This window comes from Psammomys obesus, unplaced genomic scaffold (genome assembly GCF_907164565.1).
Source record: "Psammomys obesus unplaced genomic scaffold, mPsaObe1.curated_primary_1811, whole genome shotgun sequence".
Classification (NCBI taxonomy): domain Eukaryota; kingdom Metazoa; phylum Chordata; class Mammalia; order Rodentia; family Muridae; genus Psammomys; species Psammomys obesus.
This window is the reverse complement of record NW_026596088.1, coordinates 7,524,496-7,595,435: the sequence shown is the minus strand read 5'-3', so window position 1 is coordinate 7,595,435 and position 70,940 is coordinate 7,524,496. Positions and strand designations below refer to the sequence as shown.

Below are 70,940 nucleotides of genomic sequence, written 5' to 3'. Positions count from 1 at the left end.
AGGGCAGGATTGGGGAATTGTGGACTTTTAAAACTTGAAAAGCAGTCTTAACCTTGAAGCCAGGAGTCCTTTAGAAAAAAGTCTCAAGGCCTAGCCTGTTGAGTGCCTTGATCTTTGACACATTTGCACTTGATGTGTATATATTGTTTAAAAGAGCTTCCTCTGCCAAGCCTTTTCTTAACAAGCCAACAAAACCAAACACACTGAAGACTACAACGCAAACCAAAGCCTGTGCAATTTTCATTTCATTTACTGTGGTATGTTATTAAATATTTATTTGGTTCTTGCAATGCTTTTTCTCCTACCCATTCCCATGTGTAAAGACATGCCTTAATCAGATTTCTACTATCTTGATAAAACACCAGAGAGAATCACCTTTATAAAGGAAAAATTATGGCTCACAGTTTTCGAGTTTTAGTACAGAGTCACTTAGTCCTGTTGATTCGGGCCTGCAGGGGCATGGTACATTCTGGCTGGGGTGCATGATGGAGGCCCTGCTCATGTCATGGTGGCTAGAGAGCAGAAAGAAGAGTCTGAGGTCCCAATAGCCCCTGTAAGGTCTGTCCGCAATGGCCTAACTTCCTCCCCAGAGACTCCATTCTCTAAGGGTTCCTTCTGTCCCACTAGTCTGATGACCAAGGCTCTACTACATGGACCTGGGGGAACATGAAACCACCGCAGTCTCGCTGATGACTTCATGCCTGGCCCCGGGTAATAACGGGGCATTAGTTCCTTTTTCTTGTTGCTAAGATACCCAACAAGTAGCAACTTTAGGGTAGAAAGGTTTATCTGGCTTGCGGTTTAAGGGGCTTCAGTTCAGTGTGGTGGGGATGGCAGCAAGTCAGACTGCTCGTGTGGTCAGGAAGCATTTAGAAGACTGGAGACTGAGCCCAGCCGACAACCTCGGGGCTTGCCCCTGGCCGCAGGTACCAGGAGCTGAACACAGGGGCTTATGGGGGACGTCGCACAGTCAAACCACAGCACGCGGTTTATGTAGTTGTTAGAGACCACACCCAATTCAAAGCTCTTCACAAAAGCTTAGGAGTGATGTGGAGACATAATCGTTTCATTCGGTCAACAGTGGGGAGTGGGGAGATCATTGTTACTGTGTTTGAGATAGGGCCTCAAGCTCTTCAGAGGCTCTGGAGCTCATGTGATTTCACCCCGCTTTCCTTACTGTGAGCTGCTTTTTCAGCAGTTCTTTGCAGCACTCAGCACTTGACTAGAAAGCTGCTCTCAGCCTGTAGGACAGGCAAATTCCAGGCGTGGCTTTGAATGGACAGTTCGGGGCCATGTGACCATCCTTGACCCAATCACATTGGCCAATATAGTAACATCTGCTCCAGTGGTTAGCTACACGTGAGAGGCAGGAGAGGGGCCACATCAGCCGCTTTGGCCCCATGGTTGGATGGTTTTGTAGATAAGGAAGGAGCCTCTTACAGGAATATCAGAAGAAAAGGAAGTTTACTGGGGAGAAACAAATGATGCCACTGGCCCCAGTGGGACATAGAGTCCTTAACTTTTCTGCATCCTATGCTATCCCACCCTTGACCCTAAAGGGGGATCCATCATTAGAGAACAAGAATTGTTTAATGTTATCAACACCAGGAGGTATAAGTAGCAATGGTTGCTGTTTACTGAACATCTCGTTACTTCAGGCAACGATCTAACCTGTGGATGCTGCTATCCAGCGAGCTGGGTTCTCAGGCTTCACTCTTGGGGAGCACAGAGGTCCCTGACTTTGCCCCCAAGATAGGGGTCACATGGCCATGGGACACATCTAGCTCCTTGAGGACCACAGACTGAGGACCGTTCCTCCTCCCCCCCCCGCCCCAGGACCTTGTTTCATGTCCCTCTTCTTACAACAGTTCACAAAGCTGCAGTCTCCGTCTTCAAAACACCGAGAAAAAGTGACTTAGCAAGATTCCTATTACATTTGTGTGTGTGTAACAGAGCCATATATGCACAATCACATATATCTTGTCATGGTCCCTGTTCTTCAGAAGTAAATCTTGGGAATGCCCCACACTAAGGAGAAGGGGCCACGCAAGGGCATGGGAAAACCAGAGATGGATGGTGGGCTCCCTGGAGTCTGTAAGATCTTAAACTGTGGTAAATGTGCAGACCAAGGGTGGCGATTGCAGCCACAGATTAAGGACTGCTCTGTGATCAAAAGAATGACACATTGTTGCCGTGGGGAAAGGTGTTCCTGGAGTTGGGGGGGGGGGGGGGCACAATGGCCCCAAATCTTGAGGCACTTAGTGTGGCTGGGCTTGGTAAGAAGGTACACAGAGAAGGGACAGAGGTTTATACCAAAGCACCAGAGGGAGGGAGTGCAGGAAATTATGTGGAAAAGTGTCAGGGTCAGACTTCCAGATTTTCATTTCTACTTTTTTCTTTCTATTTGCCTGCCTCCTCCCTGTTTTCCTTCTCCCTTTTCCCTACTTCTTTCCCTTGCCTTCCTCCTTCCTCCTCCTCTCCCTCCCTCCCTGCCTTGCCCCTCCCATCCATTCCTCCCTAGTTTCCTTCTTCCTGACAGTGCTACAGCATACCAGGAACTCTATGTAACCTGACTTCAGACTCTAGTTCCCAGTGCTACAGCCTCCCAAGGTTTTGAATTATAGGTGTGTAATCTATGCCCAGCTCAGATTTAGGATTGTTGTGGCTCACTGGCAAAGGGGTGGGGGCAGGCAGAGGCTGAGGACACAGGACGGTTGTGGCTTTGACTTACACCAGGCTGGAATGGACAAAGACCTTCTTTGCGTGGACATCCAGAGGTGATTGTTGGTGGGTTGCTGTAGGTGGAGAAGAAAGGGGATCTCAAGGCTCACACCTAGATATAACCAGTGGGTGGTTAGTGACGCTGTTCCCTGAGATGGGGACTGCTTGGAAAAATCCACATCCCAAATTCCTCCTATTAGGACAGCTGTGCCATTTGACACCAAGAGGATGTGTCCAGTAGAGACTGGCTTAGAGCAGGGTCTCAGATGGGGCCCAAGATTTGGGTGTATTTGCAGGGCTTCGCATTATCCTTCTGGGGAGGCTTTTCAGTAACTAGGCAAAGAGCTTTTCAAAATGTTATTTCTGATTATATAAACACTTGCCTCAAACTCAGCCAAGTACAAGGCGCTTTCCCGCAACACTTGGAGGCACTAGACCCTTCTATTTCTGGCTAGGCAAGTTAGTTTCCTCTACCTGCTCATTATTCTTAAGCATCGGTATCCAGATCACAGAGAGGAATCGAAGGTTCGGAGATTGAATGACCTGCTGGATTCAGCCGGGAAGCATGGCATCTAATTCAAGACTAGGTTAATTTAGCCTCATGCCACAGAAGCTGTTGGCCTTTTATACACAGTCCAAAGAATAGCTCATTGGAAAGGTAACTGGAGCCCACACCGTGAAAACTGAGGCTTTAAGCAGTAATGAATTTTGTTTATCTTTCTGAACAGAAAACTTTTGTTTTGTTTAGCTTTGAGCACTTGCTGTGTGCTGCGTGCTGTCTCAGTCTACATGCTTGCAGTCAATCCAAACTCCTGTGAGAGAGTGGAAAGACAGAGAGCTTCAGTCCCCTAAGAGCAGTTTGGGAAGTAAGTCTTAGCTTGCCTGTTTGAAACCCTCACTCCCATAACCAGTATGTTGTTCAGCGTGAGTCCCTCTCCCTTCCCTGAGGCCTTCTGGGGTCAGCCCTGTTCCCAGGTAGGTGATGTCCACATCACCTTTGTTGTTGTGCAGACTGACTCCAGGAGTAACTGGTTTCATACTGCAAATATTCAGCTTCCGATGGAGAGGTGCTTAAACAGTAGTGTGTCAAATGCCATCTCCTTGTGGCTTCTATTAAAGCTGTGAGGAACAGTGGTCCCTGTAATCCTAGGGTACTGAAGCTTCCAGCCACACCTGGGGGAGAGGAGAGAAGGGGAGGGGAGGGGAGGGGAGGAGAGGGGAGGGGAGGAGAGGGGAGGGGAGAGGGGGAGGGCAGAGGGAGAGGGGAGAGGGAGAGGAGAGAAAGAAAGAAAGAAAGAAAGAAAGAAAGAAAGAAAGAAAGAAAGAAAAGAGAAAAGAAAAGAAAAGAAAAGAAAAGAAAAGAAAAGAAAAGAAAAGAAAAAAGAAAAAAGTCAAAAGAGAATGAAGTCCACCTCCACCCCAATAAATGTTTGTTTCTGAGCCAGTAGAGGGAGCCAACATCCAGGCCAACTGAAGCCAGTGGGACAGATTCTCACCAGCCTGGAAAGCAGAAGTAGCTGGCTCTTCTCTGAGTGTGAAAGGCAAGACTTGACTTTGGCACTGACTCTAGCTTCAAGATAAGGCTTCGCACCAAATACACCCTGAGCACCAGATGATAGGCCTCTTCTCCACCATCCCTGTTGTCAATAGCAAACGTGAGGCCTGGAGAGGACAACAGCTTACCCAGAGCCATGCCGTGAGTCTGCAATAGCCAGTCTCAAACCGAGCAAGGTCTCCTGTATCCGGCATTGACTTTATGGCGTGTTCCCTGTCTCCAGAACTCAGGAAGTATAAAAACATCTTCTCATAGTTAGTCATTGCTTACTGTGGGTTCTGTGTCCTTGGATTCAGCCAAGCACAGATGAAGAATATTTGAAAGAAAATTGTGTCTTTCATTGTTATTTCCTAGTCAATACAAGGCTTTACACAACACTTACATTTATTAGATGTTAAAATAATATAAATTTTATAGTAGTATGGTCTCTTATACAAGGGTATTATGTGACTTTTTTTTAAAAACAGAGATGAGTAAATGTCTTTTCTTCCAAGATAGGACACAGCTGTTACATTCTAGGGGTCTGGGTTGGGTTTGTTTTCTCTGCCACTTAAAGAAATAAAAGGCAGGAAAAAAAAAATCTTGAGCACAACAGGTAGCAGCAGCAGAAATCTCAGGCACAGGAGGCAGAAACAGCCAGTGAAGAAAAAAATGTTATTAAAGGTGAGGAAATACACAAACATGCATGTACACACACACACATGTGCATGCACACACACATGCACACAGCAGGCACACGGAAGAAAGGCCCGTTGCAAATAGTGGGGAGTTGGATGCTAAAATATTGCCTCTTCTGGGGGGCTTTAAGGCTCTTTGGTTAGCCAGAATGGAGGGTGCTTCTTTCCTTAATTTAGGGTTGGTCAGTTTAAACAAGGAAAGGGATGCTGGTAGACCCACAACTTTCTCTAACCATGCCTTATTGGACTGGTCTGCTAGTGGGGGGGGGGGGGCGTTCAGGAGGAGGGTGGATACTGGCCAGGCAAAAGAGAGTCCTGGAGGTCTTTGACAGGCCCTTTCCACAGATCAGGAGGGCAAGGCAAAAGCCAGAAGTTTGTCATCTTTATTGTCTATCTAAGTCCCCTCTCCTGTCTGTCCAAAACAATGACAAACCAAGAATGATGATTAAAAGAGACAAGCTTGGTGAACCTGTGGGTTTGTTGGGCTTACTTATGGGAGCAAGGGTGAAGGATTATTTACAGGAGCATGGTGACTCAAAGGCAAATTCACCATTAAAAAGCCCATCCCAGTATGGGTGACGATTCACAAAAGCTGTATCCCTGGAGCTCTGCACCTGACTGCCATCTCCACGAGAGTGTCCCCTTTCCCTGGTAATTGTTACAATTTGTACAGCCTTGGGGAGGGGTCTTGTATGATCAGCAACTTTCTGGGTTTCCTTTAGCTTCTATCTCCAAGAAGGGGTGACTGTGGTGCATTTCCCATCAAACCAATTCCCTGAAGAAGTATTAATGGGAACACAGCTAGATCTGGTTCTCCCGGGCTTTGAAAGGGTCGCACCAAAAGCAAAAGCTATTTTTATTTTTGGTCTTTACAAGTTTGCTTCTTAATCAGAAGAAACACAATAACTCGGTGTCCTTATATGCATTTTTTGTATTTTACATATATTTTATATGTATTATTTTAAAAGATGTGTTACATGGGCTTTCTTGTAAAAGCAGAAGTTCTTTGTGTAAGCCTGAGAACAATTTTATTAGAGTTTAAAGAAAAACAACAGGGTGTTGGCAAGCTGTAAATCCTGGCGGCTGCCTGGAGGAGAAGAATGGAGAGAAGGGGTGGGGTGGGGCTCGGGAGCCTGGCTGCCTAAATTGAGCCAGAGTGGAGGTCAGTCACATGGTAGACAAGCAGCTCTTTGGCAGAAAGAGGGTTTTAGAAAAGAGTTTCAAAGTACCAGGAAGAGCACACTTAGGTTCTGGCCAGCACATGAAAGAAAAAGACAAGAGAGGGAGGGGTTCTTTAAGCCTGACAAAGTGTGCGTGCTATGACTTGCAAAAAGCCCTATGCTTCTTTTTAAAATGAAGGCCCCTTAATCTGCCACCGAACATGAAATCCAGAGATGAGGGCCCTTGGGTTGATTCAGGCCACACAAGAAACTGATTAAGGACCTAAGCTCTCTGTGTTTCTGCTCCCTCATTCCCAGAGTGTCCCTAGGTTTGTTTTCTCTTGTGCCCAAGAGGACTGCCACAGTTCCAGGAATCATAGTGTCCCATACTCACATTCAAAAGCAGACAGGAAGGGGGAGAATAAAAGGCTGTAAGTAAAAGACATGGAGGAAAGACAGAGACACCCTCTACCACACCCACCTCTAAGCCACACGTGGGGGTGAGGAGATGGGGGGGGTGGGAGTTGGGGGTAGGGGTGGAAGGGGGAGCTTTATCTCATTTATCTTGTGCTAGTCAGGAAACATCCCTTGAGGCATGCTATGCTATGCCAGAAGAAAGGCAAGGTTCTTTTAGCAGGAAAGTCTGGCAGGAAGGAAACGGGAAAAGAAAAGGCAAGAAGATCTGTTTTGATTTAAACCCTACGCTCTCTGCCCCAGGGCTCTTCTCTTGTGTTTGCTTTTCGTCTATTCACACAGTAAGGATCTTAAATTGAAGGACCTACAGAGTCTTAAAGGAGTGGATATCTGGCCTGTTCCTTCTTCAGGGCCTAGAGGAAAATCTATTTCTTTGCCCCTTTCAGCTTAGTGTCTACTTCTGGCCTCTAGCTAGTATCTATTCCGTGCAGCAGACCCACGCCCCGACTCATCCCCACCACAGCTGCTGTAAAAGGGAACAACAGCCATCCTATTGGGGACTAGCTTCAACCCTAATCCTCACCTCCCCTAAAGCTCCTCAGGTAGTTAGACCCCAGGAAATGACAAGCTCAGTGCTGGCCTTGCAGTCAGCGAGACCAGATCTCTCCCTGTTTGCCTACGCTCCCACAACCAGAGAAACCCGAGTGCATGTAGCTGCTATGAGCTACCGATTTAATCCAAGCATGGGTCCTTCCTGACATTCGGAACCTGTGAGATCCCTGCTTTGCTCGTGGCCTGAACTCTTTAGTTCTCCCATCACACTGCCTGAATGTCCTTGGTACTAATAACTCCTCTAGTAAACCTTTTACCTAAAAGGACAAATTGACTCTGTGTTCCTCTCTTGAACCCAAGACCTTACAATATCCTCTTCTTCCATCTTCAAAATGTACCACTCCAATCTCTGCTCCGCACCCCTTTTCCCTTGGCAAGACTTCCTTCCCTCTTATAGGGATATGTGTGGTTATATTCATTCCGTACCTCAATAATCCAGATAATTTCCCCATCTCAACCTTCTTGAAGTTTAGCATGACAGCAGAGTCCTTCTTGCCATGTAGGGAAGGTTCACAGGCCCGAAGGATTAGCACACAGTTATCACCAGGGCCCTCATTTATCCTCCCGTGTTGCTTAAACATGCTTAGACCCAGTCTTTCAAGATTCATCTAGTGGGTGAAGTCAGGCTATATGTACTTCATTCAACATACATCTGAGGGCCTCTGGTATAGCATGGATTTATTCGTCCTGTGGTAATGGTCCATTGTATTATCTCTGAGGGGGATGTTTGTTTGTTTTAGTACTGTCAGCATCTTGCTGGTTAGATGCTTCGGACTTAACCAGACAACTTTATCTCAAGGCATTGGTTATCTCGCTGATCTTCCACCTGCTCTCCTGCCACAAGATTAGGACATTGACATGGTTTGGGAGCGTGGAAATAAGCGTAGACATTGTCCCCTCTGCCCAAGGCCACACAGCTAGCAAAATATCGATCCAGAAGCCAAACATTCATATTCTGAAATTCTGTGTGCCCAAGTAAACTACAGTGGCCACAGAGCCGGTCAAGGGAGAAAAGTTAGAGGTCTCTTTCCATAATACACAAGCCCGTTCCCAGCCCCTGTGCCCTTCACCATGAGAACCACCAAAGAGCCATTTATCGTGTTTCCTGACACTTGTTTCAAAATTCCAACCCATCGCTACCCAATAAGGAAGGTGGCAAACCCGGTGTGGATGAAGGAGCAGCCCCTTGGGGTTGGAGCTGAATTCCTGGCCCACACAGTTCCTCCCTGAATAGGCTGCCTCTCCCACACACCCGTAGGATGTGTGCTCTCAAAAGTTGAGAACCTGACTTGAATCTACTGCTTGCTGTACTTGTGTGTTCCAGGCTGCCATGGCAACAAGTGTTCATCCCAGCAGCTGCTCCAGGCAAGTTCTCCTTCCCACTCTCCCCGTTCTGCTTTGGTACTATGGTAAACACTTCGGGAGGGAGTTTGCTGTGGAGAAGTCCAGAAGCCCGGGAGATCTTGACCCCAGCGCATCTGGGCCAACTTGCTGATGAGGGTCTACCAGGAGGTTGAGGGACTGTGGTATCCCGGAGCTATTGCAGTGCTCGAGTAACTCGTGGATAAACTCGAGCATTTTCAGTGATGTGTTTTTCTAACTCGTGGGTCATGAGTCAGCGGGCGGATTGGTTTCCCTTAGCTGCTTCAACAACTGAACATAAACTTGGCACCAGAAAACAGTATTGTAGTTACAAGTCTGGAGGTCAGACGCGCAAAAGTGGGGCAGTAGATCTGATTCTGGAGGTTGTACCATGGTTTTCCCACCTGTTCTGTTACAGGCTGCCTGGGATTCTTGGCCTGAGACCCCAAAGCCCTCAGATTTTGGTAATCCATGTCACATTTTCTCCAAGCTCGGGTCTCCTGTGTTTTCTTTATTAGGACCCTTGTGATTGCCCTCCTGCGTCATTCGACTGTATCAATACCATATACCACATCTATGAGTCCATGTCTCCATGGGAAGCTACCAAGACTGATATATATTCATTTGCTTTTTAGAATCAGGATGTGGACATGAGGAGCCAGAGCCATTTAAGCAACCACCTTTTTTTTTTCTCTTTTTGCATTTACAAGTGCTGCTTGCTATTAAATCAATGTTCATTTTAATATCATTTAAAGGGCAGTATAAGTTTTATTTCTAATTCCAGTGTGCAGCAGCCTGAGATATAAGGTTTCACACAGAGAAGTCTGAATCCAAGATCAATTTTTACCTTATCATTAGAGTAACTCCTTAAACCCTTATGAAGTCAGGTCCACGGGATGGCTTTGAAGACTGGAGCTTCTAACCCCTAGCACTCTGGACACACAGATCTTCCACACCATTTATGCACAGTCATTCCTTGCACCAGGATTTTTACCCTGCGTGACTAACAAAACGATTTGAGAAGAAAGGCTGTGGTGGTCTAAAGAATTCACAGCTCCTGTGAGCATGTGATTTCTGTCTGCAGCACTGTTTTTTTGTATGTCATAAAAACTTTAGGATGTTAGGCCTTGTTGAGCACAGTAGGGCTGCAAGGAGCACACCTTTGAAGGCTACGCTTCATGGGTCTCTTCACTGTCCTCAGTGAGACCAGATCTTCCTCTCACACGTGGCCCCTACTACCAAGACATCCTGCCCAAGCACCAACTTTAGCTTTGAAGACTGAGCCAAAATCTTTTTTCCAGGAACGTTGTCACAGCTATGCAGAGTCCAACACAGAGTATGTTGGAAGATAACAGGTCAGAGTGAAGCTTGAGACCTACTACGTACTACAAAATAATAGACGCATATGCATTGACTCCGGTTTAGGTTTTGAAAAGCTCAACAGAATAGCTGATACCCAAGGAGTTAAAGAAACATTGTATTTTCTGGCTAGGAACAAGTATATAATGGACTCTCATTGTATTGGTTTGTTTGTCAACTTGACACAGGTAAGAGTCATCTGGGAAGAGAGAACCTCGAGAAGACTGTCTCTATCAGATGGGCCTGTAGGCAAGTCTGTGGGAGCATTTTTTTTTTTTATTGATGTCTGATGTGGGAAGGGCTAGCCTACTACAGGTAGGGCTATTCCTGGGCAAGCAGTCCTGGGTACTGTAAGAAAGCAGACTGAGCAAGCCATGGGGAGCAAGACAGTAAGCAGTGTTCCTCTCTGGCCTACTTCAGCTCCTTGTCCCATCTTTCCTCAATGATAGACCAGGATTAGGAAATGTAATTCAAATACCACCCCCACCCAGCAAAATTTTACATTTGTGTTTGAACCTCACCCCTATATGGAGATTAAAAATATTTTTTGAAAAAGAAAAGCTGTGTTTTCTAGTCAAAGGATACAAGCAACTTTTTATACTAGATGTGTAAAAGGTGTCTGAACTCTGGCATTAGGGCAAGATTGGTCATATGGAGGACTTCTTCCAAGCAGCCTGGGGAAAACTAGGATGCCCTTGTTGAGCCTCCTGAGGAGTGAGGAACTGAGCACAGGTAGAAATGGTCAGCTAAGCTCAGGTTCAAGGTAGAGTTTGGGTAGCAAGGACATTGTAATTGCACTTAAGATGGAGTTCACAGCATTTTCTTTCCCCAAAGACACATCTTTAAATGTGAGTTACAGAGATACAGCTCAACCATTTTAAAGCTTCAGAAGTCTTATTCGAGTTAGTAAATACTTCACTGTATACAATTAACTCTTGTTAAGGGAATATTTTTGGTCAAATGATTAAAGATGCTGTTTTTTTTTTTATTAGATTTCCCCCATGTTAAAATTTTGGCCTCCAGAGTGGTGGCATGGAGAGGCACTGTGGATTTAAGGTCATTAGGTCATGGAGGATATGCCCCTCAAGGGACTGTAATGGAGATCTTCCTGGTTCCAGATGTAATCACTGCTGGCACCTACTCCCACCATCACCCTATACCATGGGACCATGCAGCCTTGGATTTGAGCTTCCACAACTGGGAGGTGGAAACAATCCCCAAAGCCTATTTAAGTACTCCACATTTGGTATTTCACTGTTGTGACAAAGTTAGACACAAGCCACTTCCCACGTCTCACCCAATCCTGTGTCTTTGAGCGAAGACTCATGTTAGGTGTACTCTTTCATGTAGGCTGCAGCTAAGCTCTATGGAACATAAATGTCACGTGTCAGGTTTAGAATGAAGGGAGTCACAAAATCGAAAATAGAAAACAAGTTGTAAATTTACCTATTCCTGTCCAAATTGATAAACACCTGCCCAGGGGATCGTGAAAGGGTCCCAGACCTACTCTACAGCGTAAAGATTGAAGGGAACAATTCTTAAGTATTTTCTAGTCTTGAAACAGAAGTCAAAGGGCTAGAAAGATGGAGAGATGGCCCAGCCAGGCAAGCGCTAGTCTCACGGGCACGAATACCCGAGTTTGAGCTCCAACATGGTTTTCATTTTGTTTGTCTTTAAAGGCCAGTCACAGTGGCACATACTGTATTACCACTGCTAGGGAGTCAGAGATGGGCAGATCCCTGTGGCTCGCTGGCCAGCCAGTCTAGCATACTTGGCAAGTTTCAAGGCCATGAAACCGCTTCTTTTCCTCCTCCCAAAAGAAAAAAAAAGTGGATGGTGCCTGAGGACTGACTCAAGGTTGCCCTCTGGCTTTGCCTGAGTGCATACATGTATGAACACACAAGACACAAGTTTTGCTGCAGTCTCTTTATTTCCAAGTCCAATCAATGACCCCATCTCCCCGTTCTTTTCTTATGCAGGTAACAGATGAGACCTATAATAACCGCTGAACCCGCTAACGCAGCCACAGCAGCCACTGTTTTAGGAGCAGTGTCGCTGGCAATCTCGTCCATTTCAGGGTTCACAACACCTACAGAGAGAAGGTAGTCAGGTCATAAGGTCATGCTGAGCCCTTCTACAGAAGTTAAGCCTCTATCACGCATTTTATTTTTTGGAAGTTTGTGGTAGGATGCAGACTCTCCTTCACCCCATTGCTACCTCCATCCTTCCCTGCTTCATTCACACCTGCTCTTCTCCCTGTCAGTACCGTTTGTTGTCTCCATCTCAAGCCAGATGAGCCTGGGGGTCTCAGAGTGACTAATGCAATGTCCTGATGGCTAGCTATCCGTGTGTGTGTGTGTGTGTGTGTGTGTGTGTGTGTGTGTGTGTGTGATGCCACAGGGCAATTGGCTAGAGATTTAAGACAGCTTAATTTCACATTCTAGGTCTAGAGTGGAGGCCCCCTGGGTGCATCTATAGATGGTTACAGGAGAATAATCTCCTGTGGATTTCAGGGATGCTCATGCTTCTTAACCTACTCATCTGCCAGCAATATGCACCCAATTTCTTGGTATGGTAGGCAGCAATCCTCTTAAAAGATGTAGTGTGGTATAGAGAATCCATTACGACGTCCAGCACGAGAATAGAATTGTTAGAAGCAACACCATGTTTCATGAACAAGACCATGGCTAAGAGCCCCATGCATCCTACATAGTGATAGCAAGACTGCAATAAAGCAAGTCTATCAGTTGGCACTGAGCATGATCCTGTTGGTGTCAAGATTTGCAGAAGAGCCTACAAAGGGTTCTAGGCTCCCTAGGAAGGGAACTTACTTTTCTTTGTTCTTGTTTTGGTTTTATCATTAAACTTTTTGGCAGAAAAAAAAAGCAGAACAAAAAATAATTCAGAAGTACCCCAGACTTTGAATCTGTACCTTTAACCGAAGAGTCATCTGACAAGAAGAGAATAGGTCCTGGAAGGCTGACTGTCATTGTGTCTTCTCTGGTGGCCTCTGTGGAGGAGACAGATAATCAAGGTTGTGTTTGACTCTGGAGTAGTGGAGTGTGCCAGAGGCATTAGGGTCCCTAGAAGATGCTCCATGGAGTATCCTGTGACATGAAATCCACCTGTCTGCCATGGATAGATTCTCAAACGATGGGTTCATCAGGGTAAAGGAGAACCTGTGCATCTCAGGACCGCCATTGGTAAAGACTGGGGAAGGATGTTTCTTGGGAGAAGGTATTACTATTCTAAAGTATACTCAGGATTAGAAAATTGAGGCTTGCTTTGAGCGACAAGGACAGGAGTTGTTTTTACCTCGTTTGCTCCTCGGTGGTGCAGGGCAAGTCACAGAGCAGAGGGGGGAGTCACGGGAACCTTGGTTGCAGATCAAGGCACTGCAGTGGAAGTAGATCTGGAAGAAGAGGAAGAGCGTCAAGTGGGACAGTGCAATCACTGTCAACCTGCCCCAGCTCACTTTTTGATCACATACCAGGCTGGAGAGTCCCTGCGCCTCTGACACGAAGGCAAAGGTCTTCACGTCAAACCTCTGGTAGTGAGTGGGATGGGCCATGGAGGAAGCAGCTGGATGGAAAGTAGTACGGTAGTTGTCCAGTTCGTATTCACAGCTGGGAAACAGGCACCAGGATAGGGGCATCAGCTACAGGAACCTGCACTTGACCATTTATACAAGGTGAGTCACACGTGACACAGCTATGTCTATAGAGTCTGATTTATGTCTTTTTGACTGGACCTAGCCACCAGTATTTATGAAGTTTTAAGTTATGTGTAACACCTGTATTCTACTATATAACACAAATATGTACTTGTTTTACCAAGTGAATTCAACAAATTCAAGTTGTGACCACACTCCTATTGTGTGTGTGTTTTACTTAAGATACCTGCTTACTTATTCCGCAAACATGATTTTCTCCTGTGTCCTACATAGTAAATGTTTGCAACAGAAATAGAGAATCCTTGCCATCCTGTTTTACACACTAGCAAGTGATGATGTCATTAAGGATGGGAAGAACAAAGGTGTAAAGACTAACAGGGATGAAGGGATTGGGGCTGGCCACAGAGAGAGGAGATACTTGGGCAAATCTTCAAAGGTAAAGGCATGCATTGTGCGACTGAATGGGATGTACACGAGCTTGAGGCAAGAGGCTAACTGCAAGTTTAGAGCTTGTGACATATTCTCACAGAGCCAAGAAAGCTGAAGCAAAGCTCTTTGCAGGTAAGAGACTCTGGGGGAGACGCTTCAGGCAGAGCTGAGAGGACAACTACCTATAGCCCAAAGCAGTGTCCACATTTGTTTAGAGCCAAGTGGGCATTCTAATCCCAGCTCCACCACTTACTGAAGCTACAGCTTGGATCCCCTCAGGAAGGTGGCTGGTGTTCCTCAGGTGATGGGATGGGATGCATGACAGCCTGGCATATGTTAGGGATTCTGTGAATGAACACTAGAATTCTCCCTCTCATGATAAAGATGCAACAGAACCAGATGTTTTGGAGAGGGGCCCATTCCTTGGGAGTCTAGGGTAATAGAAAAAAAAAAAAACAGCACGAGCCACCCAACTAGACCAAGGACTGAGGACAACAAGGATCAACCCTGGGAATTCATGACCAAGGTCACCTTTAAGCCTTAAGAGGATGGTTTTCAATCACTGCTGGCAAGTTAGAATACATACCCATCCACGACAATCTGCCACTGGGGGACAGAGGCTGGGTTCATAGAGGATGTCGCCCAACAGTCATCTAGAACCAGCTTGAGGTTGGGATCATTCCTGTTCAAGACAGCTACTTCCATGTAGATTGGCTGGCGGAGGTATCTCACGAGGGGGTACTCATCCTTCCGGTAAGGTTGTTGGTAGGATTTGTCTGCAATTGACAGAAACCTCTTCATGATTGAGGTGCCCAGCTGGCTGTAACATAGGTTAGGCTGGCAGCACTAGAGTGTGCATTTTAGGGGGAAAATCCCTCGAACTGTTTCGTTTATTAGCTCAAGCTGTGACAACTCACCTGGGTAGGTTTGTAGGACCAACACCAGTGGACCTGGCTTTACAGAGGCCTCTGGAGAAGAAAGGCTTTTGATATTGGCACTTAGTAGTATGCTGTCTCTGAGGTAATGACACCTCACAGTCATTCTGGAAAATTTTGGGTAGGGAGAGATGAAGAATTATGTTAACAACAACAACAAATCCCTCTAGTTTAAAGCTAAAGCTTAAAGAAAACCCACCCAAGTAGAAATTGTACCACACCTGAACTCACTCTCTCTGAATATTATGCTTGGTGGTAGATTTTTCCAGAGAGCATGGATTTCATTCTCATAGATGACTTTATCACCTTCAAACTTAAATATTAGAAAACGCTGGTCAACAAAGTACTTACTTCGAAAGTAAGTCCTAACGCCTTACCTTCGGTTACTACTTACTTTCTGCTGTGTTCCACATCCATTCAGAGGTATGTGAAACCTTGCGAGCCCCTGAGACTGAGACCTGAAGGTAGGCTGGCAGGAGGAGTTTCCCACCAGGAGGGTGTTCAGGTTCAGAGCAGGCTTTGTTTGGTGACTGTAGACCTCAAAGTCCATAAATCCATCCTGTGTACACAGCTCATCTGTAACTGGACAACAGTAAAGCTTTAGAGAAAAACTGACTCCACCTTGTGACATTGCCCACCAGCCTTGAAGCGTTAAGATGGATCTAGCAACTGTGAGTTGTCTCAAGTCTTTGTGAGTTGTCTCAAGTCTTTGATGGGACAGCTTGAGTTACAAGAGAATGTAAGTTACCATCAACATAGCATCATCAACGTACAGATCAGGAGACATTGAAAGGCCACAGAGGTGATGAGGCCACCAAAGAAAACTCCCAGAAAGGATTCAGTCTGGATTGACTCTGTAGTACTAGGTTTCATTGTGTCCTTTCTCAAGTCTTGAGTTTCAGATTTTTTTTTTTTTAACTAGAGAATCCCAACTGGTAAGCTATATTTTAAAAATCCAATAGAACTCTGAAACCTCAAACTGAGGGTTCTGAGCACTTTGGTAAGGGCTAGTCAGCTTGAGCTCACAAATCGCAGGCAATCTGAGGAGAAACTGAGAAGGTAGCTTTTTATGATCAGGATTGTCCTGAGCTGGTCTGGGTGAGGGAGGAAAGAGAAGCAAGGCTCACTCAACCAGGATTCCTTTTCAGAGTTTGTGGGAGTCTCAGGAACTCTAGAGAGTTTTAACTAACCAGAAGCTTTTAGTCTTTGTCCCTGGATGGAAGACTCTGGATCTAACTCGGTATATCTGGATTTCTTAAATTCAGCAGTTATAGAATGTTTAGGAGTGGTAGCCACACTTGACCCCCATCCTAGAACTTAGACTGTCGTTTCTGATACGAGTCATCCTTCGTTCTCTCTGAGCATGAATCAGAATCTTGGCGTCTGTTGTATTTTCTCACATGCATTAACAGAAATGAAAACAAACAAAAAACCAAAACCCCAGATAATTTTGATTAAAAAAAAAGTTACCTATAGAGACTGGTGGCTCACAGTGGCACTCAGGTTCGGTCACCATGGTTACCATGTGCGATTGAAGGCGAAAGGTCAGACCGAGTGAAGAGAAGTAGAACTGATAGGATGGACATTTTTCAGAGGGCTGAAATGAGAGGATGTCAACCGGCCATCACAGGGAGCAGTAGTCCCTGAACACTTGCAGAGCACGCTTCAGACTGATCTAGTTTCCTTCTAAGCCAAAGCAAAACAGCTGTCACTTCCTCAGGATGCTCCTCTAGGTAGGAAGTTTATTGTTTCAAACTCATGTCCTAAAGTACCCAGGACTTCATGCTCTTTGTGCTATTAGTCATAAAAGTTTGAATTAACCACAAATCAAACTGCAAAGAATAGTGGACTCTCTTGCCAAGCTCAAGGAGGACTCAAAAGAACCCCACAGAGGTTACAAAATGCTATTGCTCTGCATGCCCTGACAATCTATCCTTGGTAGCTGCATCCATCAAGACTAGCCTCAGACAATAGGAGACTCTTTTGTTTGGATCAAGTTGTCCTGTCATAACAGGGCATAGTGAAGGCTCATCATTAGATGTATTACAAGTAGTTTGTAATTGTCAGATGAACTGAGAAAAATGTAGCAAAGTATCCACATGTGGAAGTTAAAGAGATGATATGGGAGAGTAGCTTTCCTTAAAAAAATCATTTATGTCAAAAAAACCTGAGCCCTGGGGGCCCTGAAGAGAATGATACTCCAACCAAGGACAATGCATGGCGAAGACCTAAAACCCTGGCTCAGATGTAGCCTATAGACTCAGTCTCCAAAATAGGGTCCCTCATAAGGGGTGCAGGGACTGCTTCTGGCATGAACTCAGTGGCCAGCTCTCTGATCATCTCCCCTGGGGGTTAAGCTTTGCCAGGCTACAGAGGAAGACAATGCAAGCAGCCCTGATGAGACCTGCTAGGCTAGGGTCAAATAGAAGGGGAGGAGGGCCTCCTCTCCTCTGTCAGTGGACTAGGGAAGGGGCATGGGGGGAGAAAAGGGATGGTGGGTAGGATTGGGAAGAGACAAGGGAGGGGGCCACAGCTGGGATACAAATTGAATAAATTGTAATAAATGGTAATAATTAAAAAAAAGAAAAAAATTGTTTATGTAAGGTGATCAAGATAGGCTTTGCACCGTTTAAACCCATCACTCTAGCAAGTAGGCTTTCCGGGCAAGTCATGAGTTGTATCATATTACCCTCAAGAGCATACTTCAGTAGGCTCTGACATTCAGGGGATCACAGACATACTTTCGTTTTCAGGAGAGTTTTTCTGAAATGCAGTCTCAGGCCATTTGTTTCTTCTTTGTCAATCCCAATGGCATGCCATTCGCTTTCGTGGATGTCCCTTTGCTCAAAGCCCACGGAGTTTAGCTTCCCAGGAAATTCTGGTATGGCGAGGGTCATGTGCGTGGCATTACAAGCCACAGAGAGCTCTGCAGGGAGTGGTTGACAGAATGCCCATCAGCTGCTCGAGTAAGCCCAACAGCAATGTTCCCCAATGCTGAAGCTGTGCCCTCTTGGGCCTCACCTGATGCACAGATAGCTTGTGATTGGAAGATGCTCTGCTGCCCGAAAGAGGAGTATGAAAACTTGAGGACCACAGTATAGAGATGGCTGCTCCCTTCCTGGAGGTCAGGATTGTGAAGATATTAGTCTGAGCCTCTAAGCAACAAGAATCAACATATACTCAATCATTGGGCATCATGTTGGCACAAATTAAGTGTAGGCATTTGGTCCAATCACTGTCAAGGTGTTCCAGTATTAACCTTGACTTCTATAATGCGTGGAAAACTCATGCCGTCTGCAAATATCACCCATAGCTGACTGTTTCTAGGAGACAGGAGTAAGAACTAGCCATATTCTATGACAATTTAGTAGTGTTGGTCAGAATGCTTATCGAGATCAGAAATCCTATTATGCTCAAGGTGAAAAAAAAATGTTTTATTAAAGTAGCCAGTGTAGGAGCATGTGCCAGCACCTCTCCCAAGCACCATATCCTAAGAAATGCAACATTAAACAATTGTCCTTGCACAGCAGAGCATAGAACCACAAAACCTAGTTTTGCTATTATCCACCTAACGTGTGGTTGTGTGTGCGTGTGCGTGTGTGTGTGTGAAGCTTTTACGCAGTGGACAGCACAGGTTCACACAGCACCACCGCAAACACGGGCAAGGCGCTGCACGAGCATGTTGCTACAGCTATCATAGCCAGGCAATGAGACTTTCAACTCTACTAGTCTTATGCCATGGTTCATCACTGGCCTAAACATTATGTAGAATGTGATTATGACACATTCGTTTAATGTCTCACAGATGATGTAGAAGACAAGGTAAACAATCCCACCCAAGCAGAACACCTTAATCCCTAAGACTCACAACAGCCCTTGCTCTACATTGTGCTTTGAATGCACGCCTGCAAAAAGGGGGAGAGTGGATAGCCAAGGCCCATGTCTCTTCTTCACCATTGCATTCCTATGATCCAATGATGTGCTTGGTATTAGAACTTACCGGTTGTTTGAGACAGTCTCACTGTGTAGTGTGCTTAAGCTCACAAGCCTCCTGCCTCAGCTTCCCAGGTTCTAGAACTAGAAGTGTATGCCAACCCTCCCAGCTAACCTTTTAGGGTTTGGTTTTTCTTTTGAGACAGGGTTTCTCTATGTAGCCTTGGATGTCCTGGACTCACTCTGTTGACCAGGCTGGCCTCAAACTCAGAAATCCACCGGCCTCTGCCTCCCTCAGTGCTGGGATTATAGGCGTGCGCCACTGTGCCCGGTTTAAACATCCTTTAAAAATTGGCAATGTAGCCCATCTCTTAAGGGCATGGTTGAGGTCGGGCTTGGGCTTAAGAATATTGGCCATTCCCTTGATGGTGACATAAAAGGGTTTTCCCACCTACCACATAGTGGGCTACTCCAGTAGCATTGGCTGGCACTTCGAGGGTTATTCTCTGGGGGTCAATCAGAAGATTAAATCCTTGTCTTAGGGCATCTCTCAGGGGCAGAATGTGGATGCTTGTACCACTGTCAATTTCAACCATCCATCCTTTGGCAGACACACTCTTCAAAAGTCAAAAGACATGTGGATAGTTCCAAGTGGTCCTCTGAGCTACACTTACATGCTTACAACACACTCACTCACTCACTCACGCAGGCACAAACTGAAGACAAGCGTTGTTTGAAAGACGGGCACTTAATCATGAGAACCTAATGCTTCTTCAGATTAAAGTGACAATGAGCTTTAGCATGAATCAAGTGTTTCATAAGTGGAGAACTGCATTCTGGGAATTAGAGAGACGACTCAGTGACTACTTTCTGCTCTTCCTCTGGAACCAAATTCAGTTCTCAGAATCCAGGTCACTTTAACTTCTCTCCTCTGTGCCTGGACAGGACACCTTCTCCCGTCCTCTTCAGGAACCCCCTCACCTATGGTATGCACACGTGTGAGCATGCACACACACAGACACACAGACACACAGGTGTGCGCACACACACAGGTTCAAAAAAGAAAACAAGACAATAAACTGTACTCTTACCGGATTTTCATCAGCAAGGTTAGAGAAAAGGTGTGTGAAAGAAAACTGGAAAGAAGAAAAAAAAAAACAAAAACAGTTAAGAGGAAGTTTCTGAAGTTCTGCCGCCTGCTATTTTGCAGGAAACACCCCACACAGGCCAGATGTGTCTTCCAGTCCTGCCCTGGGGCTTTACCCCTTTGTGTTTCCAGCATCCAAAGGCCTTACACTGGAAAAGCTAGGCTAGATCCAGTTACAAACCGAAGCACTAGGCTCTTACACACACAACCTTCACAGTATGTACGGAAATGAGTATGGCACTAAGCTGTTGGTGCCATGATAAAAGTACAGGTACGAGTGGTTCACTGTGAATATAAGCCTATTGAGTGCAAACACACAAACAAAACGGCCATTTTCATGAATTTACTGTTTTAGTTTGGGGGCAGGGCCTGGAATGTGCTCTCAGCCAGTCCTATGAGTGACTGAAGATATTTGAGGCTTTTCTATTGCCAGGCAGGATGTGCTCAATACTATGTCCACTCAGTCCTTAGAGCCACCCTGTCAGGTCAATGTGGTTCCTCCACTTGGAAAGTCTCAGTTACAAAGCCTCAGCGTAGTTGAGAAAATGCATCATGGTCACACAGCAAGACAGCAAAAGCAAACTGAAAGTCATCCTGCGGCTAAGCCCAGCTACATCCACACTGCCATTCTATTTCCCCTGCAATAGCCCTGCGATGGGTGATCATCCCATATCACTCACAGATACGAAATCCTTAGTGCAGACTACAATTGGTGATTTCTCAGGGATATGTGTCTTCAGAAATGGACAGAAGAACTGATGCATGCCATCTTTATATTGTACGTCAGTATTGTTGTCCTGGACTCTGATGTTCAGCTGGTATCCGCCAATCTATGTGCAAAAAAAAAAAATAGTAAGAATGAGGAAGTTGATTCCTCAGTGGGAAGCCAATTCTAGAACACTAGATTTCTGTCCCAGGACAGTAGCAACACATTTAAGTTCAGCAATACAAGTTCCTGAAGGCGCTTCATTCCTTTGCCAGCAGAGACTATAGCTAGCTCCAAAGACACCTTTATAAGGCTCACAGGTTGAGAGCAGAGTTCAAAGGTTAAGGATAAGTGTGGTTTCCTGTCATGTGTCTCTCATGTTTTATTGTCTTATGTTGGAAATTATGGTCATAGTCCCAGACATCTACACAGGTTTTTCAAATATAACCACTCAGCAACTTAGTAGATGCATCTAAGTTGAATGGAGCCATCTTTGTTAGCCCTGACCTCAGAAGACTTAGGCTAAGAGAAGACAATTGTTACCTAACAAATGTTAGATAGTAACCGTCTTAGAATTTATGTCATCTTAACTTTGAAAACAATTCTTAATTCAAAGATCATTACACAAAGGCTATGAGACTGGATGTGGCCTCTCACGGGTTGCAGTTCGGAGACACTGAAGCCAGGGGAATGCAACTCTTAAGCATCTCGAATTGATAAGGCCCGAATTCGTAGAAGGACAGCAAGTTGAAGGGGATATATGATAGGGAATTCTGGGAGGAGTTGGAGTGCGTGAGAGGGGTGGGTATGACAAACACAAATCATGTGTGTATCAAACTTTCAAAGGATGGGTAAGGAAAAGTTTAAGTCAGTGCAGATCTTCACAAATGATAGATGACTTTTCTGGGCCATCACAGTGGGTTTCAGTGGGCCAGATGAGTGCTGGGAAAGCAGATCTATGAACATACACAAAGCTTACACTGTAGGCTCCAGCATTAGGGTCAGATGGTGCAGCCTGTTAAAACAGATGATTCCAGGACACACCCCAATCCGCATCACCTGAAATTCTCGAACACACCCTGAACCCCCAGGTGATTCTTTGCACAGGGAAGCTTGAGAACTTCTGCCACATGGTAGGGTTTTATTACACCTAATGACCCTGATTGGGTAATCCTGGTGCTTGGCAATAGAGAAACCCTTATTGCTTAGCAACTGTTTGCTTTTTAACACCTGTTCTTAGGGTAGGCTCACCTATCTGCTGGCAACAAAAACAGCCTTCCATCTCACACAGAGGTTAGATTAAAATAGCTCTCTGCCCAAGCGTTTGCTTTGTCTAAGTCGTGTGCCCTGCCTTCATTTCTAAAGGATTAATGTCTATACCCTGTGGAGATGGCAGCATCTTTCCCATGTCCAATAAGCAAATAGAGGCATAGCAAGGTTAAGTAGCTTACTTGAAGTCAAACCCAGGGCTAATATAGCTCAAGCACTGGGCTTCTCCAACACCTGTATTTCAGGCCTTCTGTTCCCTAAGCATTGTAGGCTATTTGACAGTATTTTTGACTTGTACCCACATAGCTTCCAGAATGTTTCTAGGCATGATCAAAACTGTCCTCTGAGTATGTTAGACACACACCAAAATAAGCCAATCTGGTTGAGGACTATTGTCCTATTTTAAAGACTAAATTTTAAAGACTAAATCCAGCTACCAAGTTGAATACCAGTAATGATTAGGTTTCTACTCCCCAAATGACTCCTTAAAAGCAATTACTTACCACTCTCCGAGTACAGATTTCATAAGGGAACTTCAGGATGAGATTTTCTGAATCCAGGGCATAAGTGCAGTTTATAATTTCAACACCAAAGTCATCTATAGAAGACAGATAGCCAAGAATGCATCCCAGTGGCAGAGCCAACTGAAGGTTCTGAGCCAGGAATCCACACATCTAAGGCATGTTTACCACTTATGATGAAACTTGGTGATGTGATTAAACTTGGAAGTTTCCCACTGGATCCCAGATAAGCCATACTACCCAGGAAGGCAGGCATCCCCCCTTTGGGTGGCACTGGACAAGTCAGGGACCCCCATGGCACTAGGGGAGATGGATGCCAGTTGCTCCAAGGGTTGGACTCTGTGTGCCCAAATAGACATGCCCCCGCTTCCTACAAATTGGAATTACAATTAAGTAGGACATATTACATACCAACCACAGAAGGGTTCAGTCTTTCCATGTCAGAACTACTTGGAAACTTAACTGTCACATCATCTTCACCACAAATGACAGTGCCTGGAAAACAGATGAAGTATTTGGAGGTCTTTGAAGTTACAGGAGACACTATTGCTACAGGTGAGTGTGGAAACATCATCTTCCTCAATAGCACGAAAGAGTGCTGCCAGTCGAGGAAGGGGAGGACACGCTTACCCTCAGGAAGGTCACAGATTGAGATTTACAAATTTCGGTAAAGATCCCAGAGCTTTAAGAGTGTTCCCTTTCAACAATTAGGGCTCCAAGGAGAACTCCAGCTTTGAGTTAACAAGCCAGGTTCAGACACCTTAACAAGGAGCTGCCGGCTGTGGGGATGGTAGGTCTCAAGATCAGAAACTTGTTCTATGGTCTTCCAAATTAAAGCTTTTTAAGAGGAAAATTTTGGGTAAGCCCCGGGGGGGAATTTTTTTTTTTGCCTTATTCTTATTTTTTTTTTTTTTTTTTAAGAACAAACTCTGCCTTTCTGCAGCCTCTGACTCAGGGGAAAGTCTCCAGAGCCCTTGGGTTCACAGGAAGAGTTCTGGCTGTGTCTGACACTGATGCCTTAAGATTAAGGCCTAGATGAAGAATCATGGACTTGTGCTAGGTACCAGAAAGCACCAAGTAGCAAGGCTTGCTACTTGGGAAGCAGCACAGACGTTCTTTTGAATTCTTACCTTTGGCTGACATAGCAAGCCCACAGATAAGCAGGAGAAATTCTTTAGTGACTAACATAAGAGGGGAGCGAAGCCAGGCATGGAGGCACATACCTGAAAACCAGCATTGAGGAGGCTGAGGCAGGTGGATTGAGACATTGAATTGAGGGCCAACTGGGCTGCACAGCAAGTCCCTGTTGGGAGGGATGGGGAGAGAGAGGAGGGGAAGAGAGAGAACAGGGTGGAAAGCTAGTTCTTCTGCAGCCCTTTCTGTTTTGTAAGAGGGTTCTCTCACCCAAGAGACATACCTGGGAAGGCAGGATTCCCCAACTGGGAAAGACTTAATGAATTTACTGATGTCACAAGGGCAAATAAGAGAGAAAGCAACCTGTAGATGATAAGAGAGAGAGTGTGGCAAGAAAAAGTAAACTTAAGCAAATGAAAGCCAGTGCATTCCCTACCCTCATTCCCAGAATGCCTCACCTCCCGCAGCAAAGAGGACTCGCAGACTCTTCCCTCTGCCTACAGGCCATGTTGGAAGACAGGACCAGTGCACCCAGGCAGAGACTCTGCTGTTATAGCTGCAGATAGGATGGGACCTCACCCTTTCACCATTGGGGGCACCTGGATCTCTCAGCCCAGCTGAAAGGGAGGGATTTGGGAAGAAAGTCCCTTCTGATTGCCTCCAAGTTCTGCCAACAGCTTTTGAGCGGCCGAAGTGAAACCAGACTTTCCTGAAATTGGCCCCAGGTGAGCAAATTAGTGGCCCACCTCCATGATTTGGGTATAAAATTCAGATATTTTAAGCAAGATATTTACAACTCCAATGTAGTGAAAGATGCTGGGATTCATGAAGGAAGGGCATTTGTTCATACCAGTAAAGCTTTGCTGTGGGTGCTACATAGGAGAGAGAGTTAAAAAGAAATAAATTTAGGCAAGTAAGGCCATCACACCCTTACCCTTGCTCCCAGAATGTCTTGCTTCCTAACCCTAGTGGAAGTTGAAGGTCACTCCAGTGATGCTCAGGAAAGACTTTAATTTTTTTTTTAGATTTTTATTAATTACAGTTTATTCACTTTGTATCCCAGCTGTAGCCCCCCATCCCCTTCCAATCCTATCCTCCCTCCCTCTTCTTCTCCAATGCCCCTCCCCCAGTCCACTGATAGGGGAGGTCCTCCTCCCCTTCCATCTGACCCTAGTCTATCAGGTCACATCAGGACTGGCTTCTTTGTCTTCTGTGGACTGGTAAGGCTACTCCCCCCTCAGGTGGAGGTGATCAAAGAGCCAGCCCATGAGTTCATGTCAGAGACAGTCCCTTTTCCTATTACTGGGGAACCCTCTTGGACACTGAGCTGCTATAGGCAGGAAGGACTTTAAAAAAATAATAATAATAATAAATGAAACGTTTACTCCTAGAACTTTGGGAGAAAGAGGCAGGCGGATTACGCTGTGAGTTTGAGCCTGGTCTACAAAGCAAGTCCAGGACAGCAAACCCTATCTGATAAAACAAACAAAGAAACAAGCAAGCAAACAAAAAGGTTTAAGCATACTGAAAAGAAAAATATAAACACTTAAGAGTGCAGAAAGCAGGGAGTGACACTTCTGTAATTCTAGCAGTCAGAGACTGAGGACACACGGGGGATACACAACATTCATATATTATGAAACGTCACAGACTTTCTCTATAAACATCATATGTGGTAGCCAGGGAAACTCCATCTCTATAAACATCATTTGTGGTAGCCAGAGAAACTCCATTTCATGGCCGGCATCCATCTTGGTACCTAGTAGCCATTTGTCTCTGACTCTAGTCCCTGGCGCCCAGTAACCCTGACTTAGTGATCCCCAGCCCAAAATGCACAGCTCTGTCTCTCTCTTGTTATAACATGTCTAACTGCTTTTTTTTGGCTTCTGTAACTCCCTTACGCAGACACTCGAGGGTTGCTTTGGGTCACCATGACCTCTTGTCAGAACAGACCAGTGTAGTTATTGAAGGTTTTCACCTTTAAAAAAAACAAACAAAAAAACAAAAACAGAAACAAACAAAAAAACCCAAGCTTTCCATACTCCTTCTTCACAACATGCCTGAGATTCTGCTTTAAGGCTGTCATCCTGCTGGCAGCTAATCAATAAATCCTTTAATTATAACTGGATTGGGTCTGTGGTCTCTCCCCAAGCATCACAAGCTCCAGAACATCGTATGATTTAAACAAAAGCAAGACCCGGAGACGAAGTTTAAACACTGTTTGGGAGCCTCCTGTTACCAGTTACAACATTCCTGTGTCACATATAGTCATTTTTCAGGTATGCGTATAGTCACGTATCGCATATAACATACGTTCATTTATACGCTTGCATTGCATATACTCATTCCCATATGACTCAACACTCATTTTTAAGGGTTGTATAGTTAGTCTTTAGACCAACCAGTATTTATTTAACTGCTCCTTCCTGGTAGCTGTTAAAACCTGGTAAGTTTTCAGTTTTTTGTCACTTTAAACAAGAGGATGACTATGCTTTTGAGACAGTCTTGCTATGCAGCCCAGGCTAGTTCAGAATTAGAGATCGTCCTGCCGCCTCCTTTCACACATGATCACAGGTGTGTGCTCCCATGCTGGTTAACACAGGAGATGTTTTCATACATTCGCCTGGCTAACCCTCAGGGTTATTTCGAAAACTGTATCTTATGGGTCCAAGAGTGTTACAATCTAAGCAAGAACAGAATATCATGTAATGCATTTACAGGTCAGGAAACTAAGGCCGAGCAACCTGCCCAAGCTTTGATAATTTAATGTCAGTGGAAAAATTCAGATTTCCAGAAGCCTGGTCAATGGGTCTTCCTGGCGTCTCTCATTGGTCTTTGAGATGTCGAAACAGGTTCAGCTTGTGTTCCCTAACAGGCGAATATGGTGGGAAGATCCTGGCAGGCACAGGGTGGCATTAGAAATTACTGGTGTGTGTGTGTGTGTGTTTCCTTCCTGGCATGACTTGAAGGGTAATCTCTACTCATCTATCTGAAGGATCAGTGTCAGTTATAATCACATTTTCCCAGCGCCTTGGTCAGAAGAACCACACAGGCTTCTCATTAACATCATTCCTGGGTCCTAGCCAACAGCCGCTGAACCAGATCCTGGTGGGTGGAGGCCAATGGTTGTAGCTCAACAAGCGCCACAGGTGACTGACTGTTGTAATTAGAAAAAGAAGGGAACTACCTGGGGCGGGAGGGGGGTTAAGCATGGAGATGAATAGCTGCAGTGGCTAATCTCTGCATGGGACTGAATGGAGTAGCTTATGTTCCAGTGGAGGATGAGAGGTGGAGCAAAATGCAAGCAATAAGGAATAGGCCAGCAAAGACAGAGACAGGGAGAGGGTTTTAAGAGCAGAAAGCCTGGCAGCAATAGCAACTCATTCTGAGCGTGTTTCCCCCAAAATGGCATCCCTTCCACAAATGTGAAGGTGACTGGGTCCCATGATGGCTAAGAGTGTGAGGAGACAATCACAGTGAAAGATGCCTGCACCTGGGACGGAAAAGCCCCTGCACCTGGGAGGTAGAGGCTCAGTGTGTTTACTGCACCATCCCAGGCCTTTCCCTCCTCCCAAGACTGTGCCTTTTCTCCACAGTGGGAGGCTTTTGCCCTAGAGCAGCGGTTCTCGACCTTCCTAATGCTGCGACCCTTTAATATAGCTCCTCACATTGTGATGACCCCCAACCATAAAGTTATTTTTGTTGCTACTTTACAACTGTGACTTTTGCTACTGTTATGAATCATAATGTAAACATCTGGTATGCAGGATATCTGTTATAAGACCCCTGTGAAAAGATCATTTGACCCCGAAAGGGCTCAAAACCTACAGGTTAAGAATCACTGCTTTAGAAAGACACCACACCTGGGCGCTTCTGAGAGCTTCTGGGAGATGCAGGCTGGATAGAAAGGGCCCACTGTGAAGCTTTGTGGAGATGGTGAGTGTACCAGAGAGTAGATTCATCTGCCTCACCTGATGAAGACTGATACTGTGCCCACCTGGGGCAGCCACTGAACGTAGCTCTGAGCCTCGGGAACCAGTATCTAGGGGTTTGCTCTGGAAAAGCCTTGTATACATGTGCAGGAAAGTTCAGTGCAGCCAGCTTTGGGAGCGAGGTGGACATGGCTGCATCATAGTAGGTCAGAAAGCCCGACTACAGATTCTCAATAGTTCACAAAGCAGTGCTCTCTCTTGCAAGTGTGAATTTTCCATGTTCTTTTCAATGAGACTTTTAAAAATTACTATTCGCAGCCACAGAGTTTTGTTTTTTTTCCTCCTTTGAATGCCTCAGTTTCCATCTGAGTATTGGAGGGAGTTTTAACTTGGTCTTAAGCAAGTTGGCATGCCTTTAGTTTTATTGCTCTGCTATCTGGGCAGATGCTCCCCTTGTTATAGATCATATAAGCAATAGTTTCTAACTCTGAAGTATTGAATCTCCTGTCACACTTTCTACAGTCATTAAATTATGAACTGAACAGAGCCTTTTCAGCTAGAGTGATTCTACGAATTTGTCAGAACCATGAAAGATAATGTAAAAAGTGGAGTTTCAGAGGTACGTACTTAGCATGCTTCTTGGTGTACTTTTGTAAAAGGGAAATGGTGAGACCTGTGTTTCTCCCTTTATGAGTCTGTGTGTGGGTACATACTGTGTACTTGCAGAGAAGTCTAGAAGGGTCTGCCTGAGTGAACAGCGCACGCACCCCAAAGGAGGACACAGTGCAGAGTTTGGTAAGTCAGCTAATGTGGCTTCATTAGACACTTGGAGCTACGGTCAGCTCTGATTTTTTTTTTCATTCTTTCGTTTGTTTGTTTGTTTGAGGCAAGGTTTCTCTGTGTAGCCTTGGCTGTTTTGGAACTTGCTCTCTAGACCAGGTTGGCCCTGAATTCAGAGATCTGCCTGCCTGTGCCTCCTGAGTGCTGGGATTAAAGGTGTGTGCCAATATCTCTCGTCATATGATTTGTGTTCTTCATTCTCTCAGTTTTGATGATGGTACTGGTTGTAGTTATTATTGTTGTTTTGAGACAGGGTCTTGTATAGATCAGGCTATCTTTAAGCTCTCAATCCTCTTCCTTCAGCCTCTAAGTGATGTTTACCGATGTGAAGCCTCCACACCTGGCTCTCTTCAGGTCTTAGATGATAAGAAATGTTCCCCCCTGGGTATAAAGGAGGTGGGCAGCAGAGTCAGCTCCTCATGCTTTGTCTCTTCACTTCTGCTTTGGTTGAACTGAACCATTTGCCATTGTTGCCAATTTTGCTTTGAAATCTGTGAGCTAGAGAATCAGTCTCGTGGGTCAGAATTCAAAAGTGTGTTAGTGTAAGGCCCAAGAGAATGGCTGTGAACATGAGGCTTCCAAACAAGTCTCGATGCCTATCACAAAATGAAGATAACGAGTCTGAAGAGGTTCAGTGATTTTCCCAAGGTCTTTTATCCATGTTAGTATGAGAAAGAAGGAAGAGGCCCGGCCTCCATATGTCCCTGTTCTTCTCAATTGTTTTAAGTTTCAGTTTTTCTCCCTCTCCCTCTCTCCTCTCCCTCTTTCTCTTTCCACAGGAGAGGTGCTTTAAAACTCTGTGCCTTTCTTACAGCTCATGTAGTTTTAAAAGTACAAGATGGCATTAATTAAAATTTAGCAGCCTAAGATAAATTAAAAATATAGTTATGCTAATACAGATTAAAATAGCTTTCAAATATCAAATATGAACATAACTTGAAGAATAAGCCAACGTCAGTGAGAATGTTCTTTCACACCCTATGGCAGCTTCCCTAACTGCCTAGTATGTTAATTCAGGGCCCACATGGGAACTTTAGCAGGTCTAAGTGGAATCAACCTTCTGACCATAATGGATTCAGAAACAAACAACAGGACAAAGGTTGATCACCCTCTAAATGAAAGGTGGGGTAGCTTTGATGAGTAGATGTCAAAGAAGGCTCAAGAGTTCTTTACAAAAACTCAATTATACAGCCAGTGAAGATGGTTTGGGGAGTAATAGTGCCTGCAGCCAAGCCCAAAGATCTGGGTTCAATCCCTGGATCCGATAGAAGGGAATGAATTCCTGCAAATTGTCTTCTGGTCTTCATACTTGTGCTTTGGAACACCCTGGCATGAATCTCTCTTTCTCTCTCTCTCTCTCTCTCTCTCTCTCTCTCTCTCTCACACACACACACACACACACACACACACAGAGACAGAGGGACAGAGAGAAACTTTATTTGTCATATATAAATAAAATGATTTTAAAATGCTTTAAATTATCCTTTATTTTCATGTGTATGGTGTTCTGCCTACATGTATGTCTACACACCATGTGTATGCCCTATGCCCTTAAAGACCAGAGGGGATCCCCTGTGACTGGAACTACCTACAGTTGTGAGCTGCCATGTAGGTGCTTGGAATTAAACCCAGGTCCTCTAGAATAACATCCAATGTTCTTAAACACTAAGCCATCTTTCTATCCCCTAAATAAAATAACTTTTTTATATCTAATTTCTTGAGTTCTCTACGTGTTTTGGATAGCAGACCTATATTGAATGTGAAATTGGTAATATATATATATATATTTTTTTTTTTCCCATTTTGTAGGCTGTCTCTATCTGATTGACAGTGTCCTTTGCCTCACAGAAGCTTTTCAGTTTCATGAGGTTCCATTTATTAATTGTTTCTCTTAGTGCCTTCACTATTGGTGTTCTGTTCAGAAAGTCTTTTCCTATGCCAACACATTCAAGGCTGTTCCCTCCATTCTTTTCTATAAAATTCGGTGTGTCTGGTTCTATATTGAGGTCTTTGGTCCATATATACTTGAGTTTTGTGCAGGGTGATAAATAGGGTTCTGTTTGCAATCTTCTACATGCAGACATTCAGTTAGACCAGCACCATTTATTGAAGTTGCTTTCTTTTTCCCAGCATGTATTTCTGGCTTCTTTACCAAATATCAGGTGTCCATAGGTATGTGGATTTACGTTCTGGTCTTCAACTTGATTCCATTAATCACTGTGTCTGTCTTTATGCCTGTACCATGAGGTTTTTATTATTATAGCTCTGAAGTACAGTTTGAAATCAGGGATGATGATTCCTCTAGCAGTTCTCTTATTGTTCGGGATCATTGGATTTTTTGTTTTTCCATATGAAGTTGAAAATTGTCCTTTCAAGTTCTGCAAAGAATTGTGTTGAAATTTTGATGGGGATTGCATTCAATCTGTAGATCACTTTTGGGAGAGTGGCCATTTTTATTATGTTAATTCTACCCATCCATGAGCAAGGGAGATCTTTTCATCTTTTGATAGCTTCTTTAATTTCTTTCTTAAAAAACTTGAAGGTTTTTTTGTTTTGTTTTATGCAAGTCTTTCAATTGCTTGGTTAGAATTACTCCAAAATATTTTGCATTATTTGAGGCTATTATGGAGAGTGTTGTTTCCCTGATTTCTTCTCGGTCCACTTGTCATTTGTATATAAGAAGGCTACTGATTATTATTATTTTTTTACTTGTATCCAGGAACTTTCCTGAAAGTATTGTTGTAGGAATTAGGGTCACTTGTGTATGCTACCATATCATCTACAGATAATGATACTTTGAATTCTTTCCAATTTGCATTCCCTTGGTCTCCTTCAGTTGTCTTATTGCTCTAGCTAAAACATTACGTTTGGAGAAAGTAGACACCCTTATCTTGTTCCTGATTTTAGTGGAACTGCTTTGATTTTCTCTCCATTTAATTTGATTTTGCCTATAGGCTTTCTGTAAATTGCCTTTTTATGTTGTGTCCCTAATATCTCCAGAACTTTTATCATGAAGTGGTGTTGGGGCAATGGTAACACAGAACTTGTGGATGTGGCCAAGCACTGTTTGGTTTAACTTCAGGCCCAGGTATGCATGCACAAGAGGGAACTCATTCCCTAAGCTGCCTGGATGGCCAGGAACTGGAGACTGGGTATCCCAGAGACCTCTAGTAGAACCAAACATGGCAGGCAATAAACAAACAAACGAATACATCCATAAAATCAATGAAATGACTCCTAATGATATTCTGCTATATTCATAGATGGGTGCCTGTCCAGTCATCAGCGAGGCTTCCTCAGGAGATAGATGAGAGCAGGTGCAGAGACTCATAGCCAGACATTATGTGGGGAGAGAGTTCAAATTGGAGGGCTCATTTGGGCTCCTCTTCTTGGAGATCTAGGGACCTCTTGGGGGAGGGGAAGAAAAGATTGTGGGTGTCAGAGGGGATGGAGGACAACAGGAGAACATGGCCCAACCAATCAGCTAAGCAGGTTTCATACGGGCTCACAGAGGCAGAAGCGGAAAGCATAGGGCCGGCTTGCCACCAGTCCTCCGCACAGGTGGTTAGCTTGGTGTTTGTGTGTGTTAAACTTCTAACAGTGGGAGTGGGTATACTCTAACTCTCTCCTGCTCTTGGGACTCTTTTCCTCCTGTTGGCTTGCCTTGTCCAGCCTCTTACGTGAGGACCTTTGCCTTGTCTTATTGTATCTTGTTTTATGCTGTTTGGCTGTCCTCTCCTGGAGGTCTTCTCTTTCCTGAATAAAAAATGGGCAAGAGGGGATGGATCTGGGGCTGAGAAGAGATGGGGGCAGAGCTGGGAGGAGTAGAGGGAGGGGAAACTGTGGTCAGGATGTCTTGTATGAGAGAAGACCCTATTTTAAATTTAAAAATACTCTCATTAATGAAATGTATAGTTTTGTTTGTGAAATTTTCAAGAAGTTGCAGGTTATCACCTAGGAAAGCGGAGAGGTCTTCTGTGCATAGGCTGTCAGCGTGTGTCATGCTGTTTTAACATCCTCATTTGAAATCTCTTTATAAAAGAAATATTGTTTCCAGGAAGGTGATCTTCGCAGCTAATTTTAATTTTGTTAATAGTGTTAGTTTCCGCTGGTGAGAGTCTCTGGAGGAAGGGGTTCCTTTCCCCGCCTGTGTCCTCTTAACCTCCCATTCCTCACCTTCCTCTCCTGCCTCAGTCTCTGTGCGGGTAACATTTTTTTGTTGTTGTTGTTGAATGTTCATCTTCACCTTCCCGCAAAAAAGGCTTCTATCATTTCCCATTTCCTCTAATTTTGATGTTAAGAGTCCAATCTCTGGAGCTGGCTTGAGGTCTAGTAGGGCTTTGGATTGTGAAATTTAGCTTTTTGTCTCCAGACTTATTCTGTGTTTCTCCTGTGTTTTTTGTTTGTTTGTTTGTTTGTTTGTTATTTTTTTCCATTGTGGCTTTTTAAATTGAAGTTCTAGTCCACGGAGTTGTATTTCTTGCCTGAAGCTGTCATTAATGTTAACAGCAGCATATTTGCCATGACAAAAACAAGAAAATGAAATGAGAATAAAAGAATTGTTTGACCTATTAGTGAGAGCATATTTTCACTATAAAACAATAAACTGCTTAACTGATAAAAATATATATATACATATATATGTATATATGTATATGTTACATATATATACATCTATATGTGTATATGTTACATATATAACATATATGTGTATATATAATATGTATATGTATAACATATATACATATATATGTATGTATATATGTGTGTGTGTATATATATATACATATATATGTATATATATATATATATATATATACACATATATATATGTATATAAACAACTTTTTAAAAAGGCGCCTGACTGTGCTTCCTGACGCCAACCAGAACCTGTGTATGAAGTGGGCTGGAAGAACACTGCTTCCACAGCATGAAAACTGCCACCAACTAACTGCCATACCAGAGCAGGATTACAGCCCAGGACCGTGGAGGCTGGCAGAGACTGAGCAGCCCAGGTGTTGGTAAAGCTTAGCTCAGGCAAAGGTCACTGCTATGACCTTCAGCTTTTCATCTTGAAGCCAAACCCCAGAGTCTATTAAGTTTCTTCAATTTAAGGATTACTATTATGCTTACATAATACCTTTATAATACTGCTTCCATCAAACCAAACACCCCCCCCCAACACACACACAGATTATATTTATTCTACCATCCAAAGGCATTTGGTTTTGAGTGCTATGGAGGCCACATGGATTGTAGACAAGCCACTAGCTCAACTAGTTAGCCCCTGCAGCCCCTTCAGGTCCTTTCATCTTCACCAAGTTCTGAGTCAGGTGAGCCAGGCTCACCTCACAGAGGCCAGGGTCATCACCCTTGCTGGTGGGACACAGGCAAGGCTTCTGTTCTCTTGGGTTCTGGTTGTTTTAGGTTTGCGGCTCCCCTTTCTTTCCATTACTTCATGGTTATTTTCTCTTTCCAATGGCTGACTTTAGTCACATCTAACACCAGCTGCAGAAAAAAAAAAAGTCCTAGTGACAAATCTGCAATTGTAACTCTAAGCTGGGAATAAATCCCTTATCTTGTTTCTCCGACTGTGTGGCTGTTTGTGAGCCTGATAGTACAGGTGTTGGCCTGCAGACTCTCAAGGAAATGAGGTCTCTCTAGCTCTTTCTCTCTCTCTCTCTCTCTCTCTCTCTCTCTCTCTCTCTCTCTCTCTGCTCAAAGGAGCTGATTTTCACATTTGTATCATCTTTAAAACATCTTTTACACACACACACACACACACACACACACACACACACACACACAATGGTTTCCTCTGATATTCAAGTAGCAGCAGAGTTCTGTTAAGACCCCTTTCTCTTTTGGTCTTCGGTAAGTTTTGTGATCCATGCTTGAGTCACTGCCATCTCACATAACGTGCCGGGGAGGAGTAAGCCTTTCTCAGAAACCACGTGATTTTGTGAATCTCGGAAGAAGGGAAAGCATTTTTCTGAGTGACTGTAGTGCATAGGTCTTGCAATGGCACAGATGTCCAAATGATCAAGGTACGAATTAGGATTGGAGCTGTAGGCTCCTTGAGATGAACCCCTCATTTGGGACCTAGTTCTCAGGAAGCCAGTGTGGGCTGAATGTGCCTCCCCTTGACAAGGTCATGATGAAGTCATGATCTCCAGCATACGGGATGCTATTGTGTTTGGAGAGACAATCTTCACAGGGGTGAGGACGTTAAAATGAAGTCTCACAGTGAGCCCTAATCCAACGACTGATGTTTTTAGGAGACAAAGGCATTTGGACCCAGGCATGTACATAGAGCACAGAAAAGGGATCTATAACCCAAGGTAGGGGGCACAGAACAGCTCCCTGTCTGTTTCAGAGGGAACCAATTCTGTTGACCTTGATCTCAGCCTCCAGAATTGTGAGAAAATTATTTCTGTTGTTAAACAGCCCACTCTCTGGCACTTTATCACAGGGGCCGTAGCAAAATTAATGCAAAACCCCAAATGGGAGTCTAACTCTGTGACTGTAAGATACTTATTTTACATCTCAGTAAGTGGTTATTGAGAGGAAAAACATAGAGGAAAGAAAATGCTGCAGCAAATGCTACGGGTTGTGGGTGGGGTACTTCCGTTACTAATTTATACTCAGTGAGTGCTCACTGCATACCCACACAGGGCTCAGTATTTTACAAAAATTAAGCCAGTCATCACTTGCAATAAACTTGTAAACAACCGAAAAGTTGTTCTCATTATTGAGAAGGAAACTGAGGCTCCGAGGGAAGTAGTTTGCTCAAGCGCATGGTAAAATTTAATTTTGGGCCGAGCAGCCTTACCAGATTCTGACTTTTGAGCCTACATTCCTGACCACTGCTGGAACCTGGCTTTACTTCAGCACAGTGCTGGGCATACGCTCACTTGCCTTCCCCAGTCTAGCTTAGGAAGGGTTGAATGGTTTGGATAGTACTTAGTGGTCTGCTAAAGGGTCTCAGAATACCTCCCCCGTGGTACATTCTGCCATCTTGGCAGTTAAGATCAGTTTTTTCTTAATAACCATTGTTATTGCAGTTTATGTAGAGTTGGAGTTTTGAGTGAGGACTCAGATTCAGACGACTCACTGGGGGAAGAATCCTGTTGGTTGAAATCTCCAGGTCACAGGGCCAGTGAAAAGGGGGAAGGAGAAAGTGTGAGGGGAAAAGGGGAAATGAGTCTGCTAACAAAGCCAGCTCATTCATTAGAATTTAAATCCATAGCCCTTGCTTAGACTAGGCAGTATTCAAATTTTAAAGGATTTGTTTTTTGAAGCCTTTATAAAACTCCCCACTGTTACAATGTATGCCATCTGGGATTTGGCATTTATAAAATGTGCTGTTAAGAAATGCCAAGAGATTCCTCATGTAAACCAGATGGTACAATAACAATTCTGTCTTTATTTTTTCTGGCAGAAAAACAGGGCTTTCAGTAGCTTGAAACTTATGTGACTAAATTAAGCCCAATCAATACTTCGGGGACATTACAATTTCAATAGGCAACTTACCCACCCAAATATTTTCATCAGTATTTTTATTTGGAGAAAAAACAAAAATGCAGACAATGTTTCCTCTTGATTGCTTGTGTCTGTGTTTTCAAAAGCACTGGAAAAACACTTCCAGTGGCTTTCATTGCATGGGATGTATGTGTTTAAATCAGCAGCAGAGGTGCTGAAATCTCTTTTGAGTAGGGAAATCCCACACCAGAAAGTTCAAAAAGTTTTATTACTGTCCTGAAGAGAAAACCATTCATTTTTCTGGGCAAGGCATTGGCTGTGTCTTTTTCTCAAGATTTCTCAGAAGCCAAGTTGGATACAAAGCTTCCAGCGATGCCTTCTTTTGCCCTTGCCTGGCCCCCGTGGGCTTCCACGTAACAACACTGCTTTTGTTAGCCACTTAAAACACCTTTATTTTCTCTTACTGTTTTCATTTCCACTAAAATTCATAAGAACCTCATTAGGTGGGGTAATCTTGTTAACAACTATGTGCTCCCCCCAATTTCTCTTTATTTCACAGGGTGTGCTGCCTACCAAAGCCCATTTCTTCTATAATTAGTCATGAATAGTAATCAGTCATGAATAGACTCAAAGAACAAACTCTGTCTGCTTTGGAGACCAGATCTCTTAGATTCAGAGGCCAAACTCATTACTGAAAATATGTGTTTCTGGGCCACACAGCCCATGTAACCAATTAGCCATGAATAAGTTTTCAAAATAACAAAGAGATTTGATTTACATTTGCTAGCATCGCTTTATCTTGGGAATAGATTGGAAGTACTAACTACTACTCGTCTTTGCTTTCTTTCTCTCCCATGCGCAGGAACATTGGCACTCTGCTTCACTGATGGAAGGCTAGGTAAATTCTTCATGCATGTACTGGCTCCTCTTGGCCAGGACGGGACTCCATGGTAAATGGACTATCCAGTGAGCACACTCCACTGCCACTCACTCTCAGGCAGCTCTGCTGGTGTGTTGGGCACAGCAGCTAAAGTGAAAGCACAATGGCAGTTGCTAGTGAGCAGGTGCTCAACATGGTGTCTGGGTAGAAGGTTTTTCAAATAAAATAACTTCAGTGGTAGGGGTTCCGGAGAAGAGGCCACCTCCCTGGAGTGTTAAGGAGTCAAAGGACAGTGAGAGGAAGGAGGCACAAGACATTGGCAGGCAGGACAGTTGCCTGAGGTGAGCTGTTCTGGCATCACTGGATTGTAAAGAGGTGTGGTGACAGGGTGTAGCTCCAAAGGGAAAGTAGAAGAGGGCTGTGGCTGAGGTTACTGCCACTCACTCCTGGCCCTCAAGTCTCTTCACTGTGTGCACAGGAAACAGCCCTGTGATGCACTATTGGGGCAGGAAAAGATGCCGTATTTCCACAAGATCGGGATGGTCAAATGTACCCAGAATCCATGGCTGTTTGCTGTTGCAAAGCCTCCCAAGGACTTAGTGTCTCCATGATATGCAAGTATTTTTTTTAAATTAGCTTCTGCCCTCTTAATTTCCCTTCAGAACTTTTTATTTCCCATTTATTCTGTTTCCTCTGGGGGATAAGAAAATATACTGATTGCTAGAACTATACTTTTCTCTGTCTGCTTATACACATTGTAAGCAGACATACTTTATATTTTATAGCTCCGAGTTCAATCTTCCTTCTCAGTCTCAGGGAACAAGGAGGAAACTCAAGGTCAGAGGGTTTGTTTCTGCTACTTCTCTCTTCCCGACCCAATCTCACAAGGAAGTTTGCCCATGGAAATGTCAGAGGGTACCAGGGTCTTGGTCGTTTAAAACATGAGTTTTACCAGTCACAGGTGAGTTTTCAGTCGTAAGAATGGCTGAAGCCAAGCATCTCTCTTGTGTCTTATCTTTTCACCTTCCATTGTCATCCTTCTCCTCTATAGTTACTTGCTCCTCCTCTCACCATTTCTCCTCCGACTCCTGCTCTTCCTCCTTTCTGTCCTCTTCTTCCTCCTCTCCCTCCTCTTCTCTTCTTCCTCCTTCTCCTACCCTTCTTCCTCCTCTTCTTCCTTCAGTAATACTTATTTATTGTGCATGTGTGTGCATGCACTTCTCATGGAACATTTGTGGGAGTCAGAGGACAACTTGAGGGAATCAGTTCTCTCCTTCCATCATCTGGGTCCTGGGGATTGAACTCAGGTCACAAACTCAGGTTTGTCAACAAGTACCTTTACCCACAGAACTGTGTCACCAGCCCTCACTCTGCCTTCTTCATCCTCTGCCTTCATGCTCATCAGCATCCTTTTCATTTTCTTCTTCATTATCCTCAGCACCACCTTCTGACAGCCAAATCTCAGAAGATTGACATTTAAGATCATATTATAAATAATTCATTTTGGGGATTTTTCTCTGGTTATATTTTTTTCCGTTGTACTGCATTAATGAATGCAATTGTGTCTAAATTACAGAGATTCGTGTTAAATGGAATTGAAGGGCAGTCTGACCTCCCACCCCCCACCTTTCCCACTAAAATATCCCCTCTCTCTCTCTCTAAAAACTATACTTGTTTCTTACAGCTGAGTAATGCTGCCCTTCAGGAAGCTTGTGTGGCTTCCACTGATGTTCACAACGCAATGGGAAAGACACATGTAGTGGCCCTGGAGTAATTATTCCTCTGAGGAAGCTGTAGATGGGTGCTGCATGGTCTTGCAGAGTAGGCAACAAGGTCCCTTGGAATTCAGGCTTAAGCAAAAGACTTAATCGGAATGTACAATCACTGACTTCAAGACTTGACCATCTGCGTATCAAGCTAGTGAAGACTTTTATTTTAAACGATGTGGGAAATACAGTATGTGAAGGAGGAGGAAATGATAAATGTTATGTTTTTTTCACAATTTATTCATTATATATCCTGACTGAAGCCCTTCCCTCAATTCCCCCAGTCCCACCCTCACTCCCTCTTCCCCTCATTCAAACCATTACATTATTTATATAGCTCAAAACTATCATTTTAAATTATTTTTCTTTCCCTCATTAGTATCACCTCTCATTATCTGTACAATCTTTTTTTTTTAGCTTTTGTTGTTGTTGTTGCCTGATATAAGTTTAGCTGTACCAATTTTATAAACTATTATTTATTTAATATAATTCTTCCTTTTAGTCTTTTGGCAATTTTATGTTTTAGCTTTTTCTATTAATATAAAAGATAGTTGAGTCTTGTAACTGATGAATTTGAGTCATTTAATTTTAGGTTGATTACGGACAGTTTTGCAACTTAGGTGTTACATAACCCACAAGTGTTCCTCTGAGCTCTGTTTCAACCACCATCTTATAAATTTTGCTCTGTTTCCCCCTTTATTCTGTTCCAAATAGTTAACAGAGGACTTGTATACAGAACACATAAAGGTTTCTCACAATCCATCAGTAATAGCACAACACAGTGAAAACATGGAAAACTGACTTTAAATACCAGCTATACCAGTGGATAAAAAACACCTGAAAGGGGCTAGTTGGGAAAAGGTAAATTAAAGCTACAATTATGCCATGAGGAAAAACAGGCTATCCCAAGAGCTGGCAAGGGCTTGGAGAAACTGGAACATGTGTAATACCCTCCTATGATGTGAAATGGTCCAGCTACTTTGGAAAATAGCAACCTCTGTGTGTGTGTGTGTGTGTGTGTGTGTGTGTGTGTGTGTGTGTGTGTAGAGAGAGAGAGAGAGACAGAAAGACAGGCAGAGACAGAGAGATAGAGATGGAGACAGAGAGAAAATGCCCGTTTTTGTGTGTGAGCATGTGTCCTGGAACAAGCGTGCAGTCAAAGGACAACCTCAAGTGTCGCTGGTTCCTTGTTTGAGGCAGAGTCCCCTGCTCACTTCTCTATATTTCAGTCTGGTTGGCCTGTGACCTTCCGGGACTTCGCCCATTTCTGCCATCCATCTTGGAGAAGGAGCTGGAAGAACAGACAGGTGCTTTTGTGTCTGGCTTTTTATGTGAGTTCTGGGGGCTCAAACTTAGATCTTTGTGTTTGTGAGGCATTACTTTATCTTCTCCACCAAAGTCCTACCTTGGCGCATATGCGCACCACACAATTTCTGACATGGTACGTTTAAAGTATATTTTGTTGTTTATGGTGTGAAGTTCTAATGCATGTATGCAATGATCAAATCACGTGTCTATCACCTAAGATATAATTTCTCTCCACTGGCTATTCTGAAATATACTGTCCATTAGTCAACCATATTTATCGTACTGTTCTGTAAAACACTGCAAGTTCAATTTGGCAATCCCTTAGAGCTAAATACAAATTATTATTAAACCCAGAAATCCCATGCCTTGCTATATACCCAAGAGATGTAAAAATATATGTTTACACAGGGGCATGTATGTGACTGTTCTTAATACAGTTTTCATCATTACCAAATGGAAGCAGCATAAACATCCAACAAGTACAAGCATTAAATCGATAAGGGATATTTGATATTTGATTTAATAAAGGATAATTGATATAGTGGAATATTATTCAACAACAAAAAGGATGAACTTCAAAGCATTTCTTTTGAATAAAGGCCCCAAAACTATGTAATGTAGGATTCCAGTCACATGAAATGTTCACAAATGCAACTACGTATGGAGAAAATTGATTTCTGGTTTCCTAGGGTTGGGAGTAGGAATTCATTGCTAATAAATATCTTTTAAAAGTTTCGTTTTTACATTTAATCATTTTACTGAGAGTCTGAGCTGCTATGGGCTCCAGGATTATAGGTTCATGAGGGATGTTTTTAGTGTGAGAACATGTTGCAAAACTGAGTTTCTGAAGAGAGCAATCGGCAAGTGTTTAAATTTATAAGTCTGGCAAAACTAGAAAAATATGAATTTATTAAATGTGCTGCAAGTACTCGACAGACAAGAAATAGTGGTGTGTGGGAGTGGTGTATGTTGAAGCTGCCCTCTATGGTTAGGATGACCCACAGCAATCGCCGTCATGCAAATGAGCGCAGTCCTGATTGGCTGATATTTGATTCCCAGGGGCCACTGGGTTCACGTGCTAAGGCCTGTGGTTCTGAGTCCTGCTGGGTTTAGGTTGGCCTCACTCAGTTACATCATTCTGCAACCAGGAAGTGCTGTTTCATTTTTATGACACTCTTTGACCAGGCTTGTTTTGTGATGATTCCTGGAGAGAGATCTGTTTGTTTTCTGGCCTGTCCACCAGCCTTCTTTTCACATTATGGTAAAGGTTTCAGAGCTGGAAATTTACTAAAATCTTTCAATTTATACTTCAAATGGCTAAACAAGTCGTACGGATTATACCTCTAAAAAAAAATGTTCTAAAACCCCCCTCCTCCTACAGCAGTGAACTTAGAACAGTTCTGAATCCTCTGAGATTATTTCCTGAATCCTGTGCCTGGGTGAATCAGTATCACATCTGACACTTCGTTAACCGACACAAAGATGAAACGTGCTTCACCACGCTCGCGGCGGACAAGACAGGCCTCAGTGTTCATTGTCATGGCTGGTCCCAAAAGGGAAGGTCCAAGTCCAGGGCTGCAGGCCTTCCTGGCTGCCTCCACCGCGAGGCTGGCGTTGAGCTTTGGCCTGGGGTGACGCACGCTGTCACTGATTAACCAGCCCTGTAAGCCCTGTGCTGCCCGCACTGCTTAGGGAAAGACACCTGGCCAGGCTCGGGTGGACGCAGAAAATGTCTACCCGCTATCACCAAGCAGCGAGTGACAGCTACCTGGAACTTCTGAAGGAGGCCACCAAGCGAGATCTGAATCTCTCGGATGAAGATGGCATGACACCCACGCTCCTGGCTGCCTACCACGGCAACCTCGAGGCCCTAGAAATAATCTGCAGCAGAGGGTGAGTGATTTCTGTCAGGGCAGCCTGGGTGGGGGACGCCTCCCCAGCAGCCTCCCGCATAGGCATGGTGCCCCTTTCTAGGCTCTTCAAGTTGGCTTTTCGAGAGAGACAAGACTAAGCTAGATATGGTTTCTTTCTGTGTTAAAACAGCCATCCTGGAGTCACTCGGCCAGAGGGGAGGGGTGGGGTGGGTATTGTAATAATATGCATTGAACACCATCATGGTTGACTCTTTAGAAAGAGATCAGTGTTCCACTTGGTTTAGTCTTTTTGGTTAAGACATGCTTTTATTTTACTTTTTCAGTTGTGTCACTAAAATCGGTCTTTTATGAGCATCCAGTTTTGGTATAAGCCCCTGATTCTTGGATGGAATTTCTGGCTTTACAAGCTATAAAAGGGCCCTTCAGTCCATCTTTACTTTTATTAGTTTTTTTTTTCTTCTAGTCAACACACACACACACACACACACACACACACACACACACACACAGCACTCCTTAAATTTTAATTCAGGTCTTTGCTAACTCTTTTATTCTGCTTACCCTGCCCATTGCCAGAAGGCTAGTCAGGGTTATTCATTGTGACTTAAGAAGGGGAGAGATGGAGCAAGAGAGAAGGCTGAGGGAGTGGGGGAGGGAAAAAGGAGAGTAAGGAAGGAATAAGGGAGCCAAGTGAATCCAGCACATATTTAGCACCTGGTAAAGGACAGCCCTCCTTCTATTCTCCTTTCTTTCTTTTCTTTTCTTTCTTCTTTCTTTCTTTCTTCCTCTGATTCCCTCCTCCTCATCCTTCTTCCTTATTCCTCTTCCTCTTTTTCTTCTTTTTCTCTTCCTCCTTCTCCTCCTTCTTCAGTTTTGGTACTGTCCAGAGGGAGCTGATGAACAAAATGTGTGAGTTCCTGTCGTGGCAAACAGATTTGAGAAGAAATGCCAAGCAAGTGGCTTATAGTAGATGTGACAAAGCTTGTTCCAGGGAGAGGGTGGGGTGGAGTTAAGCTGGTATTAGAACGACAAGGAGCTGATCAAGAACTGAAGGAAGCATCTTTCTCCTAAGCACTGTGCACTCCAAGAATGGAAGATGTTGAGTTGGGCTGGGCATGACCTGTACAGGGACTGGCCATACAACCAGACTATCAGGAGCCCTGAGAATCTGTTAAGGACTTGAATCTCATCCCAAGGGCCAGGAAACCACACCCTGGGTTTACAAAGGAAGCCATCAGATATATATTTATGCTTATTAATATTGTCCTGGTGCTGGTGCAGTGGTCACAGAGAATGTCCAGGGACATTCAAGGTGACCTGAGCTAACAGGGTGACTGTGGCGATAGGTAGATACAAGGAGATTTGAGTGACAGTTTGGATGTTGATTATATAGTGATAGGATGTGTCAAACAAAGGAAGAGAAGAGTCAACATCTGTGTTTGGATTAAACAGATTATAGATATGGACACCTCATTGAGTTAGGGGACATGTCAGAAAGACTGTGGGCATCCACAGTCTACACTGAATCTTCTGAAAACTTAGGTCTAGATAAATCTTTCTTCTTCTAAGTCAATGTCTCAGTTATGTTTTTTACAGTAACGAAGATCTAATATACTCCCTCAATTTAATTTACAAGGATACCTTAGTTTTATAAACAGCAAATTTTCCCAGGTTATCCTCCTGTTGGATACAGATTTATTTTTCTGCTTTGCAGTATTACAATTAGTCTTCTACATAAATCTTTGTTCATACTTTCTTTTGAGTGTAAATTATCAGAACTGAAGTTTTTAAATTAGTTGACATGAACTTGTGCTATGATAACAGACTACCTCAGGTGAGGTAATTTCTAGAGGATAGAATTTATTCTCATAGTTTTACGAGCAGCCAGGAAGTCTAAGATGAAGTTGGCAGGAAGCTCAGTGTCGAGAAAGGCCCAGTCTCTGCTTCCAAGATGGCTCCTTATTGCTGCCACTTCTGAAGGTAGAAAGGCAGAGTCCTTACATCATAGAAGAGACAAAAGAATGGGTTAAAGAAACAAAAAATAAGAAAAAGAAAATCCCCTTCCTTGATAAAGAATCCCCTTCACAAGGTGAAAGGCAGGGCTCCTGGTGAGGATGAAAAGTCCAAAAGTCCAATGCTGAGCAGCCACTGCATTTCCATCGTTGAGAGCTGTTTATCTGCAACCTTGCACTGCTTTTATAATGAGTTCTTCAACACTGATGTATAAAATTGATTTTCAGAGAAGTGGGTGGGAAGAGGGGTGAATGTTAGCATGCCACAGGGCACATGTGGAGGTCGGAGGGCAGCCTCGGGTGGCAGTCCTCCAGTTTGCACAGTGTTTGAAAGCGGGTCCCCTGCTGATCACAGGATAGCTGGCCCACACACTCTCCTGCCTCTGCCTCTCATCTTGCCAGAGGAGCGCTGGCATTAGAAAAACCTCCGTGTCCGGCTTTATATGAATTCCGGGGACTGGAACTCAGGGCCTTATGCTTGTACGTCAAGCAATTTACCCACCGACCCATCTCCACAGCCTTCAAAATGCTTTTAAACTTAATGGTGTCTTTGTCATATATAGTACAAATATGTTTACAGTTCATATTTTAACAATTGGTAACTTAAGTAGAAATATGAATATATAATACTTTATATATACTTATTGAATATATTCATCTATGAAATAGATTCTAAGTGAATCTAATCTCTGCTACATAGTTCTAATTTCAAGGTCGTTCATTCAAAAATAGTGGCCGATAAATATCTTCCAGTTTTTTTTCTTTTGCCCATATGTGCAAACGCAATTTTTCCTTAAAAGGGCAATCATACAAGGTGTACTGATAACAGTTTATCATTATCAATCTGCACTTAAAAGTGGATATGCCTACCACTGTTTTTCATGACCACACTATATTCTGTTGTGTGGTTTTTATCACTACGTATTTATTTATTTTAAATTAACAACTAAAACTTGCACAGCCAAGCATGACGATAGCGCACACCTATATTCCCAGCACCTTGCAGCAGGAAAATTGTGAGCCTGATGCCAGTCTGAACTTCATAACAAGTCCCTGTCTCCGAAACCTTGCTTACCTTTTATGATACACAGCACAGTGTTTTAAATACATTTGCATTATGGAATGATTGGATCAAGCTAATTCTATGATGCCATGTGTGACATCATTTTTGTCATGGGGATATTTAAACTGTATCCTCTTAACAAGTCTCAAGTGTGTAACGAACTTTTCTTAAAGAGTTATCACATTGTAGAGCACATTGCTTGAACTTTCCCCCCTTAATGGACATTTTGTGTCCTTAAACCTGTATCACCACTCATCTCTCCCCACCCCCAACCACCATCTACTCAAGAGACTTCTAGAGCATCCGTATTGTTAATGTTCCACATTTAAGTGAAATTGTGAGGTATTTGGTTTCTTCATTTGTTTGTTTTTTGTTTGTTTGTTGGGTATGTTGGTTGGTTTTTCAAGACAGGGTTTCTCTGTGTAGCCTTGCCTGCCCTGGACCAGGCCATAGACCATGCTGGCCTTGAACTCACGGAGATCTGCCTGCTTCTGCCTCCCTGAGTGATGGGATTAAAGGCATGTGCCAGCACACCCGGCTTAGTGTTTATCTTTTTTTCTTTTTTTTTTTTTTTTTTCTTTGCCTAGCTTATTTCATTGAGCATAAATGTCCTCTGGGCTCATCCATGTTTCTAAATGCAGGGTAGTCTTATTCTTTAAGGCAAAATAGTGTTCTGGTATGCATATATATGTATGTATATATAGATGTGCATGTATCTATAATCTTCAGCAGGAACAACCTTATTCGTTCAGCTCTGTCCTTATTCATTCAGCCCTGTCCTTCAAAATAGAGCAGCAGATTCTGGGATGCCCTGGTGTCAGTCTTTTGATGCATATCCTGCCAAACAATCTGAGCCAGATTATGCTTTTCCCAGCATGGTCCTTTCCTCATGATTCCACTGAAACCAAACAACTGATAGATGTCAATCATTTCCTGTTGGACAGGCAAACACCACCAGTGTGTGGTTTTAATGGACATTTCCTTTATTATTGTAAGTGTAAATAATCCCTTTTTATGTAGAAAAAACATTTTTGATGGAATTACTGTTTTCTGAGAACAGCTTTACACATACTCAAAATCAACTTCAAAAGAAGAAATTGGAGTAGAACAGATGCCTAGAGTGTTGTAATTTAAGTAAATTACCCACTTAGGGACAATAAGAAGCCCGCTTCAAAAAATATTGCACAAAATTATTGCTTACTAAAAATCAAGGGCAAAATGTGGCTTGTTTTAAAATTGCTTCAGAAAGTTTCGAAAACTGGGTTTAGCAACATGCACTGGAATCCTGTTGCTGAGGAAGGAGAGACAGGAGGATCTCTGGGCTTCCCGGCCAGTCAGTTGAGCTAATTGGTGAACTCTAGTTTTAGTGAGAAAGAATAAAAACCGCAAATCAATTAAAGAAGACACCCAGGTTAACCTTTGCCCTCTATGTGTATGTTCTGGAGCATGCACACATGTACACACACACACATGCACATGTAGACGCGCACACGCGCGCACACACACACACACAAGGAGAAATATGAGTCAAGCATGATGGTGCCTGTAATCCCAGAAATCAGTAGACTGAGGCTGGAGGATTCTGAATTGAAAGCTGGCCTTAGTTGCATAGAAAGGCTCTTTACTAACAAAGAGAGGGAGTACGGAGTACAATTAGATTTACAAAGATTTCGTGAAACTTGACATTTAAACAAAAAAACCTTAGTATCGATTGGAAAGTTGTCATTAGGATTTAGATGCACTAGGAAAACCCACAGATCATCTTCTTGACTGCTTCATTTGTAAATATGGGATTCTGCATTTGAATTTTTCTATAAAGAAGCCCTGCCCCATTTCAGGCATTCTTCCTTGCATCTTAAGAGCACCACTGAAGACCCACTGACAGGAAAAAAATTCCCTCCATTCTGCCTGAAGTGTACAGATCCAACCCAGACTCTTAACATCCTGCTACTGCCTGCTACATCACATCGTCCAGCACCTTCTCCGTCAGCTTCTGCAAGCCAAGGAGAATTCAGGCAAATTTAATCGGCGTGTTTTTGTTTATGTCGCAGTCACATCTTGGCTGCTTTCCACGTCCCCTTTGATGTCTGGGGTGCTTAAGGGGTCCTTTTAAAACGGTGTTCAGTTAAGTAAATACAGAGTGAAGCCACATGGTAGAGTATGAAGAACTGTGCTCCCCAAAGATTCGACCGTGCCAAGGCTAGTAGGAGGGGCCTTCCTTTGATCCAAAATAATTAAATTGGGCTAACTGGCTGGAGCCCTCTTAACAGAGGCTGCCTGACAAAACGGCATTATTTGACGTTTGCTTTCCTTAGATCCAATTTTATTTTCTTTCCTTCCTTTTCCCGTTCCTTACCCATAACTCCATACTGTCTGGTCACACGGATGTACACTTCCCCAAATGTGATATCACCCATCTTTATCACTGCTCGTGCTGTGCTGTTCTCGGTGGGAAACAGACAGCCAACCTATGGCTGGATCATATGGCTGGTGCACAATGGGCTTTTCTTGGACTTCATTGTGTTTTTCTTTTAAGACTGAGCCAACATTTTTTTTTTTTTTTTAATCCATGAAGTTATGGAGTTCAGCCTTGATTTGAAAAGCAGATGTGGTAATGCTGCTAGGGCACAGGCTGAGCGGCCCCACTACTGCAGTTTCTAGGATCTTGAGCTTTTCTTAGTCTTTGTTGAGAAAGCAAACTGGGCATCTGGTCACTTGTCTTCTTTGGGCAGATTTTGAGGTTTCATCTAGAAACTACAGATGATAAAAGGAGAAAAAAAATGCAGGCTTTCCCTCTTGGGAAAATTAATTAACTTGGCAAATAGAACCTAGCTGCTTGATAAACAAAATAGCACTGCAGATACTTAACTACAAGAGTGAGGCTTGTGTGCTGGTTTACACCTGTATTCCTCATACTTGTGACAAGAGGTTCAGCACAAGTTTGATGACAGCTTGAACTGCACAGTGGGTTCCAGACTGTCTGAGATACATAGTAAGATGCTGCCTCAAAAATGAATAAATAAATATAAAGAAAGATAGCTGGATAGATGGACAGACGAATGGTAAGATGGCTTACCATTCTGTGGTTAATAGCATTTGCTACTAAGGCTGATGTCTTGAGATTGGTCCCTGGTTTCCACGTGGTGAAAGAGGAGAACTCACTAATGCAAGTTGCCCTCTGACCTCCATATGCACATGGTGGTACAACTCATATCCAAACATATACATACAGAAAATAATTAAAAACCCCACAAGAGTGTTAGTGGTAGAAATGGCCATGAGAAAAGATAAATCTGAGTATGGAGAAATGATGATAATATACATTGAATATGCATAGTTTACCAAGCACTGTTCTATGTTATTTATATATGTGTTTAAGTTCACACAAAAACTCTATCAGGGGCATTATTATTAATAAGAATAAGCAGTTAAGATAGAAGTCTTGTGGCTGCTTAAGAGGACAGGCTGGGTTATATACATGGAAGACTTTCATTATGACACAGATGGTTAAGCATGGGACAGGCCTGACCCCAGGGATGCTGCCTGTTGGGCTTAGGGCATAAGTCCATGGTAGAACACTTCACAGGCACAGAAGAGGCCCTATGTTATACCCTTAGCACTGCAAAAATAAAAACGGAAGTGTGCTGCCTGCTAGCATCATTCAACACAATTGTACCCTCCAGGGGTCTTTACTCCTCGGATGACAACTACTTCATGACTGAGACGACCAGGGGATTACAAGGAGACCAAGTCTGATTCATCCAATTAGAGAATTTCTGGTTGGGCCACATTAGCATAGGGAGCCTGTGAATCACCTGAAAGATCTTGTCAGGTCCTAGATTCTAACTCAGTAAGTCTGGGTTGGGCTCCAAATTCTGCATGTCAACAAAATCATAGGTAATCTGCTGCTGCTGCTGACTGACTGCATGTTTGAGTCAAAACAACTACTCAAGGTAGAAGCAGTATGGTACATTATTGTCCTTTGCAAGGGTATGAATCTCTTCTGTTTCTGTTTCAGCCTTCCCAGCAGCAGTGGTGAGAGGTTTTTCAACTCACCTCCTTCCTGCCCTTCAGTAAGATCTGTCCTTGCATCTCGAGGCCTTGCATCTCAAGAAACCCTTGTTTTCTGGTTGATTTTTGTTTTGCTTTGTTTTCCACATTTGACTCATGGGAGGGCTGAAGCATTGGTGAGAATCAGTTCTCTCTAAATCCTCAGATAATAAGCTAAATTGTCAGGACAAATGAAAATCAATTAAAGACAAAAAATATCAAAATTCTATAAACGTATCATTGAGCAAAGTAAGTTTATTAACATATAGCACTTGCAATTCACCATTTCATAGGTCACTGTTTTGTTTTTGTGTGCGCGTGTGTGTGTGTGCACGCGTGCGCGCTCTGAAGTTACGAGTGTCCACAATATTGCTATGGTGGAAGTAAAATAGCATAGTATTGCATGTGTATTTTAATCTTTGCATCCAGTGAGGTGATACAGTAACATGAAAATTTTCAAGACGGGTAGATTTATATCATTGTAATATTATAAATTAGGGCTTTGATTTTTTTTTTTCCCATGAGCAAGCCTATTGTTAAACACAAGTATGTCATTGGATGATATTGTTCTTGGCTTCAGGGAAACTTATAATTGAGTTCAATTAGAATTAGCCACGGTTCTGTATTTCCTTCTTCTTGGTCATGTGACCCAGTTCTGGCTAATGTAATATGAAAGTGACTCTGCAAGAAAGATTTTTTTGGGAAGCTTTATTTCTGCTTCTAAAAGAGAGGCATGGGGTAGGGATGGCTTTTCCTGTTTCTGGCCATCTGGTAGATCTGGCTGTGACACAGCTAAACTCAGCAGCCATCATATGTCAACGTCAAGGCAGGATAAACATGCATTTTGTTGGTTGTTTTTATTTTTCTTTATAGACCTCATGTTCAGTGAAAAATATAATTTAACATGCATCTCTCATCTTTTCTTTTCTAGTGGGGACCCTGATAAATGTGACATCTGGGGAAACACCCCTCTGCATTATGCAGCCTCCAATGGCCACACCCACTGCATTGCATTCCTAGTCAACTTTGGTGCCAACATCTTTGCTCTGGATAATGACTTGAAGTCTCCGCTGGATGCTGCAGCCAGCAGGGAGCAGAAAGAATGTGTTGCTCTCCTGGATAAGGCTGCCACCATCCAGAACAACGAGAACCCCAAGAAGGTCACAAGACTGAAGGAACAGGCTCTGAAGAATGCCAGGAGGCAGATGAAAGAATGTGAGCGGCTTCAGGAGAAGCACCAAAACAAGATGGCGCGAACCTATAGCAAGGAGGACTCTGGGACTCTTTCTTCTTCCCATGGTACCTTCTCCAGGTCATCCCTTTCAAATGCTTCTGCTGGGGGATTTGGGTCACTGTCTAAAGGCATTAAAGATACTTTCAAGATAAAATTTAAGAAGAACAAAGACACAGCAGAGCAGGTTGGGAAGGATGGCAGAAACGGGCAGAGGCCAGTGATGGAAGTGTTCAGAGAGGAGGAGGAAGAAGACACGTTTCCAGAAGACTTCAAAGAGAAGCTCCATTTCTCAGGAGACAAAGCGATTCTCAACCGCCCAGGTCTAGGAAGTATCGTTTTTAGAAGGAACAGAGTACTGGGCCTTGAGGACGTCTCAGAAAGCAAGAGGGAGTTGGAGTTTAAAATGCCCAGTGAGTTGTTCCAAAGACAAGGAGCAGCAGGGGCTGATGAAGAGGAGGAGGAGAAGGAGGAAGAGGAAGGAGTGGCGAACAGCATTGCAGGTGATCTTCCTTGGGATGAAGAAGAAGTAGAATGGGAGGAAGATGCGGTTGATGCCACTCCGCTGGAAGTGTTCCTGCAATCTCAGCACCTGGAGGAATTCCTTCCCATCTTCATGAGAGAGCAGATTGACCTAGAAGCCCTGCTGCTTTGTTCTGATGAGGACCTTCAGAATATCCACATGCAGCTGGGCCCCAGAAAGAAAGTCCTTAATGCCATAGACAAAAGGAAGCAGGCGCTCCGGCAGCCTGGGCAGCTGGTCGACACCAGCCTCTGATGGAGGGCATTGATGAATAGGGTGGCCTGAGCATGGCGGTCATGCTAAGTTTCCCCGGAAGCACCACAGAAGGAACCCTGTACCTGGTCTCTGTCCAATGACAGACCACTGGTCGTAGGAGTTAGGATTTTACAGAGGACCCCCCCACCGCCCCAAACAGAGGCCCAGACTCTGGGAGACAGTCAGTATCCAACTAAACCATTAGTGAGAAAAGCTGGGAGACCTTGGAACAGAGAAATGAGGGATCTCTTCCTGCCTTTGCATTCTCTGTAGGCCGAGGGCTCTCACTGGTCTGAAACCCAAAGCCTAACTTAAACGGATGGATCTAACCTTTTAACAGATGTTTACAAACAGCTGTGTTGAGTTTATGACACTTCTGCGTGAGAATCAGGACGGTGGAGCAGGTAGCAGGATGGCAGAAAGAAAACACAGGTTTGCCCGTTGTGGACTGAATTCTAACGCTTGCGTATAGAAGCCCAAACCCTTAAGTGAGTGTTTTCGGAGATAGCGCTTTAAAGATGTGATGAAGGTTAAATGAGGTTATGAGGGCAGGCGCTTAATTCCATATAACTTAAAAGACAAAGAAGACACACCAAGAGTGTGCTCACACAGGGAGAAAAGAGGCTAGCAGGAAGGCAGCTGTCAACCAGCCAAGGAGAGAGGCCCCCAGGGAAATCAAACTTGACCACAGTTTGGACTTTTGGCCTCCCGAGATGCGAAAATAAACTTACGTTGTTTGAGCCAGTCTGTCTGCAGTGTTCTGTTATGGCAGCCTCGGCTGACAAGGGTGGTGTGTGAACAAGTGGACAGGGAAAGGAGAGCAAGAGGGATTCAGAAAAACAATGCCTGTCCTATTTCACAATTTCTCTAAGGGTCACGCGCCGTCTGGGACATAAAAAAGGAGAAAAAGGGGATAGTTTTTCGGAAGATTGATGGTAAAAGTGAATGTTGCACGTTGATGCTCGCTATGCCTTTACTTGGTGTGCATGTAGAGCTAACCTCTACCACAGTGGCCTGGCCAGACAGCCCCGCCAGGAAGAAGTGACTGAAAAGCATGCAAGAGAGTCCTTGTCAGAGACAGCCCGCTGCTCCCCTTGCTGGGCAACCCACAAGAAGACCAAGCTGTCCATCGTGTACATATGTGTTGGGGGCCTAGGTCCAGCTCATACACGGTGCTTCAGTCTCCGCAGGCATCCCCGGGCCCAGGTTAGTTGCCTCTGCTGGTCTTCTTGTGGAGCTCCTACTCCCTCTGGGGCCTTCTATCCTTCCTCCCACTCTTCCACAAGGCTCCCTGTGCTCTACCCAACGTTTGGCTGTGAGTCTCAGCGTCTGTTTCCATCTGCTGCTGGGCGGGACCTCTCAAGGGACAGCTGTGCTGGGCTCCCGTTTGCAGGCGTAACAGAATGGTGTCAGGGGTCGGTTCCCTCCCACGGTGTGGCCAGGCCTTGGTTGGACAGTCCCTCAATCTCTGCTCCATCTTTATCTCTACACATCCTATAGGCAGGGTAACTATTGCATGGAAGCTTTTGTAGAAGGGTTGTTGTTCTTCCTTGGAGTCCTGTCTGGTTAGGGGGTGGCCTCTTCAGTCTCCATATCCCCCTCTACTAGTAGGGGTCTCCACTAGAGTCACCCCCAAATTCTCCCTGAAACTTACCCTGTCTAGGTCTCCAGCCTGTCTCAGACATGTCTCAGGCCATGGTTTCTCTTCTCTCCGAATGTCCCTTGTCGTCCCTTTCCCCCTCCTGTTCCCTCTCTTTGAGCACTTTTCGATTTCCCCTTTTCAGTGAGATTCATGTACCCTCCCTTGGGCGCTCCTTGTTAACTTCTTACTTATAAGTGGATATTATTCATATCCACTTAGGGTAACCATACTACAATTCAGACCCAAACCTTTCTTCCTTGGTTATGAACAAATGTCTATCCCCCCTAGATAGGTACCAATGGCAGACCAAAGAAACAGTTCTATCTGAGTCTAGCTCGAAACCATGGTGCTTTTGGAGTTAGTTAATAGGAATATAGGCAATTCAAAGGTAACAGTATCAGCTAAAAGCCTACCCTAAGCGTGAGTGATGAGTCACAAAAGGTGCATCCTGGGAGCTTCCTGACTATGTGGCAGGCAGCTCCACCAAAGAGAATCTTCCCTCCCCAGCAGCTTCCTGATCCTAGAAAATTCTCTATAGTTTCTTGAGTCTTCTGAGCCTCCCTCCTGGTGTAATATTAATAATAGACTCTTGAGGGTTTCTCTTGAGGGTATTAGACTTTATGAGTGAGGCATATTTTGCTTAACAATCTTTGATTTCTGAAAATGTCTTAATTTTATTCTTTACAGTTGAATAACATTCCATTGTGTAATCCACTGTATTTTCTTTTTCCATTCATCTGTTGATGGACCCCCAGGCTGGTCCTATTTCCTGGCTTATTATGAACAGCACAGCAATAAATATGTATGTGCAGGTCTGTGTGGTATGCTGAATGGGATGTCTGGGTTACACGATAGTTCTGTTCTTAGCTTTTTGGAGGGCTGCCACACTGCATTCCATAGTTTACTTTCCCACCAGCAATGTATAAAGTTCCCCTTTCCAATGTCTTGCCAGCATTTTTTTTTTTTTACGCAGACAGCTTTTAAAACACAATCTCGAATTGAAACCACTCCCAACCAACAGCTAAGTTTTATTAGAATTTTGTAGCCAGACTACTTACCAGGTAGAGTTCACTACCAACTGTGTGTCTACTATTTTTGCCCAGCTGAATTCCCATTCACATCTAAGTTCCTTCAAGAGGCTTCGTACAGGGTACAGATGCTCAAATGTGATGAACTCACTCATTCGTCCTCAGTGATTGGATCCAAGGGCGTCTGGGTTATTGGATATGTTACATTACAGGATACTTGTCTACAAACACTGGCTTTTGTTGTGGAATAAACTGAAGTTGTACTTGTTCTTAATGACGCACGTAAAAGCACTTGTCATGGGAAGGAATTAGGGGTTTTCCGGCCTGAGTCTGTCTCACATCATCACTGGAGATCCTGAATCCCCTCTAGTTACCTAGAGGTAACTAGAGAACCTCCTGAGACACTGTCTTTTTATCCTACCCTAAATTATATAGTGAGGAGAGGAATGAACCTACATATGGGACGCCTGATGCTTTTAAAAAGATCTCTTGGCCACGAGACATGTCTTTGTGGGACCTCTTGTTTTAGTTATAACTAACTGATGGATTCCTTTCACCATCCAGTCAATCACTCAAGTGAACTACGTTGTGGCTTCTACTACCAAAGGAGCCCCCTTATCTATGTTTCCTTAAACATCTAAAATCGATTCACAAAGCTACATAACATATGATTGGATGTATCAGAAATTTCTAGAAGAGGCAAATCTGTAGTAGTAGAAACTAGAGGCTTGGGAGAAGGAACGGGCAGTGATACTCACTGTTGAGGACCAGGATTCTTCAGAGGATGGGATCATTCTGGACTTGGACATAACAAACCCCACCCAAACCCATTGAAATGTACACCTTAAAGTCTTGAGCTGGACAAGGGATGTACCTTAGTGGAGGTGTGTTTGCCTAGCATCTGTGAGGCTCTGGGTTTGAGTCTCTAGCATGGTAACACACACACACACACAGAGAGAGAGAGAGAGAGAGAGAGAGAGAGAGAGACAGAGAGACAGAGACAGAGAGAATGGTTTTATGGTGAGTTCGGCTCAATTAAAATGGAGAAAATATTATTCCACCTTCCCTAGAGACCGAGTGAGCATTTGACCCTTCCCACAGGAAGTTATTAAAGGACACACTGAAGAACTGGAAATGATTTATTTCAGAGACATACAAAGCTAGTAAGATCAAGGGTAGGTGATGTGGCCATCACCCATGTAACAGAAGAAATAGTCACCTGGTTTGGCTATCCAGCTACAAACATGACTAGGGATGTTACTAATTAAGAACGATAACCACTACAGTGCACTGGGAAGGGGCTTCCTGGTTTGACACAGACATTGTGAGACAGCACTTGAGCTGTGACGGCCACTTCAGTCGCAGCTCCTTCCGTTCACTTGCCAGATGACCAGGAATCATACACCAGTTTGGCTGCGACTAGGTCTTCCACTGCCATACCTGGAATGGACAGAAATTTGCTTCACTCTTTTGTCAGAACACCTTCGCTCAAAACAAGCCTGGCTATCTTCTGATGCCTTACATGAGGAGAGTGCTAAATTCCGCAGTGATAAAATTGCAGTTGCTACCCAGAGTTTCACATAGACTTGGTATCTATCTACTTGACCAGATGGGCTGGTCAAGTAAAGGAATACAATACTAACCAAGAAACACCCACATTTTATAACCTCTGAGGTCTAATTTGGAGGTAAGCAACATTTCAATTGAGGCTCAGTGAATAGTGTAAGCTCTGTAAGCCATATGGTCTCTGTGACAGTGGCTTAGTTCTGCCCTGATACTGGGAAAGTGGGCACAGGTCACAGGTAAAGCAAATGAGACTGTGTGTGTTTTGGTAAGATTTCATCTATGGGCACTACAATTTGAATCCCCCTTCTATCCCTTCCCCCCCCATCCCCCGCTCTGTGTGTGGAGGCTTAGCTTGATGTTAGCTATCTTCCTCTTCCTCAGCTCAATTGTTCTTCATCTTATTTGGTTTTTTGTTTTGTTCTGAGACAGGCTCTCTCATTGAGCTCACTGATTCGGCTAGACTAGCTGGCCAGGGAGCCCCAGGGATCTTCATGTTTCCACCTCCACAATAGCACAATTACAAACCCATCCCTGTGCTGCCACATCTGTCCTGGGGGCTCCAAATTCAGCTCCTCCTGCTTATGTGGCATTTTCCCGACTAAGCTACCTCCCTACCCAGTCTCTCCCATCATTCTCATCCCATGTGTCCTGAGGGTGATTCTTTATATGCCTCAGCCCAACCATTTAAAAATGTAGACATTATTTGTAGTTCAGAGCTCATACAACTACAGATAGTTGGCACAGCTGGACATACAGTCCTACCCTGGACCATTACAAATCCTGTTTCTTTAGCATCTCCTATTTGTCTTGGAAATGTCAAATTTCCTTAATCCAAAAGTTTATAATCTGAAACATTACATAGTCTGAAATTCTTTAAGATAATGTTAAAATTAAAAAACAATTTTTTTTTAGGATACATTTTCATATTGGGCAGAAGGCTTGGGGGCTTAGTCAGTCAACAATCTACAAACATTCTCCATGAACCAATATGAAACACTTGTGGGCTCAAGTATTTAAGATAAGGCATATTCCATCTGTAATTTCACCATATGTACCTTAATTTTTGTACCCCTTATGTATGAGTGGCTCAGTATATAGCTAGAAGAGAAAGTGTGTCAATAAACCTATCACTCAAGTCGGGAATACAAAACTTGTCCAAAGAGCAGACTCTTGTAGTCCTTGTCTCTTTAACGAGGCCAGCTAACCATCCAGTGGCTCAGTGGAAGGTCACTGGACCAGATATTAGATGAAGTTTACTGCCTTTGCTGATCTTCTAAAACACAGAAATTAAAAAAAAAAAAATGTACATATCATACATGCACACAATATGTTTTGATCAAATCCACTCCTTCTTCTCTTGCCTCTAGTTCCTTCCTATCCCCCCATCACTTTCTCCCAACTTTCTGCTTTTTGTTGTTGTTGTTGTTGAAAATTAGGTCTGCTTGGTGTTACCTGTGTGTGCATGGCACCCTCTTCAGGGCCACATCCCTGAAGAAAACTGACTCTTCAACCCCAACCTGCCATCACTTGCCAATAGCTTCTCAGCTAGGGCGTGGGACTTAAGGAGCTCTGTTCCCCCATTCATGCTGGTATTTCAGTTGACCCAGCCTTGTGCAGGCCTTATGCACGGGGTCACAGCACTGAGCTCATGTGGGCAACATCCTTCTCATGTCCAGAAAGTACTGTTTCATGGTTGTGGCCACACTACTGGCCAGATACTCCTTTTTGTTTATTTTTTTATTTGTTTGTTTTGTTCTTTTGAGACAGCATTCCTATAGTCTTGGCTATACTGGAACTTGCTATGAAGACCAGACTAGCCTTGAACTCACAGGGATCTGTCTCTGCCTTTGCCTCTGCCTCTCCAGTGCTGGGGTTAAAGGTGTGTGCCACCACACCCAGCCAGCCCAAGTACTTTAAAAACTGTGGCAAATATTAAAGTTGCTGCTGCTCAGTACGAAGAGGTATGGAAGGAAGATCTTGGGGCAGAAAGCACTGTTGAAGGTCCCTGGTAGTATCCATTTACTAAATGTTGTAAGTGGAATAGCTGATTATCACTCTGGTTCCATTATCCCATCTGTTTCTTTAAACATGGCAGAATGGGAGAGTTAATCAGGGTGAACTGACCACAGGGAGTCCACCCTTCATCAGGATTCTACCCAGATCAGTTGATGCAGCTTGGAACTCCTCCTGACTGCCTGTCATTAAGCATCACATGGAAGGGTAGGGAAGGGGGAAATGAAAGGGTCTCAGACTGCATGTTTCCCGTCTCAATCTCTTCTTGGTCAGACATCTCCGTCATTTCCTTTTTGCTGTTAACGGCACTGTTCCCTGACCTCTTCCCCTGATGGATATTATTCTGAATTCATTTATGTCTAAACAAGCGGTTTAGTACAACGTTGGCTGTCTGCAAATTTTTTTTTCTCATATATCTCACTGAATTGTCATAAGAACTCAAGGTAGCAGGTGGTGAGGAAACTGTGGCTCTGATACATGAGGTCACTTGCCTAAGGTCATATATCCAGTGCATGGAGAGAAGGACTGTAATCAAGGACTGCCCAGCTCCAGAGTTCATCAGCTCAAATGCTCCACCCATCACGTAAATGATTGATCCAAATGATGGACTCTACAAAGATTTCCCATGATTCACCCACAGAACCTGGTAACCCATTCCTCTCTCCTTTCACCTGCCTTATGCTTTAGTTGGATTTGTGCCCAGGGAACAATTCATGACTCTTACCCAAAGACTTGAACACTGTGGTCTTCTCACAGTGTGCCGGCTTCACCCCGGACACCACTTCTCCAAGCTCAGCAAAGATGTCAGCCTGTGAAACAAATACATGCTAACTGGAGCTTGAAACCACCATCTCATGCATGGCCAGCTCCTGAAGCCAGTAAAGGAATCCCCGAATAGAGGTATAAATTTGATTTATTTATATAAAGAGAATAAAAGTTATTCTTTTTTTTTCTTTTTTTTTAAAGGACCATCTATGAACTAAAAGATGTTAGGAAGTAGATGCCCTCTGATATCCTTTGGGAAAAGCAACTGTGTTTTTGATGCCATGGACACAGAGATCATTGTGTCTGGGTGCCTGCCTGCCTGCCAGGACCCCGTCTGTGAAGAAATTGGTGTGCTATTATCTGACCGTGCAATTTGGCAGCCTCTGCTTGCTTCTGTAACCTGATTGTAAGTGGGGATAGGCATCCAGGGGACACCTAGTCTTATTAAGGTTCCCGGGTTGCAACAGACTTCCCTTCCCACTACCTTACAGCATGGCAAACCAGAAAAAAATTAATTCTTTTTCCAGGCAGAAGGACAAGAAGACACATGTCATAGCCATATGGCTATGTTTTTCTGGACTGGGATTTTAAAATGTTGCAAGATCTTTAAGAATGGCCTCCTTACTAGGAGGTAAGGTGATCAAGGTCCAGATGGGAAGGCAGTGGAAACCCTGGGAACCAAGCCAGGGCCGGTCAGTGGTTCTGCTGATGAAAGGCTCACCCCTGACAACAGAACGTCTCCTGACTCCTTCAGGGCAGCCTCCCGGGAGTCCACGTAGAGCACAGCTTGCTTCATGAGCTCATCATCCAGTTCTCTCCAGTCAGGCCTGCTGGCTCCAACAGCTACAAGGCAACAAAAGAGACTCTGAGCCCAGGAAATCCTAGGGCACATTAGTAGAAAGAGGTAGGCAGTGGACGAGCAGAGAAATTTAGACCCAAATGCCTTCTCATTTTCCATACCAAGCTTTCCCCAATAAGGAAGACAGAGTACTTGTTAAAAAAAAATGCCTACTGTTTTTCCATTTTCTTCTAAAGAGTATTTGCATGTGTATGTGCAGGTGTATCTGGAGATCAGAGGGTAAGGGTGTTTGTTGTTCCTCAAGATGGCTGTCTACTTTGTTCTGTGAGACAGAGCCCCTCCCTGGGACACAAAGCTTGCTGCCGAGGCTCAGCTGGCTAGTGGGCCCCGACTGTTCCATCTCCACCTTCCTAGTGTTGGGGTTGCGAGTGCACACCTTCATGTCTGGGGATTAACTCAGGCTGGAGTTATAGGCAGTGTGAGCCACCTGGCATGGATGGAATGAGCAGAACTGGTGTCCTCTGCAAGAGCAGTGCACAGTCTTGACCTCTGAGCCATCTTGCCAGCCCAGCATCCACCTATACAGTAAATACTGTCTGTGCTGTATTTTCCATATATGCTCTTTCTGTATCTCACATTCTCCTCAGTGTCTGATTCCATTCACAGAGGCACACATTGAAAATGAGGAGAGAGGGGCCCACTCAAGTCATCAGTGAATCTGGGTCAGAGATGACCCCAGGCTTTCACTAAGGGTCTCTTCTTACTGGGAGTGACAGCCAATTGCAGAAACCACACACACACACACACACACACACACACACACACACTGCTCCTTATCTTTGGTTGGCTTGCTCCTCAGTCATTCCTGCTCCTCACCTGAAACTGCTTTTTTTTTTTCTCATCATGAGAAAGAGTGCCATGTTAAGGCCATGAAGAAGCCACACTATGAAGACAGTTGGGAGGTCTGTAACTAGCTCAGTGGCACAGCACCTGCCCTGCATATGAGCCCCTAAACTCAATCCCAATACTGCCAGGAGGGGGAGCAAAAGGAAACGTGGGCTTGAGATTGCCTTGGCACAAAGAACACTGGTGATGGGGGGGGGGGGGAATTCCTTGTGGGTGAAGCACATGTCATGCAAACGTGACCACCTGAATCTCCAGAATCTGCAGAGAGCTGGATGCCATAGCACACATCCTAATCCCATCTCTAGGTGAGATGGGAGGGGGAACAGAAGCAGGAGAACCCCTGGAACCACTTGGGCCAGAGAGCCTGTAGAACACACAGGTAAACAACAAGCCATGCTGTCTCAAACAAAGTGCGAGCCAGAGCCCATAGCTGAGTTTGTCCTCTGACTTCCATATGTGTGTGTGGTGGCATGCAGAGGCGCGCACACACATTTTTAAAAGAAGAGCAGGAAGAGGAGGATAAGGAGAATGAAGAGGAGAAGAGGGAGGAGGAGGAAAAAAAAGAAACACAAATACCGCACAAGCCACAACTGACGATTAGGCCTTGATCATTGACCTTGTCCCTCTGCAGAGACTGGAGCGATGATTCCAATATATCACGCCTTCTGCTACAAGGACACAGGATAATGCACAGGCTGCAACCAAATGCCTTGCCTGCAAAGCCAGGAAGAAATGAACAGGAACAAAGCCAACAGAGGGACTGGAAATGTCGCAGTCCTGGGCACACAGAAGAGGGTGTGTACTTCTCCAGGGGACAGTCACCGTCCAGCTCCAGCTAACGGCTGCTATACATGAGTGGTATCCACTGTTATCAGACTGCCCTCCATTCCTACTCTTTATGAAGAGGAGCAGAAAATCTATTTGCATAAGATATTTCTTGATTTCTCTATGGTCCAAACAAAGCAGTCTGCTGGCTGGGGCCAGCCCCAGGGTAGCTAGCTAGTCTTTGAAAAATACTATAAAGTTCAGTCCAAATACAAGGCAGCATTTATGTGCCTTCTTACAATGCTACCCACCTCTTCTCACGTTCTGTTTCCTGTTGTTCTGAGCTCTGATTTCCAGGGAGCAGTTTAATTATGCTCATTTTGAAGGCTGTTGGTATGGGATTCTATAGAACAAAAGCACTCACTAATGAAGCTTGTAAATGAATCATTAGGTGGCGGGGAAAAGCCTCCAGTTTCTGGGGTGACCCCATCCCCTGCTTTTTTACAGACAGCCGGTGTCTAGAGCAGTATGAATTCTCAAAGGGCCATGTGAGGCCACTCAGGCAGATGCAAGTGTACCAAACAGCAAGTCAGCAGTCAGAATTTGGCCTTGCTTCAGTGGGGATAGAACGTGTGAAGGTCTTGGAGGACTCACTGATGGGATGAATGGAAGTGGGGACAGGATCAAGGAAGTGTGATGTGGTGTGTGTGTGTTTTGGGGAGAGTCAGGCCTGCCCTTTAGCAGTGCTGTGAACAAGTAAAACCTGTCCCTGGACCACTATTAATAAAGCATATATGAGGCTCTGTGAACACATAAAATAACTTTGTCCTAGGTCAAGGGAACACAAAAGAAGCATCTTGATGCCACACCAGGCCATCTTTTTGTAGAAATATATAGAGATAGATAGATAGACAGATAGACAGACAGATACATAGACAGACAGATAGATTAGATAGATAGATAGATAGATAGATAGATAGATAGATAGATAGATAGATAGATAGATAGATAGATAGATGATAGATAGTCAGAGAATGAATTTGAAGGATTCATTGTAGCTGGATTTGGGGATGGTGGGTCCATACAGCAAAGATGGTGGAAGATGCTTAGGAACTAACTGAGAGTTAGTTCCTCTGTACCCTATGTAAGGAATTGAGCCCTGCCACCACATGAGCCAGGAAGAGGACCCTTGAGCCTAGATGAGGTTATAGGCCAGTGAACATGCATTTCATCCTTCAGAGGCTATAGGCAGAGGACCAGCCCGGCCTTGAGCAGATTCTCAGGATGTTGTATTAAGTGTGAAAGACAAAACAGAAACCAAGTCAGTCAGCTGCGGCTTCAGTTCTGACCCCTGGAACATATTTCACCAAGAACTGTCCTTCTGGATCCAGACAGTTTTGATACCAAGAAGCACACCTCAAGCCACCTTTTACCTGCCAGCTCAGCGTCGTGACATCAGTTCCCTGAAGACTGAGACCTTCACTTCACTTTGGCCTCTTCCTCAAACTGTTGTGTTCACTCCCCCTATGGGCCCTTGCTCATAATCTTCAGTCTGCCTGGAGCATCCTCACTTCAGCTCAACATGACTTGCTGCTCTTCTTTATCATTTGGGTCCCAGCCTCAACTCATCTCCCCAGGCAGCCCTTCAGATAAGTGGAACAAAAGGATCTACCTCAACTTCCCCTTCTGCTTCCACTGCTCTTCCAGGCTCGACCAGTGTCCCGTTAGCGGCACAGGCTCCTCACAGACAGAAACTACCCACATCTTTACTTGTTTGGCTTATCTCCCATCACTAGAATGAAGCCAACCGGAAAGCCATGCCCTTGGATGCTTCACTTCCTGTGGTACCCCAGCAGCTCGAACAATGGCTGGCATGTGCTAAACATGCATGAATGAACACAGAATCTCTTGACTTGACTCCCGCCTCTCATCTGCCTGTTCGGAGTGCTCAGCTTCTGAGATGACATCACATTTGGAGCACTGCTACGATCCTCAATCCTCTCCTGTCTGTCTGTCTGTCTGTCTCTCCGGCAACTGGAAACCAGACTTCTTATTTGAACAGAGTGTTAAATACTGCTCAAGAGCCCAGGCTCCAAGGACAGCCTACTTCAGTTCAAACCCAACTCTTCCCCCAAGAGTTTCTGACTCTTGAAAATTACTCAGTCTCTCCTTGTCTTGGTTTACTCACCTATAAAACAAAGGTCATGATAATTATTGTTTCCTATCTCATAAGGTCGCTGTAAGGATAAAGTGACTGTATCTAACATATATACATTATACATATAATATATATTATAAATATATTATATTACATATACATTATATAAAATATATTACACGTATAATATATATATATATATATGTATAGATACATATATATCCTAGTTGAGGGTGTTGGGAAGATAGATTACGCAGTAAAGTACTTGCTGCTGAGTTATGTCCCCAGCACCCATGTAAAAAATGTAGCCATGGTCATGCATATCTGTGACTCTGTGGAGTGGGGGGCCCCAGACAGAAATAGGAGCTCCCTGGAGTTTTTGGCCAGCCAGTCTAGCACACGCACACACGACAGCACCTACAATAGTTAATATCTCTTGCTATCACCTCTAAGGTTACGTGAAGGTCTTCAGAGGCCCCAAGCGCCTTTATGTTTAGAATATCCTCCCACCCCGACTTCCTGGTCGCTTGTATTAAAAGCATGCACACAGCACCTTAAATCCTTTTATGCTGTAAGCACTTTTGGAAACTGTTTATGGCTCTGTTCGCTAAGAACAAACAATTCAGGCTAGAGTGGTGGCTTGGACTTGTCCTGCAAATCTTGGGAGGCCCAGGAGGGAGAATTACAAGTTCAAGGGCCACACAGAGAAGCGTTGTCTCAAACTATCAAGTCAAACAAACCAGAATGAATTTTATCCCATTTAAGAATGAAGCTGCAGCTGACCGTTTGTCACATGTGGCAACGTCACATGGCACAGGACATGAATCGGTGCACTGCTCACCAGCTTTACACTTCATTTCCTTTTCACATTTTGAGACACAGTTTTTCAGGACCACCTCATCCTCCCCTTGCCTTTGGGTTTTTGTTTTTGTTTTGAGACAGGTTCTCTGTAAGAAGCCCAGGCTAGCTCCAACCCTCCATCTTCCTGCCTACGCTTCTTGAGTTGTGTAGGCTCATCTGTTTCTGAGACCCTTAAAAAGCAGGTGTAGACGGGAGTGGGGATACACCCCTATAATCTAAGCACTCAGGAGGCTGAGGCAGGAGGGTATTAAGTTTAAAGCTAGCCAGGGTGTATGGCAAGAGTCTGAGTCAAAACAAAATCAAAATCAAAAACAAACAACAACAACAACAACAACAAAATCATGTGGCGTTCTATATGATGGAGAAAGCACCTTTACAAATGGACTCTGGATCCAATCTGGGAACATGAAGCCTCTCTACTTACCATTGATGTGAGCCCCAGGCTTCACCCATTCACCAAACAAAATGGGCTCCGTTGCCATGGTGACTGTGATGATGACATCAGCACCCGTCACGGCCTCCTGCACCGACGAACAGACCCGAACATCTCCTTGCACTGTGTTTGCAAACTTCTCAGCATTTTCCCTGGTGCGGTTCCATATTCTCACCTTAGAGTGGGTAACAAAAGGGTCACTGGTGTATTTCCTCACTGCTTACGCCACACAAACCCACACTGCTCCAAGATGGTGACAACAGCGTCTTTAAAGTATGGATATTTGATCAAGGACGCAGCATTCATTGGAACAGATATCTGCTCAGACAAACAAAATGGCCCTCCCACCCCCCTTTTTTAAAGAAGGTTGTAGACGCTTTCCAGTTTAAGGCCAGGACACAGCCCCGATGGCTTAATGATTACAGAGAAGGCCCCAGAGCCATGCAGGCTTGGCACCTTTCCTTTGCTTTGTATTATTCCTGCCGTGATTTTCCATCATTCAGCCTCAGTTTCCACGGCTGTGAAGGGGGCAAAGAGGGTGGGGAACTTGGCCTATGTTTGAAGCCCCGTGTCAGAGTTGTAGCAGATACAAGATTCATGAGAGGAGTGCTGTGGCACGGAAGAGCTTGATCAATGAAGTGTAAGGAAGGACAGAAAAGCAAATGGTTTTTAGTCGACTGGTGTGGCAGATAGAGCCCATCCTGACTGGTGGAAGCCTCAGTCAGGATCCCGGAAGGTGCTGGGGTGGAGGTAGATGGGTGTTGTCTATCGACGGCTGAGCTATTGTGAGTTGACTGACCAGTTCCAGTGTCTGGGTCCGAGGCTGCTGGACTTCGACTAAACACAAGGCCCAAAGGCTCTCTCATCAAGAAATACGGTGACTAGAGAAATGAACGTTACACAAAGTCCATCAAGCAGTGTACCCAGTAATACGTCACTGGGTAGCTGTGTCATCTTTCCTGACAGAAAACTGAGCAAACGTGCAAAATTTAGATAATCTGGAATAGTGATGTTAGAACTGTCCACGAATATACTGCTGTGCACAGCCAACATGGTTAAAGCTCATGAAAGCCGTTAAGACACAGGTGAGAAAAGCCCAGAAACTACTTGCTTTTCTTAAAAAAAGAAACAGATAGATGGCTAGATTTTTTTCTTCTTCATAGTCTATATTTCTCAAGATAGCAGTGTTATTTTTAATATAAAAATGCATGCTTTCCATTGGCTTCACCTCTCTCACAGGCATACATTAAAATGGAAAAAAAAAATCATAGAACATTTCCAGTGAGACAAGGGCCACGGCAGGGAGAGGTGGCAGGGTCTGCTGATGGCAGTGGACAAAGGCTGTGTTCTCTGTTCACAAGGTCTCAGCCCTGATTCTGGATCCACAACCCTAAAGACTTGAAGAGTCCCAGAGTCTTTAAAGAGAAACACAGGAAGGGGCTGGAAGGGCAGCTGCCCTTTGATACTCAAGGAGTGTGTCACAGAATCACTTCGGTGGCATCCCCAGGAGTGTGTCCCGGGAACCATGAGACTGAAAACAGGTGGCCAGCCCTCCACAGAAATTCTGGGGACGTCATAGAGGGAAGGAAGTTCTGTGCCAGATGCAGCCCCGCTGTTTAGCCTGCCTGTCTCCCTGCTCCCCCTCCGCCACTCCCGTCACTCACCTCCTTGAAAGAGAACTGTTCCGTGAAGATCTCGTAATGGCTGTACGCCTGGACCCCAGCCCCGAGGATGCACAGCACATCACTGCCTGGGGGTTTCAAAAACTGAGAGGGACATGGTGGCAAAGGTCAGTGTTTTCAGGGGGCCAGGAAGCTTCAGCAACCCTCAGGAGCCGGTGAGGATCATGGAGATGTCACTTTGTTTCTATTTGCCCTCTGTAGAGAGGGGCAGAAAGGAAGCAGCCTTCACTGAGCACCTACTGTGTGCCAGCATTTAACTCTCATGATCTCACTTGGACTGGATAACACCCCTCCCTATGTGATGGACGCCCCTCTCGGTTCTGCGTGTGTGTGTTCGTGTGCACATGCGTGCGTGCGTGCGTGCGTGTGTGTGTGTGTGTGTATGTGTGTGTGTGTACATGTGTACCTTCCTGTGGAAGATAGTGGTCCACTAGGTGTTGTTCCTCAGGAGCCAGTTGCCTTCTGAACAATCTCAACCCCTGATCTGCCAATGCCAACTCCCCCCTGCTCCACGACACCTCTGTTCTGCCTACGAAAACCAGCATCCCAAGCCCTCAGCAGTCTTCAACTAATGAAAAAAAAAAAAAAAATCCAGGTTCCAATATTTCCCACAGATCCCCGTTTTCCTCTATTTTGTCTTTCGGGAGGTGGTTTCATCACATGGTTCAGGCTGTCCTACAACTCGTGGCGATCCTCCTGCCTCAGCCACAAGTGCTGGGATTACAGGTGTGCACCATCCTCCCAGCTTGCTGCCACATTCTAAACTCCCCCACCTTTCTCAGGGGGTGCCTCCACAGCCTCCACAGCTCTGGGAGCCTCACCAGCACTACCTGCTTGCCCATCTGCAGTGTGGCCCTCCAGCATTCCACTCACTGATTTCAGTCCTCTCTCAAATGTCAGGGAGGTCATTTCTGAATCATCCGAAATGTCATCTCTTTAGTCAGAAAGAGCCACGTATACCTGTAGACCTGGCTATGCAGGAGACTGAGGCAAAGGAACCATTTGAGACCAAATATCTAAGTCCAGCCTGGGCAATATGGTGAGACCCCATTCCAAAAAAAAAAAAAAAAAAAAAAAAAAATCACTTGCACTCCAATATTTTTTCATTTTGCTTCGTTTCATTTTTAAATATATAATGGGGGTATTGAAGGATGTTATTTTTTTTCCAGCAAACTCTAAACAGACTACCAATTATTTACTAATTAATAAACAATTGTAAAATAGTTAAATGTGTAGTAACATTTATTTAAAAACTAGTACATGATACATTAAAGAGCCACTTAATTATTTAACAAAATAAAGTGATTTTAAAACCATATTCTAGGTTTCATTTATGTGTATTTGCGTAGATGTTCACGTATACACGTGTGTGTGTGTGCGCACAGGCCAGATGCTGACATCTGGTATCTCTCTCTGTATCACTTTCCACTCTGTTTTTGAGACAGGAAGGTTGAGAATTGTGCATAGGAGGTATTTGGAATCACGTGGCACATAGTCAATAATTTTTGTGTTCACTCACTAACTCCTGTTTGGTATGTGGCGTTCCATCTGTGAACAGAGGCAACCCAAGACAAGCTCCGCATTCTTCCCCTCTCCGGATCTAATCTTGCTAGCCCAGCTTAGCCACCCGTCTTACCTTCGTGGCGATGGCAGACACGGCTGCTGTTCTCTTTGCAGTTATGACATTTCCATCCATGACCTGGGGGGAAGGAGAGACAGTGAGGAAGGTCACCCTCCTAGGCCTGAAACTCGGAGAGGCAGCTCTGTGTAGACAGCACAGCGAGTGTGGGGCTTAGGGTCCCAGTCAGAGCTGATTCTTCCACCTGAGACCTGTGCAGAGGGGACCGAGAGCTTTAAGTGCAGCGACACATAGGGAGGCCCCTGCATACACTGGCCACGCAAGCATCACCCCACTCTTTCTCCCTTGCCCTGGGATTCTCAGATCCCCAAGATTCACCTGAGGTTTCAGGTGAAACCTCAGGGATATGATTGTCCTTCACATCTCAGGAGCTTTGGAAAGACACTATCCCCAGACACCACCTTGAGAATGACTCAGGCTGACTCTCTGGCTGGGGGGTATGCGGTTCAGTGGTCAAGGTCTTAGGACCCATTCCTGGTCCAAAGGAAAACCAAGGAAATGGCATCCCTAGGGGTGGGACCAACGCCATCCTTGGCTTCCGAGCCTCCTAGGAGGCTCTGATGCCCAGGGAAGACTGAGCCTTTCACTCATCTCAGCTGGCACTCAAAAGGCAAGTGTTAGTATTTGTTCTTTTTCTCCTTTAACCGGGGAGAAGAAGCCGAGTCCTGTATCTACAGAGCAGTCAGCAAAGCCCCAAAGCCCCACCATGTGGTGTGAAGGGCCAAGGCTCCGGAAGTGGCTCCGGAAGTAGGGATTCATTGTCTCAGGCAGCATAGATGCTACAGCCACAGGTTGAGAAGAGCTAGATACTCAGCTCTAGGAGGGGTAACAGACAGCTGGGTTGCTTAGGGACTCAGACTCTCAGAGGAGAAGGAAAAAGGGGGTGGGAGTCTGAGAGCCAGCCTGGAGAACTCCAAGAGCTAAGAGAATCCACACCAGTGTCAATCAAGTGGACCTAGGAGGGATTGCCACTTACGAGCTGTATGACCTCAAGCCAAGGGTTTCAGGCTATTAAACCCACGGCTCGAGGAGCTCCACAAAAAGTAAAGGGGCAGCTCCCTGGCAGGCTGAGGCAGGAGGATCATGTGTGTGAGTCTGGCTTGGGACACATAACAAATAGATAAGGCAGTAGAACACGGTCTAGAACTGGATACACCACTGGCTTAGACTCAAGCGGTTGGAGGTCCAGCCTTGCTTCTCATTAGGGGCTAAGCCGAGCACTGCTCCTGCAATGACTCACTCCTCGTCTTTGAAGTGGGGGTAAAATGTTATGTACTTCCTGGGTGCTTTTAATTATATAGGTAATGTGCTTAGAACACCCCCCCACACACACACACACGATCACCCCATACCTGTGAGCTACTTACTGCTCTTCTTTATCATTGCTAGAATGATAAAGACAGATGTCGGGAAGACACCTACAGGTTAGTGTGTCTTCTGCTTGACACGGGGAGGGATTGAATAAACGCTTCCTCAGCCGCTGCTTTAGCTCAGGCTGAGCATTTGGTGTATCTATCTGAGTGCGTGGCCAGCGTGAAAGCACGAATAAGGGGATGGCTGTTTCCACAGCCACATGCTTGCAGCCGCGGTAGGCACAAGCAGTTCCTAGAAACAGACGCCAGCGCAGATCACCTTTGCTGCCTTGTGTCTGGCCACTTGCAATTGTATGTTACTTCTCACTAGCTTCTAGGCTTAATTCTGCGCCCAAGGGACACGCTGTATTCCAGGGGGACTCGCTCTACCCCAGAGGAGAAGAGACTTGCTCACCGCCAGCAGGGAGCCATTGCTGGGCTCAAAGAGGAGCACTGAAGCCTGATGGGAGGGGACAGAGGACGTGTTGCTGTGACCCTCGTAGAAGGTGACTAACTTGGTGGTGAGCGCATCCTCGGCTGCACTGTAGGCTGGCATGACTCCCAGGAAGCTGAGAGAGAGAGAAAGAGAGGGAGAAAGCAGCTTCAACCCCTTCCGGTCAGTGCTCAGCGTTCTGTGGAGTCCCATTCACCGTCCTCCATGACTGCACCCCTGGCACGCGACTCCCCGCGCCCTCATTCCTCTGCCCTTCTTCCCTTCCCTGGGGCAGGACTCATGGCCTGGCTCTGGACCAGAAAGCCATCACAGCCCTGCCACTTCTCAGCTGTGTAAGCTTCAGTAAATCACTTTACCCCTCTCAGTTTTCAACCTGCAGGGCGACAGCCTCCGTGTGCCCCTTGCCAAGGACGGCGGGTTGAATTACAGCAGGTGGCACCTCTAAAGCGCCCGGTGGGTAGTGCCCCTTAAGCGGTAGCTGTTGTTAGCAGAGATCAGTCAAGCCCTCTCCTCCCTTCTCCCACTGCTTCCCTTGGCGTTCTTTTGCTTCCTCTTTCTCCCCTCTCCCTCTGGTCCTTCCCTCACTCACCCTCGGTGCTTGGCCACGGGCACCACGGTGCGCACCGGCTGCATGACCCCTCCGTCGGGGCCTCTGGAGAAGTTGGCCAGAGCGGCCTCCAGGGGTGGGATGAGGAGGCTGGAGCTGCGGAGGTGGTCCTGCACCTCGGCTGCGCTCAGGAACGCTGGCGCTCGCCTCATCTCGCTGCCTGCCTTCGAACCCCGGGCCCTGCACTCCACCTTCCCGGAGCGAACCCTAAATGAGAGCACTGCCTGCGCTGCAGGGCTGGGCGGGACTCCCGGGGCGGAGCATCGAAGCCCCGCCCCTCGGGGTCCCGCCCCGCCCCCGCCCCCGCCCCCCACCCCAACTCCTAGGATTCCAGCGCACTTCATCCCAGATTGGAATCAAGGCGGCAGGCTGGGAGTGCTAATTCTTGAGTCTACTGTTCCCCTTCCTGTAATTAGCCGTCTCCACGTCCCTGAGCAGGTGTGTGTGTGTGTGTGTGTGTGTGTGTGTGTGTGTGTGTGTGTGTGTGTGTGTGTGTGTGTAGAGGACTTTGGGGTTCCACCTTCGCCCCTCCACTGGGGCTGGTGTTGTGAGAAAGACAAGAGAGACAACAGGGCTCTCTCGGGGCTCTAGTGAAAAGGGCTTGGAGGGTTATGTCACACTTTTAATTCCATCTCCTGGCGTTTCTTCTGTCCCCAATCTCCCTCCCACACCACCCCTAGTTCCCAGCCGTTGTGTTCAGCGGACAGTTGACTCAGGTTAAACAAAACGACCTTCACCTTGAAGTCTCAGACAAGGGTAGTCACCTCAGTCACATAAAGAACCAAAATGCAGCTTGTTCGCCACCCCCCCCCCCAGGAGTTTATATTACATGTGAAGAACAGACAATACACATAAAATGAAACCAGCCACAGCAGCGACACCTAACCCTCCACCCTGGGTGGCACAGTGTCATTTAGCCCTTGACCAGGGGTGGAGAAAGCGCTTTTGGGAATCCAAGGAAAAGAGAGACTATTTTGACCAAAGAGCGGCAAGGTGTCAGGAAGGAGGAAAGAAAACTAGGGCTTGAAATAATAATAGCGGTAACAGCTTATTCCATTTGACTACAGCAACAGCCACAGAGGTGCGTGGATGCTGAGGTTAGAATTGCTATTTTAGGCTCTGGGATCTGTCCAAGGTCATCCAGCAACTCAGTAGCAGTTAGGTTTCATTTGTGTGTGTGTGTGTGTGTGTGTGTGTGTGTGTGTGTGTGTGTGTGTTACATGTGTGGAGGCCAGAAGAGGGCAATAGCTCTCCTGGAACTGGAGGTTACAGGTATAAGCCATATGGGTGCTATGATCTGAACCCAGGTCCTCTGGGAGAGCGGGGACCTCTCTCCTGGCCCTTGTTTTGTTGAGAAGTGTCTCTCCTAGGCCAGATGGGGTTCAAAATGCCTATGTAGTCAGAGCTGGCCTTGAACTCCCAATGCTCCAGCCTCTGCTTCCCAAGT

General features: G+C 44.8%; 3 protein-coding genes across 3 annotated transcripts; 1 reads left to right on the top strand and 2 right to left on the bottom strand.

The window, feature by feature from the left end:
* Window positions 1-11,803: 11,803 nt before the first annotated feature.
* Window positions 11,804-24,115, bottom strand: Zp2 (zona pellucida glycoprotein 2). Its single transcript, XM_055627614.1, is given in 20 exon segments — window positions 11,804-11,949; window positions 12,793-12,870; window positions 13,176-13,272; window positions 13,351-13,466; window positions 13,469-13,486; window positions 14,549-14,573; window positions 14,575-14,738; window positions 14,880-15,004; window positions 15,119-15,210; window positions 15,292-15,479; window positions 16,368-16,494; window positions 17,639-17,823; window positions 17,919-18,015; window positions 19,286-19,447; window positions 19,916-19,966; window positions 20,658-20,807; window positions 22,456-22,550; window positions 22,885-22,968; window positions 23,891-23,979; window positions 24,066-24,115. Coding segments are annotated over 20 exon segments (2,139 nt in total).
* A 17,355-nt stretch (window positions 24,116-41,470) lies between these two features.
* Anks4b (ankyrin repeat and sterile alpha motif domain containing 4B) lies at window positions 41,471-51,563 on the top strand. The gene is made up of 2 exons (XM_055627674.1): window positions 41,471-41,708; window positions 49,746-51,563. Exons 1-2 carry the CDS (start codon window positions 41,545-41,547, stop codon window positions 50,821-50,823), a joined length of 1,242 nt encoding a protein of 413 aa, XP_055483649.1. The 5' UTR covers window positions 41,471-41,544; the 3' UTR covers window positions 50,824-51,563.
* Window positions 51,564-54,613: 3,050 nt separating this feature from the next.
* Crym (crystallin mu) lies at window positions 54,614-69,693 on the bottom strand. The gene is made up of 8 exons (XM_055627616.1): window positions 69,476-69,693; window positions 68,848-69,001; window positions 67,078-67,140; window positions 65,424-65,525; window positions 63,751-63,934; window positions 58,559-58,680; window positions 57,797-57,881; window positions 54,614-54,933 (listed from the first exon to the last, which is right to left on the bottom strand). Exons 1-8 carry the CDS (start codon window positions 69,643-69,645, stop codon window positions 54,869-54,871), a joined length of 945 nt encoding a protein of 314 aa, XP_055483591.1. The 5' UTR covers window positions 69,646-69,693; the 3' UTR covers window positions 54,614-54,868.
* Window positions 69,694-70,940: the final 1,247 nt, after the last annotated feature.

Coding starts and splice junctions, on each gene's coding strand:
- Anks4b (XM_055627674.1), top strand. CDS start 41,545: ATGTCTACCCGCTATCACCAAGCAGCGAGTGACAGCTACCTGGAACTT. Junction 41,709..49,745: donor GAAATAATCTGCAGCAGAGG/GTGAGTGATTTC, acceptor TTTCTTTTCTAG/TGGGGACCCTGATAAATGTG.
- Crym (XM_055627616.1), bottom strand. CDS start 69,645: ATGAGGCGAGCGCCAGCGTTCCTGAGCGCAGCCGAGGTGCAGGACCAC. Junction 58,681..63,750: donor GCCTGGGGCTCACATCAATG/GTAAGTAGAGAG, acceptor GTTGCCTTGTAG/CTGTTGGAGCCAGCAGGCCT. Junction 57,882..58,558: donor GAGACGTTCTGTTGTCAGGG/GTGAGCCTTTCA, acceptor TTTGTTTCACAG/GCTGACATCTTTGCTGAGCT.